The 72089-nt window shown below is 40.0% G+C and overlaps 1 protein-coding gene across 7 annotated transcripts; it reads right to left on the bottom strand.

Moving 5' to 3' along the window:
- Positions 1–18432: 18432 nt before the first annotated feature.
- On the bottom strand, positions 18433–44233 carry C1H19orf12 (chromosome 1 C19orf12 homolog). Of its 7 annotated transcripts, none has more exons than XM_072632108.1 (3): positions 43969–44233; positions 26148–26327; positions 18433–21509 (listed from the first exon to the last, which is right to left on the bottom strand). In XM_072632108.1, the coding sequence occupies exons 2-3, from the start codon at positions 26305–26307 to the stop codon at positions 21244–21246; spliced, it is 426 nt and encodes a 141-aa protein (XP_072488209.1). In that variant the 5' UTR covers positions 26308–26327; positions 43969–44233; the 3' UTR covers positions 18433–21243. The 7 variants fall into 7 exon arrangements, with proteins under 7 accessions (XP_072488209.1, XP_072488206.1, XP_072488210.1 ...); XM_072632105.1 differs by lacking the exon at positions 43969–44233 and adding an exon at positions 43230–43878; XM_072632109.1 differs by lacking the exon at positions 43969–44233 and adding an exon at positions 43060–43219.
- Between the last annotated feature and the right edge of the window lie 27856 nt (positions 44234–72089).

Genomic DNA, 72089 nt, shown 5'->3' with positions numbered 1-72089 from the left:
ATTTTCCATTCAACTCTGGTCTTTTCATCAAGAATGCTCGATAGCCTTCTATTTCATTGAATATCCATTTTTTCCCCTGAAGGGTTATACTCAATTTTGCAGAGTAAGTGATTCTTGGTTTTAATCCTAGCTCCTCTGACCTCCAGAATATCATATTCCAAGCCCTTTGATCCCTTAATATAGAAACTGCTAGATCTTGTGTTATCCTAATTATATTTCCACAATTCTCAAATTATTTCTTTTTGACTGCTTGCAATATTTTCTCCTTGACCTGGGAACTCTGAAATTTGGCTACAATATTCCTAGGAATTTTCCTTTTAGGATCTCTTTCCAGAGGCAATCAGTGGATTCTTTCAATTTCTATTTTACTCTCTGGTTCTAGAATATCAGGGATGTTTTTCTTGATAATTTCTTGAAAGTTGATGTCTATGAAGAACCCATATAAGACTGCATGCCATCTTGGAGAGAGAGGAGAGAGGGAGGAGGAGAAAATTTGGAATTTATAGAAGTGATTGTTGAAAACTGAAAACAAATAAATTAATAAATTGGGGGGGGGGATGATGTTTAGCTTCTTTTTTTGATTATGGCTTTCAGGTAGTTCAATAACTTTTTAATTTTCTCTCCCGGATCTATTTTCCAGGTCACTGGTTTTTCCAATGTGATATTTCACATTTTCTTCTATGGTTTCATTCTTTTGGTTCTGCTTTATAATATCTTGATTTCTCATAAAATCATTAGCTTCCATTTGCTCCATTCTAATTTTGAAGGAATTGCTTTCTTCAGTGAGCTTTTGGACCTCCTTTTCCATTTGGCCAATTCTGCTTTTTAAGACATTCTCTCTTCATTGGCTTTTTGGTCTTCTTTTATCATTTGGGCTAGTCTATTTTTTAAAGTGTTATTTTCTTCAGTATTTTCAGTATTCAGTCTCCTTTAGCAAGCTGTTGACTTAATTTTCATTATTTTCTTGCATCACTCTCATTCCTTTCCCCAATTTTTCCTCTACTTCTCTTATTTGATTTTCAAAATCCTTTTTGAGCTCTTCTATGGCCTGTGACCAATTCACATTTCTCTTGGAGGCTTTTGATGTAGAAGCTTTGACTTTTTTGTCTTCTACTGGTTGTGTGTTTTGATCTTCTTTGTCACCAAAGCTTCTATAGTCTGCATTCTTTTATGATGTTTACTCATCTTCTCAGCCAAATACTTGACTTTCTAACTCTGGCAAGGTAGGACTCTGTTTCCATTTGGGGTAGGGGTGGGTGTACTCTCCCAGGCTTCAGGGATTTTGTATTAGCTAGTCAATCCCCCACCGTCTGTGGGACCAGAGCTCCAGAAGCAGCTTCTGTCATTGTTGCTTGCTGCTGCTGCTGCTGCTGTTGTCACCACCACCATTCCCACCACCCTGTGGCCAGACCCAGCCAGACTGCATGCTCCTTTCACCCACACCCCATAGAGTTTTCCCACTGATTTTTTTGGCGTTTGTGGATTGAAAAACATGGAAACTGCCACAACTGTCAATGATTCAGTCCCCTGAGGCCTGCTCTGGGCCATCTGTGCTGGTGTGGCCCACCCTGGACTGTGCTCTGCTCCGTATCCTGGGTGATAGACTTTTCCTGTCAACTTTCCAGGCTGTCTTGGGCTAGGGATTTGTTTTACTCTGTCATTTTGTGAGTTCTATAGCTCTAGAATTGTTTAGAGTCATTTTTTACAGGTATTTGCAGGGATTTGGGAGAGAGCTCCAGGAAGTCCCTATTTTGACGCTGCCATCTTGGCTCCACCTACTGTACATGTCTTTAATAAGGGTTTTGTTTTCCTTTTTTTCCCCTCAGTGGATGGGGGAGGGGAATTGTAAAAAAGGCAAATTTTTGCTGATTGAAAAAATATTTCTAAAAAACAAAATAATAATTCACTTTTGCCAGGACTATAGTAATTATAATATTTTTTAAAACTGGTATTTTTTTTGTTACATTATGGAATGATCATTACTATAAAAAAAGCTCCTTAGTCTTTCAAAGTTGTTTTGTCTTTACCCTATTGTTGTCATGTAAAGTTATTCTCCTGGCATTGCTTACTTCACCCTGCTTCAGTTCATATGAGTCTTCTCAAATGCCTCTGAAACTATCCCCTTCATCATTTCTTACAATGGAATAGTATTCCATCACATTTATATTCTATAACTTGTTCAACCATTGCCCAGCTGATGGGTCTCTATGCTTCCAGCTCTTTACCACTGCAAAAAAAAAAAAAATGCTACAAATATTCTTGTACATTCTTAGAGTTTGCTTCCTTAGGACTAATGCCTCCTTTCACTTACCCTTCCTCTCATTCTTTTCCCCCTTCCTATTTTCCTGTTGAGTGAAATATATTTCTGTACCCTACATATATGTGTGTGTATTTTTCCCCTTTTGACCAGTTTAGATGAGAGTGAAATTCAAGTGTCAGCTGCTCTCCTCCTCCCAGGCATTTGTATAGATTTCTATTTGCATACCCCAATTACATGAGATAATTTTCCCAAACTCATCCTCTCCCTTTACCCCTCTCACCCCCGTATATCCTCTTCTCCTCCCTTTCCCTTCTTCTTTTAAAAGCATCAAGACATAACAGAATGACCCAAGGTCTTCTGTCTAATTTAATTCCCTCTTTGATTGCTGATGATGATAAGGCTCAGAGGGGATGCATGTCATCTTTTCATATTAGGATATCAATAGTTTATCCTTGTTTGGTCCTTTATGGTTGTTTGTTCTTTACCCTATTATATTTCTCTTGATTGTTGTGTTTGTATTTCAAAGTTTTTACAAAGCTCTGTTCCAGGGGTGGGGAACCTGCAGCCTTGAGGCCACATGTGGCCCTCTAGGTTCTCAGGTGCAGTCCTTTGGCTGAATCCAAATTTCACAGAACAAATCCTCTGGTCTTCTTCAAGAATGCTTGAAAGTCCTCTGTTAATAATAATAACTAACATTTATATAGCACTATGTGCCAGGGACTGCACTAAGTGCTTTCGAATTATTATCTCATTTCATCCTCACAACAACCCTGGGAGATAAGTGCTATTATTATTCCCATTTTACAGATAAGGTAACTGAGGCAAATAGAGATTGCATGACTTACCCAGGATCATACAGCTAGTGTATGAGGTTGGATTTGAACTTAGGTCTTCCTGAGTCCAGGTCCAGTGCTCTACCACCGTGCCACCTAGCTGCCTAGACTAAAGGTCCATTTTTCACCCCTTTAAATTTATACTCAGTTTTGCTGAGTAAGTTATTTTTATTCTTATATATCATATTCCAAGTTTTCTACTTCTTTATAGTGGTGGCTGATAAATTGTGTGTGATCCTAACTGTGGCTCCAAAAAGTAAGTTATTATCATCACAAATTTCACAAAATGTGAGAATTTCAAACTTATGGAGGGAATCTCAGAGAATACCTGAGACCAGCTCCTATCTGAGCCAATTACATAGCCTATTACATAGCCAGTAAGTGGTCAGCCTACCCTTGCTTGAAGAAATTCAGTGGAGAGGAATCCATTACTTCCTGAAGTAGCTCATCCTACCTTTGAATGGCTCTAATTGTTAGGTGGTTTTTCCTGACTTAGAGCCCAAATCTGTCTTTCTGCAATTTCCATGGATTGCTCCTGGTTCTGCCTCTCGGACCAGGCAGAACAGGTCTGATCCCTTCTTTCACTTGATGACCTTTTAAGTATTTAAAGACAGCTTCTTCCACCTCTTCTCCACCCAAATAGCTCCAATTTCTTCAACTGATTAATTAATCAATAGATGATAATTTATTTATTAAAAGTTCATTATACAAGCAGACTTCAGAAAAACCTGGAAAGACTTACATGAACTGATGCTGAGTAAAGTGAGCAGAACCAGAACATTGTATACAGTAACAGCAACATTGTGCAATGAGTGACCTTGATAGACTTAGTTCTTCTCAGCAATGCAAGGATCTAATAAAACTCCAAAAGACTCATGATGGAAAGTGTCATCCATATCCAGAAAAAGAACTTTGGAGTCTGAATGCAGATAGAAGCATAATATTTGTTGTCCTTTTTTTTGTTATTTTGTTTCTTCTTTCTCATGGCTCCTCTCATTAGTTCTAATTCTTCTTTACACCATGACTAATGTGAAAATATGTTTAAATATGAATGTATATGTAGAGCCTACATCAGATTGCACACCATCTTGAGGAGGGTGTAGGGGAGGGAGGGGAAGAAAATTTGGAACTCAAAATCTTATGGAAGACAATTTTGATCAATAAAAATTAATTTATTAATTAATTTTAAATCATAATGATAAAGTTCACTGTATACCAGGCACTGAGAATACAAAGACAAGAATGAAACAGTCCCTGTCCTCAAGAAGTTTATATTCTACATAAAGGGAGACAATATATACATTAAAAAGTTGATATTCAATTATAGCCCTATATAGGGTTCAAGGGTAGACCTGTGCTCTCATTGATATCAGAATAGAGAAAGCTCCTTCTACCAAAACAAGCTGATAACTGCCCTGCAACCTCTAATCTTAGAGAGTAGCCTGGAGCACCAAGACATTAAGTGACTTGACCAAGGTCACACAACCAAGATATGTCAAAGGCAGAACCTGAACACAGATCTTCCTTACTTGGAAACTGGTTCTCTTTCTATTCCACCATGTATGCCAAAATATGTAGAGTACATACATGTACAGAATAAATATATATCTATACATATATGTGTATAGATATATATAGATATAGACAGAGATCACTTGTTGTAGTATATAGTATAAGATGTTAATCTAATCCCAATTTCTGCCAAACTGCTTTGCAGTTCTCCCAGCAGTTCTTGTCAAATAGGAGGCTATTTCCCAGGTAATTTGCATTCTTTGGTTTATCAAAAACTGGGTAGTTGAGTTCAATTGTTTCTGATTTTCCACTTATGCTAAAATAAATACAGTACATACATATACAGAATACATATGTATGTATGTATGTATGTATAAAGAGAGAGAGAATACATAGAAATAAACATAGAGTATATGTATTTGGTGCGGTTTGGGGGCTTCTGGTTTTTTAACCTAAGGATTTAAGGTATGAATCAAGTCCTCAGACTACATGCTTTTGGGACTCTTAACCATCCTGGTCTCTCCTTCCTCTGATATTCTCCAGCTTATCAGAATATTTAAAATGAAAATACTTTGAAAGATGTTATTTCAATAGTAGGGGGAATTGTTTTCCTCTCTCTCCTGTTTGCTTGTTTGGGAACTCTTCAATATTTTCCATTCTTTAAAAAATAAAATAAAATAAAAGTGTTTCCATCTAGCCATCCTGTGAGGTCTACAGTAGCAGGATTAGTTTTCCCATCTCCCTCAGGGAGGCAGCAAGGTGCAGTGAATAGAAGAGGCCTGTGCTTCTGACCAAGGTCACAGAGCTGGTTAGGGGAGAATCAGAGCTCACAATCAAAAGACTCAGGTTTGTGGATTTACCTCCCGGAGCCTCATTATCTCAATTTTACAGATTAGTCCAAAGTCAAAAGCAATAAATACTGGGAGTATTTCCAATTGATTTCATCTGATGTTTATTAGTCACAGTATCAGCTCAGATTTCTATGGTGCTTTAAGACTGGCAGGGCACTTTCCTCCTCTCCTCTGTAAGGTGGGGAGGGCAGGCATTGCTTATTATTTCCATTTTAGCAGTTCACACTTGGAGAGCACTTTACAAAGTACTGACCTCACAAAAGTCCTTGAGGTAGGGAGTCAATTATTATCCCCTTTTTAAAAATGTGGACACTGTGGAGCAGAGAAGGAAAAGTGGCCTTCCTAAGGAAGGAAGCAATCATTGATTAATAAATGCTTGCTTCCTTCATAAAAGCAAGCATTTATTAATCACCTACTAGGTACCAGGCACAGTCCTAAGTGTTTTACAATCATCTCATCTGATCCTCACAACAACCCTGGGAGGTAGGTATTGTTATGATCCCCATTTTACAGTTGAAGAAACAGAGTCAGGCAGAGAACTTGCCCTGGATTACACAGATAGTAAGTGTCTGAGATGTTATTTGAACTCATATCTTCCTGACTCCAGGCCCAGTGCTCTATCCACTGTACCATCAACCCATCTTAAGGTCATACAGTTAGTAAGCAGCAAAATTAGGATTAGAACCTAGGTCTTCTGACTCCAGATCCAGCCTTTCTCCTGTATATCACAGGTACTAAAGTCAAAAAGACACTTTTGTTATTCAGTCATGTCCAACTCTTTGTGATCCCATTAGGGCTTTTCTTGCAAAGATGCTGGAATGATTTGCCATTTCCTCATATTACAGAGGAGTAACTGAGGCAAACAGGGTTAAGTGACTTTCCCAAGGTCACATAGCTAGTAATTGTCTGAGGCCAGATTTGAACTCAGGAAAATGAGACTTTCAGGCCTGGCACTCTATCTACTATACCACCTAGCTGCCCCCAAAAGGCCCTGCTTGTGTTTAAAATATATTCATTAATAATAGCTGGTATCTCCATATTACCTCAAACTTTGCAAAGCATATCTCATACATTAGTTTATTCAATCCTCACACAAATATGTAAAGTAGGTGCTATCCTCATTTTACCAATGAAGAAAGTGAATCTCAGAATAGGAACTGTTAGACTAGCTGGCCACTGAGCTGCCTTCTCACTGTGATTTTGACACCAGCTGTGTATCAGAGTCCAAATCTGAACATGTCTTCCTGAGGAATTATGCCACATTATTTCCATTTGATAAAATTTAGACTCTTAATTTCCTGCCAAGAATTTCCTTGGTGGCCTTCATTGAGCCAGTACCACACTAGTACCTTTCAGCACATCACCACTGCCTGATCCAATTCCCAAGTATCTCTTTAAAGATGTTGTTGCAACTCTTCTAGACCAAAGAAACAAACAAAAAAAAAAAAAAACCAAGAAGACTGGGAGGTTTTTAAGAGTGAGACCTTAAATAAACAGAATATGAGTGCCATCATGCAGATATTACTCTAGACCCTTCTCCAGATTATGATTGAAGAGCTTAGGAAGGAGAGTTTGGGAATCAGTTTGGATTTAGATTATTTTTCAGAAAAGTCATCGAGGGGGGTGGAGCCAAGATGGCAGAGTGAGAGCAACTACTCACCTAAGCTCTTAGAGAGCTCTAAGCTCTTTAGAGGTATCCTTCAGATACCTCTAAAAAGAGAATCTGACCGGATTTTGGAGGGGCAGAATCCAATAGGAGATGGACTGTGGCAGAGTCACAGCCCAAGACAGACTGGAAGGTGGATAGGAAGAAACTGTTCCGCGGGGCTGAAGGAGCATACAGTGCATAGCAAGCAGTGCTATGGCTGTACCAGTGCATCCCGCTGTGGCAGGGCTGAACAGGAAGCCCCAGATGGTTTGAGGCAGCAGCTGCACTGCAGAATCTCAGGCATATCAACCCAGGACAGAAGTCCAGAAGAACCGAGTGAGTGAGAGCTGTGGAGCCCCAGGTATCTGCAGCGGCTGTTCCTGAGACTATCAGCCTGCAGATTATATGTCTGTAAGTCACCTACTTGAACTTCCAGGAGCCAAAATGATGGAGTGATCGGTAAATGCTCTCCCCTTCCCCTTGTTGACCTTGAAAGAACCATAAAATATTTCCCTAGAAAAATCCTGGAACAGTGGAATCAGCTGAAGGGGCAAACAGTCTCTTAGCATATGAGGCTAGGAAAATCACTAAGAAGGATTCATCTTGCTGTGGTGGAAGTAGAACAGTGCAGGACCATAGCTGTCCTAGACAGCCCCACCTTGGTGAACTGGGAGAAAATCTGGAGCCCCAAGGGGGTGGAGCCTCGCAACCACCAACATCAGGACCCCAGGCATACCTCAGCACTCCAAGGGAAACGGGAAGACACTAGGGCAGTGAGGATCACCAAATGCTGAACTTGCCTTTGCTATAGCTCAGCAGAGGAGACCTGCTGTGGTCAGACCACCCCTCCCCCACACTTAACAAGCTAGCTCCAGGGTAAATCCAGGGAAACACAAAAAGACTTCACCTGGCCTCTTCTTTCTCACACCAGCCAGCTCAGCACCAGGTAAGCTGCAGCACTTTAGCTTCTAGCTGAAAGAACCAGAAGCCACAACACACAAAGCCTCAAGTTCAAGGCACAAGAACTGTGAGACAGAGCCCCTTGTGTCCTAGAAGCAGAGATCTACTTGAAAAAGCCAGGAAAAGGGTGATTATAACCATCATGAGTAAAAAGCAAAGCAGGAAAGAAAAGACCATAGAATCTTTCTATGGGGACAAGGACCAAAACATGAATACCAAGGAGGTCAGCATTGAGACTGTACTCCCATATGAAACTTCAGAAGGGACTATGAACTGTTCACAAGCACAAAGAGCACTTTTGGAAGAGCTGGAAAAAGGATTTTAAAAGCCAAATTAGAGAAACAGAAGAAAAACTGGCCAGTGATTTAAAAGTATGAAAAAAGAATTCACTGAAGAGAACAGTTCCTTAAAAAGAAAAACTGGACAAATGGAAAAGGAAGCACAAAACCTAATTGGGAAAATTGGACAAATGGAATAGGAAGTACAAAAACTAACTGGAGAAAATAACTCCTTTAAAGAAATAATTGGACAGATGGAAAAGGAGATGCAAAAGTTAACTGAAGAAAACAATTTGATAAAAATTAGAACTGGGCAAGTAGAAGCTAATGACTCTATGACACATCAAGAATCAGTCAAACAAAATCTAAATGATGAAAAGATAGAAGAAAATGTAAAATATCTAATTGGAAAAACAACTGACCTGAAAAATAGATCCAGGAGAGAAAAATCTAAGAATTTTTGGCCTATCAGAAAGCCATGATGAAAAAAAGAGCTTGGATAATATCTTCCAAATCAGCAAGGAAAACTGCCTAGAAGTCCTAGATCCAGAGGATGAAACAGTCATTGAAAGAATCCACCATTCACCTCCCAAAAGGGATCCCAAACTAAAAACATCAAGGAATATCGTTGCCAACTTCCAGAACTATCAACTGAAGGAGAAAATACTACAGGCAACCAGAAAGAAACCATTCAAATATTGAGGAGCTACAGGCAAGATCGCACAGGACCTTGCAGCTTCTACATTACAAGATTGAAGGAACTGGAATATGATATTCCATCAGGCAAAGGAGCTGGGACTACAACCAAGGATCAATTACCCAGCAAAGATGAGCATAATATTTCAGGCAAGGAGATGGACATTCAATGAAATAAGGGATTTCCATCCTTTCCTGAAGAAAAGGCCAGAACTCAATAGAAAATTTGATCTTCAAATGCAGGTCTCAAGAGAGGCTCAAGAAAGGTAAATGGAAAAAACAAAAACAAAAACCTGCTACTCAATGTGGGCAAATTGTTTATATCCCTATAAGGGAAGATGATACTTGTTAATCTGGAGAACTGTATATTTATTATGAAATATAAAAGGGATATACATAGACAGAAAAGCCATAGAACTCTTTAAGAGGTAGTAATTATTAGACCAGTGACAGAAGCAGAGCTGATCTTATGGGAGAACAGGGCAAATGGTGATATAATGCATACTCAGGAGTCTCCTCCATTCCCAACCCCAAAACAACACCTGACCTACCAACCTTCCCCTATGTCTGAAATTCCACCACTGGGAATTCCTTGCTTTGGCTTAAAGCATCGTCCCATGTTAAAATGTAAATGCATCTAGAAAAAAAGCAAAACATTACACCATATCAGTCATTGACATTTCAGTGTGAATGAATATCTCTCAAGCTGCTCTCAGCTGCCAAAAAGGGGGATCTGTAAATAGGGCATAAGGACATTAAATGTCTGCAAAGGATGGTCCATAAGATCCAAATGTGGAAAACTGGCTTCACAAATGTGCCTAGAAGTGGTCCTGCAGAGACAACCTCATATGGAAAATAAGAGTATAGACAAGATAACCTCCAAGTGTAAAGCTATGACCCTATCATCCTGTAATGAAGAAAGAGAATATACCCCATTTCTATTTTGGTTGGGAAGGTAGCACTCCAACTTTGGGGATGCTTCAACTACAAACAATCTCTGAGCTCATTTAGGGAAAAATCTACCACACAACAGAGAGGGATACTTTCCACAAGAACAGTAAAGCTACAAGATATGAAAACAGAACCTTCAAAAGTATAATTGATACTGATTATTTTTTCCTTGAATAAAGAAAACAATGAGATATCTCACTCAGAAAGTGTCACAGTAAGCTGATTATCACATGAGTCAAAACTCACATGAAGGAACATAATTCAGATGCAAACCTGATTTGGGAAAACAAAGCAGCCCACTTTCAGCAACATTGTTCTCCCTAAGATAGGGAAAGACTAATGATTTACTTTGTTAGAGCATAAAGCTTGCTTCAAGTGTCCTTGCATATTATACTCAAAGATATTTCTGTACATTGATCTTTCCTCCAAAGGTGAGGAAGTAAACTACTTACAGCTGCATCGATTTTCTAAGAAGTGCTCAGGTCAAATGAGCCCAGGGACTTATATGGAAGGATGTTAAAGGGGATGGACTGTGATAACTACTCTTAAAATGGGGCATTAATGTTAGAGACTTTTTAGTCCAAAGGCATATATTACCTCCTAAGCATCATCTAACTTATTCTCACATTGCTCTTAGGGGATAATTTGGGCCTTCTATGCAATACATCTCTTCGTTCTCTAGTCTTAGGGATAGTGCACAGATACCAAATAGCAAGGGACCAAGGGGATTGTCCAGCAGAACGTAAACTCCTTGAGGACAGGCATTTTTTGAGCACAAGATTTCTGTGTTTGTAGTCCCAGTTACTTTTATAATGCCTGGCACATAGCAGTTGCTTAACAAATGCATGCCAATTGATTAAAATGGAAAGAAGAAGAAAAGGACTATTTTTGTAGAAGTCACACAGAACAAGTGTTCACATGATGGTCAGAAGAAGCAATAGGACACTCTCAAGGTCTTTCTCAAGAACTTTGGAATTGATTGCATGACATGGGCAACACTGGCACAGGACTGCCCAAAATGGCATGCCCACATCAGAGAAGGTGCTGTCTTCTATGAGCAAAGCAGAATTGAGACAGCTCAAAGGAAACATAGGATGTGTATATTTGGAGAATCCACCTCAAATGTTCACATGGACTGTTTGTGCCCAGTCTCTGGTAGAGCATTCCGAGTTCATGCTGGTCTGATCAGCCATAGTCAGACACATTGAAACCTAACTGTAGCATAGCGATCTCATTTTGGTCCTCTTTGAGAATCAAGGACAACAACTACCAATATCTGGCACATAGCAGGTGCCAATTGATTACAATGAAAAGAATACTGGTTTGGAGTTAGAAGGTCTGGGTTCTAATCACAGCTCTGCCATTTGTAATGTTGTATTTGTTCTTCATTTTCGAAGAAGACCATGCCATCAGAGAAATGATGACATGACTTGCACTTGACTTTGTTTTGAGTAAGGGAGGGCTGTGTAGGTCACCAGCCTCACTTTCTCCTCCTGAGTCATCTGGGTCCAGTGACCAGATATTCATCTGGACGACTGGAGATAGCCCAGGATGCAATAGAGACCTTGGCCTTTTTTTGCTAAGGTCTATTCAGTGACTCACTTAGAGTGAGGTAATGCCCATTCAGGGAATAGGCCTCTTTAAGAAGTAGTCAGGGAATGGTCCCTTTGATGAGCAAAAGAAAAATAACTAAATCAAGCTGGGAGGGAAAGAGCAACAGTTACTATTGATAATCACTCTTAAGCCAGGAGGGTCCAGAAAACAGTCTTTAAGTGGAGCTTGGTCAGGGACTTATTGTTGTCCAATCTATGGGCTTCTGAGTGTACTAGGTTGTAATACTGAAAAAGGGTAACCTCTATGGGCTCAGTTCCTTCATCTAGATTAGCCTAGAAATAAATTCAGTGCTTCTTAAACTGTGGGGTCCCACAGTTTAAGAAGTGTTAAAGGGGTCACTAGTGGAAAAAGTTTAAGAAACCCTGAACTACATCACCTCTGAGGCTCTTGCCTATAACATTCTCTCTCCCAATTAGTTGGTGGTTGGGAAACCTAGAATTTCTGTCTCCCACTCAGCTCCATTGGCAACCATCCTTCAGACATTTATCTAGTGCCTTTAAGGCAAGTGGCTGATTAGATAGAGAGAGCTGCCGGGTATGGAATCAGGAAGACCTGAGTTCCAATCCAGCCTGAGATATTGACTAGCTGTGTAATACTGGGCAAGTCACTTTAATCGCAGCCTGCCTCAGATTCCTCGACTATAAAATGAGGATCATAATACCATTTATTTCACAGACTTGTTGAGAACCTCAAATGTAATATTATTTATAAAGCACTTAGCACAGTGCCAGGCACTTAGGGGATGCTTAATCAATGCTTGTTCTCTTTCCCTTCCCCTTTGTGGAGTTCACTATGCTTGGCACCACTTTTACAAATACAAAACCCTAAATAATCCTTGCTTCCATCAGCTTGCATTCAGATGGAGCCCCTTGCAAATCGCAAAAGCACAGGAAAGAATAATTAGAGCTGTTAAGATTTTGAAAAGCTAAACTCCCCAGGGAGATTTTGGTTGTCAAACATGAGGCCTTTACTCAGATTCATGGTTAGGCAGAACTCTTCATACACTCATACCTTGTTAAAGCTGGAAGGAACTTCAGAAGTCATGTAGTCAGGGGATCATCAAAACACAGATTCACAGATGTGAGACACCTTCGAGGGCAGTGGGTCCAACCTCCTCATTTTACAGAGGAGGAAACTGAGGCAAGGCTGCCACTTGGGTGACTTGCCCAGGGTCACGGAGACACCTTCTACAGGAAAATTTCCCAAAACCCTCTTAATTTTTGTGCCTTCCCTCTGTGAATTACTTCTGATTGATCCTACATATTGCCTGTTTGTACATATTTGTTGGTCTGCTGCCTCCTCCTATGCTCCTTGAGGGCGGAGCCATCTTCTGCCTCTTTCTGTTGCCCCAGCATGCCTGGAGCATAGCAGATTTATTGGTTGTTTCTACTCCCCTCAGTTATTACACAATGTGGACTCAAGGTTTACCACTTGCCTGCTTTCTCCATGCCTTACATATGCTTATATATGCATATGTTGTTTTCTCTGAAAGAATATAAGCTCCTGGGGAGCAGGAACTATTTTTTTTTTTATCTTTGTATGTCTAATCCCTAGCACAGTGCCTGGCAAATAGATATTTATATGTTTATTTATAAATAACCTCAATTCTTTAAATTCTTATAAATAAAGAATTGAGGGTTTAGTGGTATAGGGAAATGCCAATACATAGTGTCTGTATTAATGATGGTTCTCTGTCTTTTTTTGAACTAAGTCTCAAATACTTCACAAACTTAACAATTAAAGGGAGAAAGGAAGGAAGGAAGGAAGGAAGGAAGGAAGGAAGGAAGGAAGGAAGGAAGGAAGGAAGGAAGGAAGGAAGGAAGGAAGGAAGGAAGGAAGGAAGGAAGGAAGGAAGGAAGGAAGGAAGGAAGAAAGGAAGGAAGGAAAAATGGAAACATGCATTTATTAAGTGTGTACTATGTGCCAAGCAGGATGATAAGCATTTTACAAATATTATCCCATTTGCTGCTCACAACAAGCCTGGGAGGTAGATGCTATTATTATTCCAATTTACAGTTGAGGAAATTGAGGCAGATAGCATTTAAGCGACTTGCCTAGGGTCAGACTGCATTTGAATTCAGATCTTCCTGACTCTAGACCCAATGCTCTATCTGCTGAGACATCTAGTTGGCAAAACATTACATTATCACGAAGTACTATATAAACGCTATTTGTCATTATCATTAATACTAGATACATGTACATTATTATTACAAGGTCCACCAGTCTTTCTATCAGAGATGAAAGCAACCCAACAGTCTGACCGGTGTCTCATCTCTGTTTCTTTCTTGTCCATCCTGTCTGAAACACTGATGAACAATGAAATGCTTTTTCTCTTCCTCCTTTCTACCATCTAATTTTTGGGTGAGGAATCTGAATAGCTTTTAGGTCAAATATAGCCTATTCTTGTAAATCAGGGAGGCCAAATTTATATCCTACTCAAGGAAACCAAAAATGTAATAAATGTTAGCAGGCATCTTGAACTGCACGGCATCCAGGTCATGGCATCATATTTGCAAAATGAAGGGCACTGGACCAGGTGATTTCTAGCTGAGAGGTGAGAGGCAATGGATAAAAGTCTTGACCTTGAAGCAAGGAAAACTTGGTGTTACTTCAGCTTTAGTTTCCTTGTTGTGAGAATCCAGTGAGATAATAATTGTAAAGTACTTAGCACAGTGCTTGCTTGCCCCATAGGAGACACTTAATAAAACTCAGTAGAATCAAGGAAATCATAGTACCTGCCTTACAGGGTTAAGGATCAGATGACACAGAGCATATGAAGTGCTTTGCAAACCAGAAAATGCTAGGTGAATATCAGCTTTTGTTACCTGGAAGGCCCTCTCCAGCTCTAACGCTCAGTAGACTACATGCAGCACTAAGTCTGTGGACACTAAGAAAAGGGGCTGGGGGGGGAGGGGGAGGAGCAGAGGGGCAGGAATCCTACACTGTAAAACCAAGAAAAGATTCTAAAAACAACCATTGTCCAAGTCCCTGGTATTTATCTTAATAATTTGCATCTATTTCTCCCTAGATTGATAGGGCGACACTTGCTAGCCCAGAGGCTATGAGGAAGCTGGCCAGGATTCAGTCTAGCTTTCTCTTGTGCCATTATTATAATGGCCAGAGAAACTTCCTTCAGCTAATAAAGCAATTTATCTCCCCAGAAGAAACTGAAAACGCATCAAACATTCCCCATTCCCTAGGAGGTTTAGACGGATCCTGGCATTTCTTAATGGCCATATGTTGATTGTTCAGGATTGAGAGACATTCTGTTTTATATGCAAAAAGGTTGCAGGAAATATGGTCGATCTGTTTATTGCCTATTAAAACCTCAGTAAAGTCTTTCCCTCCTCACAACGGTGAACTCATAAAACAAGTTGCTTTGGAGTTAGTAGTAGGAATAGAGCAGTAAGCAAGGTCAAGGTTGTCTTTGTTGCGTGGGGATGATGTGATGAAGAGGGCACATGTATATAGGGAATGGTAGGGAAGGAAAACGAAAAAAAAAAAAATCCACAAAATTCAGTTTCATCCACTAGATGGCATCTCTCAATAACGAATCAGGAGAATTTAATCATTTCAAAAACCAAGCCATTTCCCTCCCCTGTCTTCCCTATTATAACACTCTCCCATCATGTTTACTTTAAAGCCAGACATCTCAAAAAACAGAAAAATAAAGAAGATAATTTTAGCTAAAAATACACCATCTGCCTGTGAAAAATCGAGCTCGATTCTGTCACATCTACAACCGAACCAGGTTAATAACCGGCCTTGGAGCAGATGGTTTCTTTTTATAAATATGCGGATCTCCCCACAGTGGCTTCTTCTTCAGCTGCTTCCTCAAACTGCTGGCAACACTCTACCTCGTTTCCTAGGTGATGAGTGTGTCTTACACTCAGTACAGGCATTATGCAGCTGGAGCGGATTTCTGAAGTTGCCATCTCTAGCCTGCCACTGATTCCAATCCCAACAAGGGAGACCAGGGTGGGAAGGCAGCTCTGAACCTCGCCACAGCAACAGATGGAGGCTAATGCATTATCTTACCAAGTGCCCTTTCTGCTCCAAATGCGTTATCTTACCAAGTGCCCTTCTTGCTCGTGATCAAATTTGCAGAGGACTTCTCCTAACCTCTTTTGATTCTCTCCTTGACTAGGCCAAGCAGAGAATAGAGGGTCAACCTCCAGGCCTGGAACTGGGAAAATAGAAGGATTTTATAAAGTAAATACTTAGAGCATCAGTTCTGGACCAGTCGGTGGACTGGACTAAGCGTCAGGTCAGTTTTGAGGCAGGGATGCAGTCTCATCAGGCCTATTTTCTCATAAAACTAGATTGGGCCAATCTTTTTGGTACTACAAGCTTTCAATCCCATGAAATAGGGGAGATTTCCATAGTAGGAGGAGCATGACCAAGGAGAAAGGCAAGTCAAGAACTGTGCTTTCCAAAGCTGAAGTCAGGATGGCAGAATTAGAGAAGTTAGGTAGAGGACAATTGTTGGGTCTCAGACCTAGCTTTAATACTACTCTTCCAAAACATGAAGTATCAGGGTGGCTGCTGATTGATATGACTAACTCCCTTTGCCTAGATAATGGCGCTCAGGATCAGGTCAACTTTATCAGAAACGGAATGAACCAAGGTTCATAAAGACCTCAAAGCAAGTATCTTTTTTCATTATAGGAAGCCAGAAAGCAGACTTCTTTATTAACAATAATGTCAGGAGTATTGAAATTTAGAATGAACTGGGACTGGCATGGTAAACATACAAAGAGAGACAGAGAGAGAGAAAGAGAGATTTTAGCAAATATATTAGGAAAAAGAGGAGGATCAAGTAAGAGGTAAGAACGTTCCTTTGGGTAGATCTGAGACAATCAGAGCTGCTCAACTTTTATTTCGATTTCATTTCCCCAAAGACATATCATCTTTGGAATACAAAGGGGTCAGAGATGGCCAATAAGGAAGTAAGGAGAAAGCTGAGGTGCTAAGTTCAACTCACCTGGCCCAAATAAATTACATCCTAAGTGACTAAAAGGAATGGAGGATTTGATCGCTAAATCTCAGTGATATCTGAGGTAGAACAGGACAAGGACTGGAGAAGGGCAAAAGTCCCAATATTCCAGAAAAGAGAATGGAGTCTTCAACTCCACCAGTGAACTTGATTTCACTTCTCAACAGATTTTAGAATGTAGGAATATAGGAACAGCTAGTAGGCAGCCAGAAAAGGAAGCAATAATCACAAAGAAGGGTCAATACAGCTTCCACAAGAAGAGGCCATGCTAGACTGAGCGTATTTCATCTTTTTGGACACACAGATGAGGGTAGGAGGGAGACGGGAACAAGTATCTATTAATTGCCTACTATGTACTAAGCACTTTACAAGTATTTTAAAAATTTTAAGTATATTTTTATTTTGCTAAATATTTCTCAATTACATGTGAAATTTTAATAATTATTTTTCAAAATTTTATATTCCAAATTCTTTGCCTCCTTTCCATTTCTCTCCCTGCTCAAAAAGTCAAGCAATTTGATGTTGATTATACACGTGAAGCTATGCAAAGACTATATTCCAAATTAGCTATACTGCAAAAAAAAACCAAAAGCCAAAAAAAATAGAAAAATAAAAAATGTAGCGTGCTTCCATCTGCATTCAGAGTTCATCAGTTCTCTCTCTGGAGGTGGATACCACTGTTCATCATGGGCACTTTGGAACCATCTTGATCTTTGTCTTAATCAGATCTGATCATCCTAACAATATTGCTGTTCCTGCGTACAACGTTCTCCTGGTTCTGCTCACTTTATTTTGCCTAAGTTTAGAGAAGCACTTTATTTTATTTGCTATTCACGACAGCCCAGGGAAGTAGGCACTATTATGATCCCCATATTATGGTTGAGGAAACTGAGGCTGTGACTTGCTGGGGAGTCACACAGCTAGTGTAACAGGCTGGATATGAACTCAAGTCTTCCTGACTCCAGGCCCAGCACTCTATCCACCATGTCACCTGGGGGAATGCGGTAGATTCCTATAATTTAGCAAAACATTCAATAAAATCTTTCACGTTACTCCTGTGGAAAAAAAGTGTATCAGTGACTTCATATTCAAATAGAATCCCGTGGACTGCATATTGACTTAGAAAACCACAAATTAACATTATCTATATTGTATGGTATTTTTAATATTATACTTATTATATATTATAAATATATAAATTCGTATATATAGAATTGTAAATACAGAACTATTATATAATATTTAATATTATTTATGAAACATTTCCCATTTGTATTTTCATCTGTTTGCCTGAGTTTGACATCTCTGTGTACATAGCAATACAATTAGGTGAATCCACAACTGGTTGAATGGCAAGATCCTAAAGACTAGTCATTATTGATTTTCTGTCAATGAGAGCCCAGTTTACTGCTGTACTGTATGTTGGCTTTGCAGCCAAAAGATCCAACTTCAGATCCTGACTCTAATCAAATCATTTAACCTATCTGGGCTTGAGATAACATGATGAGGTTGGACGTGATGACCCATTTGGGCCCTATAATCAATCCCAAGAAACTGGAAGAAGGCTGCAGTGGAGAACTACTTGACCCTGTGCTGTTTAACATTTTGTATAAGTGATTTCTATACAGGTATAAATGGGAAGCACCAAATCTTCAGAAGACCTAAAGCTAGAGAAGATGGCTAACAGACCATGATGACGATCTGAATATGAAAATACTTAATTAGGTTAAATCTAATAAGATGAAATAAAACATTAATGCAACATTTTATACTCTGTTTCAAAAAAATTCAGTTCCATAAATGCAAGATGGCAGAGGCATGGTGAGGTAATAGTTTTTAAAAGATCTGGAGGTTTTATTGAAATGCAAGATTAACATGAGACAACAGTATAAAGTAGCAGTCATGCATAACAGGATCTTAGGGTACATTTAAGAAGGTCTAACATCCAGTAATGACATGATAATCCCACTAAACTCTGCCTTGGTCTCAGATAACATCTGGAGTATTGTATTCAATTCTGGCTGCCATATTTTAGGAAGGACATTGATAAACTGGAGAGCAACCAGAGGAGAAAAATCAGGATGGTCAAGGTCAAGCCCTACACGGTCTAACTAAATGAACTCGGGCTGTTTAACCTGGAGAAGAAAAAACTGGGGAGTGGAGGGGAGCAGATATTACAAACATCTTCTGGTATCAGAAGAGCTGTCAGGTGGAAAAGAGATTAGATTTGTTCTACTTGGACACAGGGCAGAACAAGGAGGAATTGAGTGAAAATTACAGAGGGAAATTTAAATTTGATATAAAAATTAAAGCTATATCAAAATGGAATAGGCTCCCCTAGGAAGTAATGGGTTCCCCTCTCACTGGAGTTCTTCAGGCAAGCAATAGAAGACCCTTTGTTAAACATATTGCACAGGGAGATTCTTTTCAGACTGGACTAGTGCCCCTTGAGGCCCCTTCCAAGTTTGTTAATTCTGTGTGGTTTTCTCCCTTTTGTGCCCTGTAAGATCATATTTATTCTTCATTTCCATTTTGAAAAAATAAAGCCATTATAATAAATTCCTAATTTCTGCAGGTTTTTATATTTATTAAATTATATTTATGATTATAGAATTTGATGTATTTTTGTAACTACAATGAAATAAGTGTCTTCTGATTCAAATGCACACTAAAAGATCTTTACTGTTTTTTCAAAATCAAGCCAAGATGGTAAGTTTTCCCTTTACACAGAAAAGAAAGCAACTTTATACAAGTTTGTTACAAATCAGAAGAAAACAACCCAGCTTCAAACATTATACAATTCAAATTCTGACTTTAGGTAATATAAATCTTTAGTGATTGCACATGGGAGTTTGGAAGTGAACAGGAAAAACGAGGCAATGTCCAACATGATTATCAAAAACACATCCAAATGTCATCAGGGCTATGTCATGTCAGTGGCACATATGTGGGAAAAAACAGAATATAAACTATGAGAACGCAGCCTGTGACATGCTATTCTAACATGGAAGAGAAAGCTCATTTTGAAGAAAGGTTTCATGAGAAATACAGGCTTCATTCCAATGTAGCATCATCTTTAGTATTCTCCAGCTTTGATTTTTCTATACCATGGATGTAAATGAACCCGGGCTTTGGGTCAGCTTGAACTTTCCTTTATTAAAAAAGAAACAATCCACAAACTAACTGAAAAACTGAGGTTCTAAGTAGCTGTCACCCACAAATTGACCATCTTCTTATCACTACAGCAATTCTTAGCAGAGACAAACCTGGGCTAGTGTCTTTCTCAGCATGCTGCTACTTAAGTGCAGTCATCACCCTGATTTTCTATTCTTACCCAAAGAACCTGGGAATTTATGAAGGAATTTCAGTTCCCTCTCAGCAACTACTAGAAGTTGGGGGTGTGGGGGTGGCAGTACTGAGGGAACTACACTTACATATCCTAGCAGTAGCCCAGACGGGGAAGGCTAAACTTTCTGAAAAATCTGTGTCTAAGTTAAGTTCACATCAACTCAAGGGAGTTTTGTTGTGTATGTTTTCAATATAAAAGGATGATTTATAAGCTACAGCACAATCCTTAATTCCAGGTTCTGGTAGTATCTAGTTCATCTGGTAAACTGTTCTGGAAAGCATTATAGAATGGTCACCATTAAATAAATGAGAAAAAGAGTTTATTCAGAAAAGATTAATCTGCATTTTTCCTTTGCTGTAAGAAATACCCCTTACTAAATGTTTTAAGTGGAGCATTGCAGAAACTCAACACATCAATTAGCAAGTCAAAGGAACTATTTGTGAGAGGTAGCTCATGATCCAAGGAAAGAAGAACTAATAAGAGTTTGTTCTGAAAATAACCACTTAAAATTTAAAAAAAATAATTACCCTCATTTTATAGATGAGGAAAGTGAGGCACTGAAAGGTCAAAGGACTTAGACACAAACACTGAACAGCCTCTGTTATATTTCTTTCTTCAGTACTATGGGACTTCATTGAAATCAGCAGATTACTCTTCCCCCTTGCTGAGAATTTCACGGTGATTCAGATTCTTACGTCAGGGACGTGTACAATGACAGGGAGAAGTAAGAGGTGAAACACATTTTCACAACTGCTCTCTGTTAAAAACCGTGAAGGCAGAGGGGGCACCATCAACAGGAAACTAGTACCTAGGTGCTACAAAAAAAGTGATTGCAAGAAAGAGAACTGAAAAGTAGTCCAAAAAGCAATTAAGTATGATCATCTTTTTAAACAGCCTTGTGAGAGATGAAATGAATTTAGAAAAGTGCAATTAATATTTGCAATAAGCAAACCTTCCTGTCGATTTTTTTTGTTTTTGACAACTTCACAGTCAGAAGTATGTCAATGGGCATCACTATGAGCAGGATCCTGAACCACAGTTGTTTCACAGATAATATTGGGAACATACTACAATATTTCCTCAGTAACTTAATATAAATTAGGTAGTTTGACCCAATTTTGTGATAACTCAAGGATCAAGAGTTTCTGGAGAAACTCACCCAGAATGAGGGTGTTCCGGTACCTCAAACATAAGTAGCAGCAATTACTAGCTATTTTTCTACACTAAAGTCATCAAAATCATCCAAATGAAAATCCCAGCATCACATAGTAAAAACCATTCACTGGAGAGGGCTAGTCTCCATACTGTACTTCTGCTTGAAGCGTTTGTGTGACATAATTTACAACAACTGATGCCAGTTTCTGCTGAAGGGCTTCACTCCCCATTACCAGTGCAGTCAGCTGCACCGCATCCATCCAGTCCAAGTCTCTGATAACGGCAAAGGCTTCGTTAAAAAGCTTCTGTTGCTCAATAGGGGGCAGTTCCATTATGATCTGAGGAATTGGTTTAAATTGTCCACTAGTCATCCAAGCACCAAGTAGGCCACCAACTGTCCCCCCTAGAAAACAAATAAAGATTAATTAGTTATGATTCTCTCATAAATTATACTTAAATTCTTATCGATCAGGACAGTGATAGGAGAAAATTCTATCATCATAGGGAGTAGTTCTGCAGTCAAAGCAAACTGACCATTGTCCCTAGATTACTAGAGTTGTAGGGCAGGTTTATGTGGCCAAAGTCCACTCAACTTAATAAATACTCAAACACATTCTGCCTTTGCTAGTATTCTCAATTTACAGATGCAAAATGGTACATACATGATTTCTACTGGTGTCACAAAGAGCCACAATTATACTGAACCAAAATTGTCTGGGTGTGTGTGTGTGTGTGTGTGTGTGTGTGTGTGTGTGTGTGTGTGTGTGTGTGTGTGTGTGTGTGTGTCTGTGTGTGTGTGTGTGTCTGTGTGTGTGTGTGTGTGTGTGTGTGTGTCCTATTACTCCATGAATCCTTCCAGTCTTATTACACATTTATTCACCTTCACACACACTGGGATGAAACATAACTGGCTTTACCGTTACCGCCATGGTACTCTATTTCCTGTCTCTGTACCTTTGCCCTGGCTGCCCCAACGTCTGGAATGTGCCCCCTCCTCTGCTTCCTGGAATCCTCCACTTCCTTCCAGCTTGAGAGCTGAAATTCAGCCTTTCCTAATGCCCGCATTAACAGTGCCTTCCCCACAAGAGTGTCTGGCATCTATCAAGTACATACCCTAGATGTGTTCATGTTGTCTCCCCTTGCTAGATTTAGAGGGAAGGAGCAGCTTCACTTTTGCCTTCATTATCTCTACTGCCTAGAATATAACAGGCACTGGATAAATGCTTGGCAATTGAGTGATTGCTTGGATTGATTAATTGGTTATCAAATTCTCTATTTCCACTGAGGAACAGAAGATACAGAGAAATGAGAAGTGAGAGTCACTAACACATTGATGAAGTTGAACCATCTCTTCCTTATGAGTAATGATATATAGCTTCTGGCCTGCACAGTCTAGAGAGTTCCCCTTCATTCAACTAATAACTTACATTTAGGGTTTGCATACATTATATCACTGGATTCTCCCAACAACCTTGTGAAGTAAGGATTTACCTCATTGTACTTCATCTGTAAAATGGGGATAAGAGACTCATTCAAGATTACTCAGCTCCTAAGTGGCAGAGCCAGGATTTGAACGAAAGTCTTTTATTCTAAATACAGTCTTCATTCCAACCAACAAAAATAGTAAGAGATGTTTGTCAGTGCTCCCTCACCAGCGGGTAAGAAGGCTCTTTGGTCTTTTTTTTTAATGTACAATCATGTTAAACCTATTTCCATATTAGCTGTATTATTAAAGAATCAGAACAAAAAGGAAAAACCACAAGAAAGAAAAAAAAACAGCGCAAACAGCGTGCTTCGATCTGCACTCCAACTCCACAGTTATTACTCTGGATGTGGTTAGTATTTTCCATCATGAGTCTTCTGGAATTGTCTTGGATCACTGTGTTCCTAAGAAGAGTTAAGTCTATCACAGTTCATCATCACACAGTGTTACTATTACTTTGTACAATGTTCTCTTTGATCTGCTCACTTTACTCAGCATCAGTTCATGTAAGTCTTTCCAGGTTTTTCTGAACTCTGCCTACTCTTCATTTCTTATAGAACAATAATATTCTATTACATTCATATACCACAACTTATTCAGTCATTCCCCAATTGACAGGCATCTCCTCAATTTCTGATTCTTTGCCACCACTAAAAGAGCTGCTATATTTTTGTACATGTGGGTCCTTTTTCCTTTTTCATCTCTTTGGGTCCTTTTCCCTTAGGATCATTTTGGGATACAGACTCTTTGCTCTTGAAATAAAAGTCTTTCTAAGGCTATACACAACATCCCAAGGTATATGGAAACAAGACAGTAAATTAATGTGACCAACTGTTTCTTCTTCTTCCTCCAACAGTCTGGAGATAGGGGAAAGGGAAAAATATAACCCACTTTTTCTTTTTTAATTAGCTTAAAGCTAATTAATTTAAATGGCAAACATGTGCCATTTAAAAAATGAGAGATTTGAGACACAAATGACTTTTTGGATCACTGGTAGGTGACACCCAACTAGGACTGCCAGTACACCAAGTCTAAAGGATGGTACAATGTAAGGGTGGGACCTGCAGATCAGCCTTCTCACTACCTGCTTCCCAAGACCCCCATGAGCATGCCACCACTGACCCAGTTCTGCTATAGAAAGCCATATAAAAGCAAGGTTACAGAAACCATTCTCTCTGCCCTCTTCACTGTTAAGAGGGAAAACACCTGCCAAACACTGACGCAGTAACAAGCATACAATGCTCATCTCTTTCCCAGCAGGACAAAGCATTCCAAAAATGGCTAATTTACAAGTTTTACTGAACTTTTCCCCAGGATGATAGTGAAACACTTAAAGCCGACAAGAGTTGCACTCTTCTACACTAAACCTTTATGAGAACATCAATAATTGATTTAGAGCAGCACTTAATGCAAAAAGTCACAAGGAATATCGACCAACAAGTTACTACTACTCTGAAGAAGAAAAAAATTCCTTTTGTTTTCTAACTAGAATTATCTACCCACCCATGAAAAGACAGTAGTAGCTTATCCCTTGGATTTGGTTTTGAGACACCCCACTCTGAGTTTTCATGCAAATTCTATAAAATAAGAAGAGCATGCCCCCGCCATCTCCATGACATCTGAGCACTGCTTCATGCTAAACTACAGCTCCTTTCTTTCATTTTTGTCAATTCTAAAATATTTATAAAGGTTGGGAGACTAGAGGTTATGAGATGTTATTTGGCAAAGAATGAGGAAAGGTAATTTCTTTCTCAAGTCACTTTTGGGTGAGCAAGAAGCATATGTCAGAACTTATTGGTTCATACATAATTTGGAAGTGGAAAAATAAAGACGAAAACATGTGGACTAATTGTTCACACTACTTTTTCCACCAGTGAATAAAGAAATCACTGTCTTTCATCACAACTTGACTGCAATCCCACCTGGGCTTTGGACTTTCTGGATAACCTAATTCAAACTCCCTGTGCCTTAGTTTCTCCACCTGTACAAATAGAATACTACAATATAACTCAAATGTTAAGAAGATGAGACTTAATAAAGCACACTAAATCACCATGATAATACCAATTAAAATAGATTGGAGAACACTTCAACTGAGTGGTACCTCTAGGGAAGTCCTATCTGGCCCAGTCACTGAGTCGGCCTTGTAACACCACATGTGAGTGACAACTTGGCCGATTTTCTGATTTCATCAGAGCCTGTGGCTGAGGCTCCAACTGTGAGTCAGACGGTCCAATCTTCCAATGCTAGGGTGCACTGGAGTTTCTTCTACTCTCAAGCCTAAGGGATAAACTCAGTTCTGTGCCTCAAAGCAATGATGATCTTTTGACAAGGTAATTATCAGATCCAGCTGCACTGTACTCTTGGGGAATCAGCCAAAATATTTATTCATTGCCTAGAAATTGTGTGTCTGTTTGTGTGAAACAAAACACACCCAATCCCCCCACCTCAACCTTATCCATTTTTACCACAGTCCTAAAATGGAAATAGATAGTAAAACAAGATGACAGAGATACCATCCTGGGGATGGTTTTCTTTTTTTCTTTCCACTATTGTTTTTAATTATATGATGTCTCATCATCAAGACCTTGTAGGGTTCCTGGAGTCCAGTGTGAGTGGGAATGCTGTCCCATAAGAAGCATCTCTATCTATTAAAGTGGTTAGTGATGATACATGCAAGCTAGTATTCTTGGGTACAAATAAGGGTCAAGAATGAATGAATGAATAAAAAAACATTTATTAAGCTCTTACTATGTGCTAAGCACTGGGAAAACAAAGAAATAAACCATGACAGTTCTTGCTTTCAAGGAGACTGAAATGTAATGGAGAAGATAACATATAGAGGAAAGTTCAGCTTCAGAGAAAATCCAACTAAGTGGTACTTAAGAGTGCTGCATCAAGGTGAAGTCAGACCCCAAATCTCCTCAAGGCAGTGAAGAGTAGTGGTTTGACATGGGCATTTTCTCTCTGAACTTCTTGCTTTAGCTTCTTAATACTGGGAGGAATTGTCTCTTCATTATGTGAAGAATTAAAATGTTGATTTTAAATGTTACCTTCAGTGTTAATATATTCTTTCATGCAGAATACCTAAAATGGTTCATCCCTCCATCCCCATTTGTTGAAATTCTATAATCCTTCAAGACCCAGTTCAACCACCACCTCCCCAGACAAATCTTTGCTGGGTTCCCCTAGTGAAAAATCATCCTTCCTTTCTCTGACCCTTAACCACATTCTGTACATCATTTATGTACTTACTATGGTCTATTTTAGAATACTATTTTTGCGCATGTTGGGTATCTCTGCCTTCCCAACTAATTGTAAGGTTGCTATCTCCACCTGGTATTGTGTGTGTGGGTGGGTGTGTGTGTGTGTGTGTATGTGTGTGTGTGTGTGTGTGTGTGTGGTACTTGATAAATATTTGCTAAATTATATGCACAAAGCTATTTTTAAAGCACAGAACCTTGCCTGAATTATCATGTGACACGAAAGGTATACATGTGGACAATATCACTGAATCTTTCTCTAGTTTCAGTGGCTACATCAGAGAAAGAGACTTACCAACAGCTATTCCTGGGGGGCCGCCCACCAAACCCCCAACAAAAGCCACGGCCCCTGCCACCAGCGCCCCTTTCCCTGAATGCTTGATGGCAGCCTTCATTTTTCTCTCCTCTGAAATAGTGCAGAGCAGTTTCATAATATCTTCTACCCTGAGTGGCATTCTGACTGGCACAGGGTTCCCTGGAAACAGAGTATTTTAAAAGAATTAATTTAACAGTATTTCCATTCAAATGTTCACCACCTTCCTAGGCTACTGAACAAAATGAACCCTGTTCTCTAAAGAGAGAAGTCTCCTGGGTACAAGACAGAAAGGATCAATTTTTGTGAAAAACGTCTCCTCAGATAAAGAGGAGCAAAGTTTAGTTAATAAGCAAACAGAAACAGAGCCGATTAAGGGTCGTCCTTGCTTTCTGACTGACTGCTGATTTATGATCAGATTTCAAAAGAAACCACTGTAGCCATCCATTTTAGTGTTTCCTCATCCAAGTAAATCAAGTCTGTCCTCTTGCATCAGCCATTTTTCTACTGACTCCGGCAATCCCATGAATGGCAGAATTATTAAAATTCTGGTTTCTATTTTTCCCTTTCTGGTACAATTCATGTGTCTGTGAACACAAAGGTAGGATATTTATGTTGAATGGGTCATTGCCTTTATGATGGCCTTTTTTTTTAAAAAGTTACTGTTGCTGAAAGCAGTGCTTTTTTTAATACAAAAATCAACAGAGAAAATCTCTACTAAAATAGATTGCTATTATGAAGTATCTCTCAAGAAAAAAAAAAAAGCAAGAATTAAAGTATTTTGTTGTAATCCCCTGTACCTACCTGACTACTACCCAGTTACAAACACATGCTTAGGTAGACACATACTTTCTCTGATAAAGGACCAGCTCTATGATTGGTTCACTATAATCCACAAAAGAGTGTACTGTTCTCTGCCCCTTTACAAAGCAGAATTAGAGAGTCCTCAGGCATTTAACTATATTTGCAGAATCCTAGAAACAGAGAATTTTAGAGCTAGAAGGGGCCTCACTTAGTGAGGCTTGAAAACAATGGCCCTAATTGCGCAAACATTTTTCAACATGTTGCTACATTCAGAGCACTTTCTACACCAGAACACAGCCCTCTCATGCTTAGTTTTTACATTTTTGTTTTCCCACAGGCCTTCTCAGGTCCAGAATATGTCAACCTTGTGCAAGAAAAAGCAACTGGGGAAAGGGTATGAAGAATAACTGAAGGAAAACACTCTGTTGCCTAGGAAGCTTCTCAAAATGACAACGCAGGCAACTCTTTTTGAGGGACAAGGTCAGACAGGTTCTGGGGCTGGAGAGCGAATTAACTCTATTAAAACCCAAGGTGCCTCTCTTCCCTGACCCTTCTACAATAATACTTGCAAGCTTATTTCTATCAGAACGCCATTCCACACATTCCTCATCTGTTCAGACATTATCATTTAAGCAGTCCTTCTATTCAGTTGCTCTGGGGTGAGGGGATGGTAACAACTGCGTGGAAACCTACACACTTCACTTTCTGGTTTGGATCTAGGAGAAATTGTTAAAAAGATGGAAATCATGTTAACTAAAGGCCTGGGAACATTTAAAAAGGAAAAAAAACAAAACTGAAAAAGACTTTGCAATAGAATAAGGAACACTGTCCCATTATAATCAAAAGCTGGGTCTCTGAATGAAGGGAAGTTTGTTTAAAAGGAGGATGGAGTCTGCCAAACGTGATCGTCAGACAGGGCAAGGAAGAAAGGAAGGTGCCCCTCTGCTGCCCAGCAGAGTCCAGTTAGGTCACAGAGGTCACAGCAGGAGATAGGGAGACTGAGTGAAAAGCAAACCAGCCAGAGTGCCGAAGGCTTCTACTGAAAGAAAAGTTAAAGAACTTATTAAATGAGGAGATTTGTAAAGAAAGTGCTATGTGCACAGTAGGCATTTAACACATGTTTGCTAAAGAGATTTGGATTCCCTGTAATTTCAGCAATGCTACAGTTAAAAAAAAAATACATTAAAAACTCTATTTTGTGCCCTTTACTTCACCCCCCACTTCTCCATCTTGCCCACAAGGGTACTGTGAGAAATATTTGGTGAAGCACCTTCACAAGCTCAAACAACATGATGTCTAGCATTGGATGGGAGGATGGACAGCAGCTTTCCAACTCTAAGGTCTGTGATTCTACGAGTGAAATCAGCAAACAAGCATTTATTAAGCAGATAGTGAGTGCCTAGCACTGCTTGTTCCTTTTTAAATTTACTGCTAAAAACATTAAAATATTTGGTAAAGGAATTTATCACGACCCTATACCAGAAGTTAAATTTTGCAGAGCCCACACTATGACAGGGGATGGGTCAAAACATTACAGATACTTTGCACTGACTAAACAGAATGAAATTAAAAAATATTTCCTAACTTTTAGACATCAGGATAACCCAGGAAGCAAAATTCCTGACAACCCATAAGTCTTCTCTGGCCCAAGCAAAGACTTTTGATACATGAGATGTAAATTCTATAGCTATATTTTCAACGGAAAGAATGTTGGATTTGGAGTCAGGGAACTTGGTTTGAGTCTTTTCCTACCTGTGTGACTCAAGGAACCTCTTCCAATCTCAGCTCATAGGCAAAATGAGGGTGGGTGGCCTTGATGACTTGCTTCTACAGTACCTTCCAATTCTTTTTAGCTTCTTTACAGTGTTATGATTGTTTACGTACATCTTCAGCCCTACTGGGACATAAGTTCCATAACTCCATTCACTCAACAAACTTGCTAAGAATCTGCTGCATAGAGAACCCTGCTCTGGACATTACTGAGAGATACCAAGTTTATCTACCACACTATCCCTTCCCTTACTGAGGCAGCACAACACCACAGGATCACTGCATTAGAAGTACAAAATAAATGTTATAGGATATCTGAGGAGGAAGGCTGCTGTTACTCACCAGGGGGATTAGGGAAAACTTTCTACAGGAGGTGCCATTTATGCCCCATTTTGGAGAATGGATAAGAATTCAACAAATGAAGGGAGGGGGAGGGAAAAGGAATAGCCTGAGTAAAGGCAAAGAAGCAAGAAAACATGCACTAGGAGATCAAGAGACAAAAATTCAACCTTTTCAGCTGCTGTATAGAGGTTGGTAATATGGAAAAAAGGTGCAAAAGATAGGATGGTTGTGAATGTCAAACAGAGGAGTCTCAACTAGACTTGGGAGGCCATAGGAAGGCACTGAAGATTTACAAGAAATATGATGATCTGACAGATATGCTATTCCTTGCTACACTAATAGAGTATTTATCAGATTTATGGAGAAGGAAAGAATTTTTGACTAAAGACATAGAAAACATTATGAAGTGCAAAATGGATAATTTTTGATTACATTAAATTGAAAAGTTTTTGCACAACCAAACCCAATGCAACCAAGATTAGGAGGGAAGCAGAAAACTGGGAAAGAATTTTTGCAACTAGTGTCTGTGATAAAGGCCTCATTTCTAAAATATATAAAAAACTGAGTCAAATGTACAAGAATACAAGTCATTCCCCAACTGATAAATGGTCATAGGATATGAACGGGCAGTTTTCAGAGGAAGAAATTAAAGCTATCTATAGTCATATGAAAAAATGCTCTAAATCACTATTGATTAGAGAAATACAAATCAAAACAACTCTGAGATACCACATCACACCTATCAGATTGGTAACATGACAAAACAGGAAGATGATAAGTGTTGGAGAGGATGTGGGAGAGTTGGAACACTAGTTCACTGTTGGTGGAGTTGTGGCTCGTCCAACCATTCTGGAGAGCAATTTGGAACTACATCTAAAGGGCTACAAAAATGTGCATACCCTTTAACCCATCAATATTGCTTCTAGGACTGTATCCCCAAGAGATCATAAAAATGGGAAAGGGTCCCACACATACAAAAATATTTGTAGCAGCTCTCTTTGTGGTGGCCAAAAACTAGAAATCAAGAGGATGCCTATGAATTGGGGAATGGCTGAATAAACTGTGGTATATGAATGTAATGGAATACTATTGTGCTATACGAAAAGATGAACAGGAAGACTTCAGAGAGGCCTGGAAAGACTTATATGATCTGATGTGGAATGAAAGGAGCAGAACCAGGAGAACTTTGTACATAGCAACAACCACAGTGTGCAAAAAATTTTTCTGGCAGACTTAAACTTCATTGCAATGCATGGACTTAAAATATTCCCAATGGTCTCTTAAGGCAAAATGCCTTCCACATCCAGAGAAAGAACTATGGAATTCGATCACAGAATGAAGCAGATCATTTTCTTTTGCGTTATGTTTTGGTTTGTTTTATGATTTCTCCCACTCATTTCAATTCTCCTATGCAACATGACTAAGGTGAAAATGTATTTAATAGGAATGTATGTGTAGAACCTATATAGAATTGTAGCTGTCTCGGGGAGGAAGTGGGGAGGTAGGGGGGAAGGAGGAAGAGGAAGGGGAAAAAAATCTAAGATATATGGAAGTGATTGTAGAACACTGAAAACAAATAAAATTTAAAAAAAAAGAAATATGATGATCATGTTGCACCCCACCCCAATGCTTGGCAGGCACACATCTACTGTACTGAACTTGATTTGGGGGTGCTCCATTTTAGGAAGAATATTAAAATGTAAGAGGGCAAACACGATGGTAATGGGACTGAAAACCACACATATAAGGATCTACTGAAGGAAGGGGAAATATTAAACCTAGACAAGAGTTGACTTGGAACATGAGAATAAGGGGAGCATGAAAGCTGTGCGTTATCACACAGAAGAGATATGAAGCTTGTTCTGCTAGGCCTTAATTCTAAGAGCAAACAATGGAAGATGAAGACAGACAGATTTAGGTTCAATGTAAGAAAATCCTCCTATCCTCCTAAATCAGAGGTATACAGGGGAAGATAAGTAGTGATGAAGTGGAGAGGTGTCTGTGTCTGTGTGTGTGTTCAAGTTTAGTAGGAAAGAGGAGAGGGGCCAAGAAGCTCAATGCACTGGAAAGATCAAGAAGGCTTGTTTAACATTTAGGACACTTGAACATATCTGTAAGCTGGTGAAAAAGAGTCAGCAGAAAAACAAAGATTGACAATGCATAGAAAGAAGATCTCTGAGGAATCATGAGAAAGGGTCTCTGGAACAAGATCCTTGAAGAGGCAGGAAGGAATGACTGAAGGCCCTGGTAAATGTATTTACCTTACTAAGGAATAGTAGAGATACTTCCTCTTTTGTGACCACAGGGAAGGAGAAATGATGTTGCTGAAAAGTTCTGAGGAATAAAGAAGAATGAGGAGAGTTGTGTTGAATAGCCTCAGTCTTCTCAGTGAAGTACAAGACCTGCTTGTATGATATGAATTCAACACAAAGGGAGAAGAAAAAGGTGAAGGAAAGTAATGAAGAGAAAATTTAGAACAGATCCTGTGGGGGAAACAAGTAAGGGAGTCAATAAGGGTAGAACATAGGGCCTATCAAGCAAGCAGCAGGAGTCTAGCTGAGATGATATAACAACTGTGTAATGGGTGAAAGACCAATTTTGTGATTTTCTCTATTATTGTTTAGTAGTCCTATGGAAGAAAAATTTTAGAAGACGGCTAAGAGTTAGCAAAAGAAAAGGTATAGATTGGGAGGAGGTTACCAAGGGATAAGGATTTGCAGGACAGAAATGGTGAAACGTAGGAGGAACAAGGACAGTATTCCCCCATGGCATCTTGCACCAAGCCTCACACATGGTAGGTGATCTATAAATATTTATCCAGTAAATGTATAAATATGCACTTATTACAAAAAACTTCATCAAGTTTTCTAAATGATCCTGCGCAGACCTCAAACAGTGAAGATACTTTCTGTTTTTCATCTCCTAGGAAACAACGCTGCCTTCCTCTTCCCTGACCCCATTCCCAGCTCCCCATTCTCAAAACTCTTTACAGCATATTACACAAGTCTAAGCAAAAATGTTTTGCTATCCACTGACTGTTTTCCTAGAGACTATTTTTTTTACATTAATCTTTCTTTAAGCTTCTATTGCATAAGATAAATACACTAATTCCAACACTGAACATTTTCTCAATAGTCCATTTCACCCACTTCTATTACAATGTGTTTGACGACTTCATATTTTGTGTACTCAACAAACCCCATGTTCAAAAACAGGGGGTATCGCTATCCTGGGAATAAGCTCTACTCAATTCTTCTAAGGACTTAATATAATTAAGCAAATGACTTGGGACAGTAGGAAGAGCACTTTACTGATAGTCAGGAGATTTGGGTTATAGTTCCATCTTTGTCACTAACTAACTGTGTGGATTTCCCCTTTCTGAGCCCATTTCTTCTCCTGTAAAATAACTAAAGAATACTAGATGATCTTTAAGGTCCTTTCCAGATCCAAGTCTATGACTTTGGAAACAGTATAGTGTAAGCTCCAGGAATCCAAGACTTCATCCAAATTTTTTATCTTCCCCCCCCCACCCCAAGTAACCCAGTATTCTGCACATAGCAAGCACTTAAAAAATAAATATCTATTGAACTGAATGGAAATATAAGGTTTGTTTTTTTTTTCTGGGATGGTTTGTAAGGAAGTCTGTGAAATAACTACCTGGTTGAATAATGAATGGATAACTGACTATACCTGTTCCATACTGATCTGCCCACTGGATGTATTTAAAAGACATCACTGAAGAAATAGATATGTCAAAATGTGTGGGGGTCCACATGTTTCACTGTAGCTGCTTCCTGTGAGGCTTTCACTTTGATCACATGACCATTTTGACAACTTTGGTCCAAGAAGAAGGGTACAAAGACCAATTAAGAGCTGTTAACAGCCCTGATCATCCCTGCCCTTTCCTGCTGTTAGCCTGTTTTGAAAGGCATTCTGTCATTCAAGAAAGGATGGTGTTTTCTTTTGCCTCAAGGAAAGTGTCCCTGTGAAATGGGGGAATTATGGTTGCAAGCTAGCACCTGCTGGGGAAGGGAAGAAAAAGAGGATGAGGCTGGAATACAGACCTAGTACTTTTAAAACTAAATATATTGCTGCCCATTCGGCTAAAGACCAGAGGTCTACCTGGTACTCCCCTTGATTCCCATGTGGCAAGGTGGTAAGCTTATTTTGTAGGTAAGTACATTCAACTATGCTCTGCCCAATAGGGATTGCTGCCTTCATGTGCTGTCTATAAAGGCAGGTTAGCTAACTGAAACAAGTGCTCTATCCTTGGATAAGTTATACTGATCTGATTATTCACCTGAAGCTGACATTAGAATGAAAAGGCACCTCAATAAACTCCAGAGGGTATCCACAGTGGATGAGAAGCAGTACATTCAGAAAACTTTAATGTAAACTAAATGTAGATAAAATGAATTGTAGTTCTAATCTATTAAGAGAGCTGAGTTTGGTACACAAAAGAAGCCTTTGGTGTACCTTTTCATAGAGAATTCTTTTGTAAAGTATATCATTCACCCCCTCTCCCAACTTCTATTTCATGAATTCAGATTTTTACATACTGGATATTCTTAAAGAGTGAATGCGGTAGCTATTGAAGAAGAAATAGCATTCTCGGGGATTCTCTGATCATACTCTGGAAAACCTCAGATTTGGAGGCAATCTGAAGACATCTCACCTTCCACAACCTTACAAGTAGCAATCTTATTGCAGAAATGATTTTTTAGGAGCACAGTCTAATTCTATGTAAAGAAGGATACAAAATGATAATAAACATGTGTCTTATTTCATCCCTCATCTTCCCAGGAAGAAAGAGTTGACCACAATTTTAGTCCCAGATTACAAAGTCAAAAATGCTAAGTGACAATAACCTGTTCTCTTTTGAAACAATCTCACATAACTGCACCATGCAACTAAGTAAAATATGCTCAGTGTACTGGAAGTGGGGTCAGCTGGGGTCAGTGAAGGAGAGTAAAAGGAAGGAAGCCTGGAAGGTTGGAGCTATGTTTCAATGGCTTCACTCCAAAGAGCACCATTGACCATCGCTTTGGGAGTCCCCAAACATTTAAGTCCCTTCTCTTAGGAGCAGTACTGGCTCAAACACAGCTGCCTAAATCCAAGGGGAAAAATGTATTTTTCACAGAATGACTTCAGAAATATTAACAGCAACAACAGATCTTGGTCACAGAAGAAAGGTTTGTTCCAGCATAGTGAAGTGGAAAAAATGTTAAATTTTGGGTCAGAGGACCTGGGTTCAAATTCCAACTGTCCTTTACATCTGTGTGACTCCGGTACCACCTTTTAAACCTTTCTGGGACTCACTTTCCTCATCCTTAAAATGAGGATGCTATACTATTTGCTCTCTTTTTTTGTTTTGCTTTGTCTCTTCTTTCTTGTGGTTCCTCCCATGGGTTCTAATTCTTCTTTACAATGTAACTAGTGGGAAAATATTTTTAATATAAATGTATATGTAGAGCCTATATCAGATTGCACACTGTCTTGGGGAGGGGAGAGGAGAGGGAGTCCAAACTCATCATCCAGCATTGGTACTGTACTTCATCAGCATCACGGGAGGATGCTACTTTGGGAGGTCTGTGAGTCCTCCCCACACCCCATCATCCTGCCTTGGTACTCCACCTTCCCAGAAGGGCTCCCCCCTACCCCAAGCTCCTTTCCGTATTATATTCTAAGTTCCTCAAGGGCAGGGACTGCCTTTCTTTTTTGGCATTTGTTGTCCCTAGTGCTTAACAGTGCAGATGCTTAATAAATGTTTATTATTGACTACTGGCCGGTCTAAACGACCTATAAGGTCCCTTCCAATTTATGAACCAGCCAAATTAGACTATTCAACATTCCTAGTCCTTATTTTTTGATAAATTCAATTAAAAAACCACAAAAATTTATTAAGCATATACTATGTACAAGACATGGTAGTGAGTGCAGGGGATATTAAGATGAAATAAGATAGATAGCCCCTGCATTCAAGAAGCTTACAATCTAATAGCAGGAATAAAGTAGGTCCACAGACAACTGTATGATACTAGGCAAAAGGTGATTAATCAGAGAAAAGGTCCACACCAAGTTCTATGACCACACAAATCAACTCCAGCAGGAGGAATGAGGGAAAGCTTTGTGGAACTGGTGGTCCCAGAGCTTATCCCTAAAGGAAAGAAAGGAAATTAAAAGACAATGGCCACAAGGAAATCTACTTTACGTATAAAGGATTGCATGAGCAAAAAAGCTGGGAAAAAGGACAGAGGAGAACATGAACTAAGGATGCCAAGGGTCTAGTTTTGCTGAAACACAAAAGTATACAAAGGTAAATAGTGTGAAATAAACTTTTTCAGTCTTATTAAATATAATTCGCTTTCTTAAATTGTACGAGCCTGTTAGCTATTAAGAGGGCTGTCAATCCCACTTTTATTTTTTTTTCTACAATAACTGAAAAGGTGTGGAAATGGTAACAGGACATGAACTCTTTCAGTGGCCATACCTCAAAGGAGTGGAAATTCTGGGTTCCTACCTAATCTCCCACCTAATTCACAATTAGATTTGTCTGTGAGATAGGCCATGGGAACAGAAAGCCCACCTGCCACCCCACTGTAAGGCAAATACCAATCCAAAGCCTTAGTTATTTGTGAAAACCTGGACTGATCTCTTTGATTACAGTCTTCTTAAATTAAATGTTTAGGTCTCTGGGGATAGAAGAGAAAGAGAATAATACTGTATGTCTGATCACTCAGTCGGCAACTAGGCTTACTGTGCTGAACAAAAGAAAGTGACGGTGAAAAAAGAGATGAGATTTAAAAAGCTTCTAAGTTAATGAGAACTATTTACCTCGATGCACCCTGTAATAACTAATATAAAAAGGAACCTGTTGAGAACCTGAAATATGAGCTCAAATGTAATTTCATTTATTTACAAAGGGGCAAAGAAGGCTTTCATGTCCGACTAAAATGAACTCTGCCATGTATAGTCTCCTATTTATCTTCTAAGAGTTACTTCAGGTAGAAATCTGTTTACTGAAAAATTCAATTAAAACCAACTCATCAATATCCCTCCAAAGTCTATAAGCCTAGAGAGAACTCATGCATGAGAAAATAGCATGGGTTTTAGTTAGGGGTATAACCAAGGTCAGATTCAAGAGAGGCCCAGAATTTTCATGAGGAGCATTTATGTTACTTATATCCTCCTGATAATGTAAGTTTTCATCAGTAAGTATAGAAAACTCCAAGTAAACGTAAAAATAAGACATAGAATCAAAATATCAGAATTCCAGAGTTTAAGGGGATCTCAAAATCTGTACATTCAAAATCACATCTAAAAAAGAATTCTCACAACAACATATAGGATAGGTGGTCATCCAGCCTTGACTTGAACACCTCCAGTGAGAGTGAACTAGCTGGACCTCAAAGCAACATATTCTACTTTTGAATAGCTCTACTTATTGGAAATTTTTCCTTACCTCAAATCTAAATTTGCCTCTTTGCAATTTCGACTTATTGTTCCTAATTCTGCCCTCAGGAACCATACAGAAAATGCCTAATCTCTCTCCCATATGATGGACCTTCAAGTCCTTGAATGTTGCTATCTTATCCCCTTCTTCAAGCTAACCAGCCCCACTTCTTCAACCATTCCTCACTCAAAGTCCCTCACCATGTTGGATGCTCTTCTCTGGATACCATCCAGATTATCAATATTCTTCCCAGAATTGAACACAAAATTTGGAACATGATCTGACCAAGGCAGAGTACAAAGAGATAGCCCCTCCTTATTTCTAGAAGGTATAACTCTGTGCTCTCTTAATGCAGCCTCAGACCTAAGATCACATCAAGGTCACATTTAGGATACCACATTACAAGGCTGACACAGTCCACTAATCTCCACAGATCTTTTTCAGACAAACTGATATGTAACCATGTCTCCTCTATCTTACACTCCTGCATAGGTGAAGTTTATTTTTTTTTTAAGATAAGTGTAAGACTTTACACTTACGCCTTTTAAATTTCATCTTCTTAGATCATGTCCATTGCTCTAGCAAAGATAAAAGGTCTTCAGACCCTGACTGTCCTCTATTGTGCCAACTATTCCTCCCAATTTTGTGTCATCTATAAAATTGCTATGAATATTTATATGCCTTTTAGTTATAGACAAAAATGTTCAACAGCACAGACTCAAGTGGACACTCCACTAGAGACCTCTTTCCATGTGAACATGGAACATGACTACTCTCTGAAGCTACCCATTCAAACAGTTCCAAATTCACCCTATTTGAAACTATTCTCTAGCCCACATCTCTCCACCTTTTCCCACAAGAGCATGAGAGACTTTGTCAAACAATTGTCTAAGAATGAGGTAATCAGTATCTACAGCATTCCTATGTGGGAGCAGTCTAGTAGCCTGTCAAAAAAAGGAAATAAGGTTAGTCCAGCATGACTTGTTCTGAATGAAGCCATGCTGGCGCTCTGTGATTATCACTTCCTTTTCTTGATTAGTGAACTACTTTTTTAAAAAAAATATTTTACATGGTCCAGACTTGTGATTTCATCAGTAAGGATACTTACTTCTACCAAGGCAGAGAGGTAACCCTTTTACAATTTAGATTCTTACAGAATTGTTAGGACCCTAAGAGGTTAAATGACTGGCCCAGAGTCACATACCCAGTAGGTGTCAGAGGCAGAACTCAAACCTGGGTTATTCTAGGTCTCAGGCTAATTCTCTAACCGCTACAACAAGGGTCCTTAACCTGAGATCTGTAGATGGATTTCAGAAGTTTCATGAACTTGGGGAAAAAATTCTATCTTCCAAACTAAATGTGTTCTAGAATTTTGCTAGTTTGCATATTCCATCTTCTTTCCTTTTTTGAAAATGCAGATATCTATCTAGATAACTGTTAGAACCTTGTGACTTACCTGTTCTTTATGAATGTTCAAATATCACTAATAGGGACTTACTCGTATCAGCTAATATCTCACCTTCTACAGGAAGCCTTTCCCAAACCCCCTTAATTCTAATGCCTTCCCTCTGTTGATTATTTCCAATTCATTTTGAACATAGTTTGTTTGTACACAGTTGTTTACATGTTGCCCCCCCCACTGGAGGTGAGCTACTTGTGAAAAGAGGCTATCTTTAAGCTTTCTCTGTATCTCCAGCGATTAGCACAATGTCTGGAATATAGCAAGCATTTAATCAATGTTTGTTGACTGAAGGACATCTACTCATTCTTTCAGAATCCAAGGATGTAATTGATTTGGACCTAGTGACTTGAATTCATTAAGGGCAAAGAGTGCTCTTCTAATGTCTCCTTACTTATCTTAGGTATCAATCTTTACTCTCCATTTCCATTCTGACCAATGTCCAAATGTCCAAAGAGCATACTTCTTAGCAAAGAAGACAGCAGAAAATAAAGAACTGCAAGACACTGGCTTTTCTCACTGTTAGTCAGAATCAACCCTTCTACCCTAAGCAGTAGTGTCAGCCCTTCTTTTATCCACTTTCCCCAACATAGCTCACTAACCCAGCCCTTTACAGTGTCTCCTTAGCTTTTGTCCCGGACCTCAGCTCAGTCTCTGTTTCAAGTGCTCCTGACACCATTTTTACATTGCCACACATACTTTTCTATTCATCCTCTGTCACCTGCCTAGGCTTCTGTCTTCTGTTCTTGTCTTTTCAAAGTCTAAGTTGGTTGGTATGCTCTCTGCACAATCATATCAGTGTCCTGGTTTTCCTCGTGAAAGCAATTCTGTGTTCTCAAAATTTCATTGAAAGAGAACTCATAATCACTCTGCTGAATTTTCGTCTGTGAGATCCTACCTACCCTTCCTCTGAAACCTCTATCAAAACCAGGTGCATGTCAGAGTCTGCCCAGCTTTCTTCTTCTTTAGCATAAAATCTAGAAGAGAGCTGTCAGATCCTCCATTCATCATTCCACCCCAGCAACCAGATAGAGGACAGAATCTTTGCTTGTTGATTTTTCCACTTTTTGAAGGATGAAAGTATCTTTTAAGACATTTCAAGAAAGTATTTAGTTGTTTTGCTTGAGAGAACTTGAATCCATTTCTGAAGAACTGAAAGCTTTAGTTGATACTATAGTATGCATCTGTGCAGGGCTGTGCTGTTTCCCAAACTCATATATTTTTTTTTTTGTCCAGGTAACCTGTACTATGCTTCTGTTTCTTCTTTCACCTTCATCCACCATGCTTCCCCCACTTCCATTTATGGTTGCTGGATTTCCTCATACAAGTATACAACATACGAAAGACTGAATGGATTGTACAGAACAAAAGGGTTACTAAACTCCCTTCTAAATGACCTGGATTAACATTAGGACTACTTCTGACCTTGTCCTCTCCCTCTCTCCCTTGGTTATCACTTTTACTTCCAAAGCTTCAAATACCACCTTCAATGAATATGATTCACTCCAGACCCACATCTTAAAAGCAGCTGGAAATCTCTATAGGAATGCACTTCCAACACCTCAAACCCCAAATATTTGAAAATTTAGCTTCTTTTCTTTCCCCTAGATTGACTTCTCCTCTAACTTCACTCAGGACCCCACGTTCAAAATCATGATGGCAATGTTGGTTGTGACAAGGAAGAGAGAGGAAAAGAGTCTAGTTTCTGAGTCCTGTCCTTTTCATTCCCAAGACCATTACCATTACATGTTCTACTCCAGTGCTAAATCCCATAATCCAGTGGTCCATTACAATTGTCACCTTCTACACTTTCCTGCTTCCACCTGTTCCACTTCATGCTACTCCCAAACTTCTCCTCATGCATCTGATCACACCACTCCTCAAAGGCCTCCTACTGCCTATCAAGCAAAATTCTAACCTCCCTGCCTCACATTTAACACCTTCCATATTCTAGTAACACACCCTTCCTTTTTGGCTTGCTCTTGGCACTTCAGCCAAACTCGCTCAAACATTCCCTTTACTCACTCTGTTTCCTATACCCTAAATATCATCTTTTGCCTGTTGATTCCAACCCATCCTTTATGGCAGGCACCTCCTCCAAATAAGCCCCCTCAGTCCTCACAGATGTCACTCTGCTTTTACACTTACTACTGAGAGGCAGGGAAGAGTGTTGAGGGTGGTGGAAAAAATGCTGAACCCTTTCTACTTCTTAGCTATGTGACTGTGGGAAAGTCATTTTTTTCACCTAGGCACCTTCATCACTTCATCTGTAAAAGAGGATAGAGGGGTAGGGGCCTGGACTTGTGATTTCATTGTATTGGGAACTCCCAGAAGAGGAAACTCTTTCTACAGGTGTTAGTCTTAAACAATAGACTACAACAATAAGAGATTGAGAAACTTGTCCAGGGTCAGCAGTCAATGTGTGTCCAAGACAAAACTTGATATCCAATGGTCTCCATCTTGCTCCATCTATAAAATAGTTAAAAATAATATCTGAAGTAAAGTACCTATCTCACAGGGCTGTCTTAAAGATCAAATAAAACAATGTAGGTAAAATACCCTTAAAACTTAGAGCATCATATGTCACCTTTCATATATATAGCTTAAAAATAACATACTATCATGTATTATGGTTATTGATGTTCATGCATTAGTCTTTACTAGCACATATGCTTCATGAAGACAGAAACAGCATCTTCTCAAAGCTTGATTATCTCTTCAATCACCTAACACTGTTTTGCACAGAGAAGATATTTAATACATGTTTGTTCACCTGAATTTTTTCCCTTGGTATATATCAAGGATGAAGACTGCCTCTGTAGAGTGGGACCAGGAACAAACAGGTGCTAACCAAGCAGGTGTTAACTGTTCTAATGCAAAGCAACATTTGAGCCAGCTCATCATCTGCATATCCTAGTCTCTGTTAATATTCAAGTACTGACAAGGTGATTGGGAGGTCATCTAACCCAATTCACCTGCTTTAAAGTACAGATGACACAGTGGCGTAAACAAAATAGCACCCTGATCTGATGATGAGAACTAAAAGATGGATCCACACTCATAATAACAATTCCTATGTGAATACCGATTCATAGTTTTTACAAAGTACTTTCAGTACTAAGCTAAAGGAAAATGGCAATGCTACTAAAAACATAAATGTCACACATTCATTCGTCCAGCCAACCAAGCAACATGGAAAGGCAGTCTTCTGTGACACTAAACACTGAATTTGGAGGCAGTGCACTTGATTTCTGCTTCTGCCTTGGTTACTTATTACCTGTGTGATCTTGGATAAGTTACTCCCCTTTTTAGGACCTGTTTCCTCATCTAAAAAATAAGGGAATATGACTAGATGGTCTCTAGAGTTGCTTCCCAGCTGTAAATCCTAAATTAAGCTAAAATTTGCAGAATAGTTGTGGGAGGCACAGTTAGGTACCAAGTAGGGCAAACAGTGAATCCTGTAAAACAGTTGTATTTACTCAAATTCACAATATTGGAAGTATAATTGTATAATCATTGATTCCAGCCTAGAGGCAGCAAAGTGGCAGAGTAGATACAGACCTCAGTCTGGAATAAGACTTGAGTTCTGGTCTATGACACTTACTAGCTGTGTGACCCTGAACAAGTCACTAAAACATTGCCTGCCTCAGTTTCCTCAACTGTAAAATGGGGATAAGACTACTTTCCTCCCAGGGTTGTTGTGAGGCTCAAATGACATAATAACTGTAAAACACTCAGCACAGTGCCTGGTACATAGCAGGTGTTTAATAAATGCTTATTCCTGTCTGTCTATCCTCCTACCACAACAATGTCAACATGTAATGTGAATGAGCCTGTCACAGGAACCACACTAATCAGGAATTGAGACACGGGAAAATACAAAGGTAATTAAGACATGGAACACACAATCTGGCAATGGGGTACAGAGAATATCTGAGCAACCTTAGAGAACATCCAGTCTATCCCCTTCACTTTAGAGAGAAGGCTGAGGCCCAAGAAAGGCAAAGTGCTTTCTCTAATAATATTATTTATGTTGACCTGTCTAATGAGATTTCAGGTTTTCAAAGCAAATCAAATCTCTATATACTGCCCCAATCTCTCTGCTGACCTCCAATCTCACTTCTCCGACTGTCTTTTAGACATCTTAAACTCAATATATCCAAAACTGAACTTTATCTTCCCCATTAAATCCTCCCCCACCCCACCTTCCCTATTAATATACAGGGTAACACCATTCTCCCAGTCTCCCAGATTCACAACCTACGAGTAACCCTGGATTCCTAGACTGCTGCCAAAGCTTGTCAAGTTCATCTTTATAACCCCTTCTCTCCTCTGAACCTGCCACCACTCTGGTGCAGCCCAGCTGGACTCTTATTGCAATAGCCTGCTGGTGGATCCACCTGCTTCAAGTCTCTCCCCACATCCAATCCATAATGTCCATTCAGGCATTAAAGTGATTTTCCTAAAGCACAGATCTGATCATGTCAACCCTCCCTCCCCCGTCACCCCTATAAACTCCTCTGGCTTCCTACTGCTTCCAGAAGCAGATACAAAATGCTCTGTTCACAACCTAGAGGCTTCATACCTTACCAGCCTTCTTACACCTTACTCCATGACACATTCCTTGATCCAGTGGCACTAACTTCATGGCTGTTTCACAAATAAGACTCTCTATCTCTTGGCATTTTCGCTGGCTGTTTCCCACTCCTGGAAGGTTCACCTCCTCTGTTTCACCTACTGACCTCCTTGGTTTCCTTTAAGTCCCAACTAAAACGTTACCACCTACAGGAAGCCTTCCCCGACTCTTCATAATGCATAATAAGTGCCTTCTCTCTTAATTATTTCCTATTCACCCCATAGGTAGCTTACTTTGTCCAGTATCTGTGTGCACGTGGGTCCGGCCGTCAGACAGTAAGCTCCCTGAAGGCAGGGACTGTCCTTTTTTTCCTTTTTTGTATCTCCAGTGCTCAGTACCCGGCACACAGCAGGAACTTCGCATCTTCACACCATTTATTACTGTCCCCACTACGCAGCCGGGGAAACAGAGGCTTTGAAGAGTTACGCACCTTGCCCAACAGGGCAGTCTTGAAGTCTGAGAGTTCAAGGCTGGCTTCCTGGTGGCAAGGGCAGGCCCCTGGCTCCCTCGGTGCCGGCTAAGAGAGGGCTGCTGTACGGACCGGAGAGCCTGGCTCAGTGAGGATCACCAGGCCCGGTCCGACCCAAGCCGCCTACTTACCACTCCTGGGACCCCGGGGAAGTGGCCTAAGCCTTCTGGATGCACTCGACTCCTCGGCTGGGAGACAAAGGGGCTGGTCAGGATCGTCTGTCCCCCCAGCCCCGAGGGCCAGCTCCTCCGGGGGGCCACCCCCCCTGGCAGGACCCCGGGGCTGCTTCACCCGGCGTGCCCAAGTGGAACAAATGCCCCTCACTGTATCCGGCTGCCCGGGTTTCCTCGGTGACCACAAGCATTCGGTTTTATACATTTAAAACCGGCAGTTTTGGCGCCCAGGGCCCGGCACACCCATGCCCGTGGGCCTGGCCCGACTCGAACACGTCCCTCTGAGAAGGGGTCCCCAGGCTTCGCCAGGCCTCCCGAGGGGTCCTCGAAGGAGGTTCATGAAGAGGCCCTGGGCCGGGGGTCCCACGGTCCCACCGGACTGGGCGGGGGCCCAACAGGGGGGCTTCCCTGTTCCCCGCCCTGCCCTCTCAGGAGGGACGCCCGAGGATGGGCGTTTATGAGGTGGGGCCGTATCTTACGGGCATCCACTTCCGGAAAGCTCCAGCATAGCTGGGGACCGGGGGAGGGCGGGGCGGGGATGGGGGGCACAGCCCCCTCCCGCCCCATAAGCGGCCCCGGGCCAAGGCCTGGGCCCCGCGCCCCGCGGCGCACTCCGGGCCTCGGCCGGTGCTGACTCACGGCCCTCCCACGCCCCGCACTCGCCCCCGCCCCGCACCCACCCCCTTCCCGCTCCTACCTGCCTCTCCCGCAGCGGCCCGCAGCAGTCACGGCCCAGGCCTGCGGCTACAGAACCTGGGAGGTCGGGATGGGAGGGGGAGCCGAGCGGCGCGGCCTCCGTCCTCTCTCCAGGCCTGGAGCCGCCGCCGCCGCGTCCTCGCCTCCCCCCCGCGGCGCTGGAGCTGGGGCGGGCCCGGGCTGGGCCGGGCGGGGGCAGCCTCCGCTCCCGAGGGACCCACGGAGCCCTCGGTGTCCCTGTAGAGGCTGGAGAAGCGTCGGCCGGGGCGGGGAGGTCACCGGGGGTCACTGGGGTCATGGGGGCGGGAAAGGGGCGTGTCGGGAGGGGGGTGTCCCTTGGGGGAGGGGAGTCGTTTAAAGGGTGGGGAGCGTGTCCTGAGGGTCACTGGGAAGGGGATGTGGGGGGGGCACGTCATGAGGGTCATTGGGAAGGGGATGCCACCACTCTGGAGGTCATTGGGGGCGTATCTTGAGGACTATTTGGGGAAGGGGCGTGTCTCTAGGGGTCAGTTGGAGAGGTCACTATGTTTGGAGGGTCCTACAGTTGGGAAGGACTCCAAGAGAACCAGACTGGGGAGGTCATTACTTTGGAAAGGTCCTTTTGTTCTGACCTTCCTACCCAACGCATCCCTGAAGTGTAGACTTGGAGCCCTCTTGACTGGACTCCCATTCTCACTCCAAAGTTTGCCCTAAAGTTTTGTCATTAAGATTCTTTTGGATTAGAAATTTTAATGTTTTTCTAGTTCCTGGTGTATGACTACTAACCTCTTAGTTCCTGTTATTTTCCTCCAGCCTTCTACACCATTTCATCCCACCTCTTTCTCCATCTTTCTCTCTATCCCAACTATACCTTTATATAAAGGGACTTGAGCAGGTATGTTAATGCTTCCTCCCATACCCTAGTCTTTCAGTGCCTAATTATCTTAAACTCCCAGTCACACACACTCTGAGATAATCACACCCTTGATCCTGCCAGCAATTATAAGTGTTCCATTTCCAGTCATTACCCATCATTTCATCTCTCACTATATTTTCCTTCTCCCAAACCTATTCTTTTTTCTCACTTTAATCTCCAATCCCCCCACTTCTCAGTCCTCTCCCAGGCCTCCTCTGGTTTCACTTTCTTCCCTTTCCAGTCTCAACTTTATAATTAATCAGTTCAGTGTTATATACACTATCCGCTGCTTCCCCTTCTTGCCCCCTCATCTTACCCATGTTCAAGCTTTGCCAAACTTCAACCCTAGTTTACTCCCACCATCTACCTCCTCTGTAGAAGGTACCTGAAAGAGGTTGCAAGGCCCACTACAAATTTATGTTATCTAATCTCAGCTGGGCCCCCTACAGCAAGGCAATCCTTTTTGCATCTCAATAATTTATATCAAGGGGCAACTAGGTGGTACTGTGGATAGAGCACTGGGCTTGTCTTCATGAGTTTAAATTCAGCCTCAGATACCCACTAGCTGTGTGACCCTGGGCAAGTTATTTAACACTTTTTGCCTAGGTTCCTCATTTGTAAAATGAGCTGGAGAAGGACATGGCAAACCATTTTAGTATCTTCACTAAGAAAACCCCAAAAAGGGGTCATGAAGAGTCAGACATGACTGAAACAACTAAACAGCAATTTATGTCTCTCTCTCTCTCTCACTATTCACAGAGGCTTTTTCAAACCTACTCAAATATCCCTCACTTCTCCCTTATCCCACATTCTCAGCTGAGGACCTCATGTCATACTTTACTGAAAAAATAAAGGCCATTCAATGTGATTTCTCTAAATTTTAAAACCCCTTAACATCTCTGTTCTCGGTTACTCTAGTATCTCATGAATAACTAGTTCTTCTCACCAAGACCAAGCCCCTCTGCATATACTCTTGATTTTATCTTCTTGAAGATTGTCCCCATAATCATCCTCTTTCTCCCTATAATGTCTAATCTTTGTCTAATGGTTCCTTCCTTGAGTCCTACAAATCTATCCAGATCTCCCTTTAAAAAAAACTCTTCATTTAACCTCCCCATTCCCCCAAGCTATCCTAGAAAACACTATCTACACTCTATCTACTTCCTTTTATCTCATTCACTTCTCAATTCTGCAACTTGACTTCTGGCTCAATCATTTTCCTCCGATTTTTAATATTTCTCCTGTTGTGCCTATTTTAGGTTTATTTGTTGGTTTCCTAATTTCTTAAATGCATATTCAGTTCATTAATCCTCTCTTTTTCTATTTTGTTAATGTATATTTGTAAGGATACTTTTACTACATCCCAACAGTTTTGTTATGTTGAGTCATCAATAGCATTTTCTTTTAACAGAATTATTAATTGTTTCTATGACTTAGTCCTTGACCCACTCATTATTTAGGATTTTTTTTTGTTAAATCTTTATTTAGGTCTCTTTTCTTTTGTTTGTAGTCCCTGAACCAATGAATATTTTTATTTTGTTATGTTCTATAAAGGAGGTTTTTACTTATTTATTTTTTCTGCCTTTTTACATTTGTTTGCTTTATCTCTGTGCTCTAGTAAACAGCTAATTTTTTTTAAAGGTTTCATACGGTTGTGAGAAATATGTATATTCTTTCTGCAGTAACATTTAGATGTTTTAAGTCCTTTAACTATAGTTTGTTCAGTTCCATATTTATCTTTCATTAGATTTACCCAAAACTGACAGAGGGATATTGAAGTCTCCTGCATGATTATGTCAATCTCTGTGTCTTCTTATACTTCACTTAATGTTTCCTTTATAAATTTGGATGCTAAGGCATTTGGAGTGTATAGGTTTATTTATGATATTGGTTTGTTGTCTTTCAGCATAATGTAGTTTCCTTGTTTATCCCCTTTTATATTTTGAATGTTTGATTTTGCTTTGTCAGAAAGCATGATTGCACCTCCTACTTTTTTGGATTCATATGATAAATAGCAAAAAAAAAAAATGTTTTTCTCATTCCCTCAGTTTTATTTTGGGTATATCTTGGCTTTTTAAATGTGTTGCTTGTAAATATGAAATTTATAGGGTTTTGTTTTCTTATCTAATCTGTCACTGCTTCATTTTTTTTGGATTCTTTAATCCATTCACATTTAAAGTTATGAGGTTTATAGTTTCCTCTATTTGTCCGTAATAGTAAATTTTTTCCAATTTTTTTTCCTTCTTCCACTATAAACACAGTACTATATCTCTTCAGTTACTTTAGCTTAATGTTTTTTAAGGTATTTTTTTTCCCACTGACCTCTTCCCTAATCCATTCCTTCTATCCCTCCACTCCCATCTGTTACCCCTTTCCCTTTGGAGTTTGGCTTATTAATTCCTTTTTCTTTCCTGCTTTTATCTGTTTATTTAATTCTTACCCTCTTTTTCCTCTCAGTCAAGTGTATTCTGCCTTCTCTTCCCCTTCACTAGTCCTGTTCATTAGTTGTTTGTTTGTTTTTTTAATTTTATTTTTTGGTGCTCCTTTCCAGAGAGGATTTCTTTCACTCTCTTCATTACCCATCCTCTTTGTCTACTCTAGACCCCCATTCTCTAGTTTATGACCCCTATAATTATCTTTGTTATTGTTTAGTCATTTTCAGTCATGTCTGACTCTTCCTGACCCCACTTGGGGTTTTCTTGGCAAAGATACTGGAGTGGCTTGCCATTTCCTTCTCCAGCTCATTTTACAGATGAGAAAACTGAGGCAAACAGAATTAAGTGACTTGGCCAGGGTCACACAACTAGTAAGTGTCTGAGGTCAGATTTGAACTCAGTTTTCCTGATTCCAGGCCTGGCACTCTATCCACTCTACCACTTAGTTCCCCTCTATTCTCTGTATTCTCTATGGAATCAGAATTACTGAGGTATGTATCCTGGGTTCTCCCCCCAGACAATTTCTGCCACTACCTTATAGAACTTGTTTTGTGCTTAACCTTTTCCATTATGCCTCATTCCTAGAAAAATATCAGTTCCTACAGGTGACAGAGAACACATTGCCCCATGACAGGGAACGTACTCCCCACCATGTCCCTGATTATGTATCACACCATAGATCCATATATCCTCCCCCTTGTTACCCTTTTCCCCCATTTACCTCAAAATCTCCTCCCTGGGTCCATGCCATTCCACTCCCCCAGGTGCCACTTGCCCCCAGGAGTTCAGGCTCCCGCCATCCTGAGGTCTTTTCAAGTACCAGATTCCCCAGATGACACCTAGCATAAGATCTCTGTCTCCCTTCAAAAACATCTCTATTTACCCATCACAGTATTCATCAGTGGAACCTCTTCCCACCACCAAAACAAGGCTTCCCTCTTCCCCCTTTCTCAAATTTTCCATGCTTTTCACTCATTCTCCTGCAGGCTCTTCTCTTACTGAGAGACCTGAAGAGACACATTCTCCTCATTACTTACCCTCATTTTGACCTAGCCATATCACACATTCCACCCTGTACCTCTACTCCCCTCTTCCCTTTCATGCAGCTTCCCATTTTGTTAAAGTAGTTTCATACAAAACCAAAACATTGATTCACCTGTAGTCAGGGTATTGCCTGCCTCTCCACTGTTACCTCCATCTGATTTCTACCTTCACTTTTGTCTCCTTATGTATAGTGAGAAAAGAATCCTACTGGTCTCTCTGTTTGCACTCTGTTGCTATCACTGTTCTTGGCTACAGAATTCATCTACCCCTCTTGCTTTCTATTGTCTGGGGTAGTTGAGAAGCAAATAATCTCTTCAGGTCTGGTTTTATTTTTCAAATGTCTCTTTATTATTGAATGTCCTTTTATTTTTTCATTTACAGTTAGAGTCAGCTGTGCAAGTTGGTCAACCTGGGCTGTATCCAGAATTCCATTGCTCTTCATAATACATTATTCCATTTTCTTCTGTATTTTCTGGTGGTGCAGCCTACTCTTAACGTTATTCAAATTTTCTTTCCTTTGTATTGGAAGGTCTTTCTCCTAATGTCTTGCAGAATTTATCATTTTGAATTGAATTGTTAAATTAAATTATTATGTATTTTGCAGTTTACAGCCTTGGGTATTTTTCTGGAGACAATCTATAGATTCTTCCTACTGGTATTTCATTTTCTCTGTTCAGAAATTCTGAACAACTTTCTTATATTGCTTCATGCATTATGATGTTATGGATTTGTAATGTTCTTTTGGGAGACTTATACTTCTTAGGTCATCTCTGTGCATCCTATCTTCAAGATCAATATATTTTGATTGGATATAGAGCATATTTTCTTTTAATTTTATTGCCTTTTACTTCTTTTTTTCTAGATTGTCCTTCATTTCTATATATTTGCATCCCCAATCAATTGTTCTTTTTTTGTTTCTTTGATGAGACTTGTCATCACAGATTCAAGTTTTTCTGTTCTGCCAATTATTTTTGCTGTCCAGATCATGTTATGCTTTCATAATTCTCATTCCTCTTTTAAACCATTGAGGAGTAGAGTGTTGTGGTTCTATGTTCTCCTCAGATTCTATTACATCCTCTGCCTCATCAAGTGTTGGATAGCTTTCTTTTGTTTTACATTATGTAATCATAGATTCCTGAACTTGTTCACTAAATCTGGAGACCATATTTCTTTCTGCTATTAAAGTTTTCCTTGTTGATTTATCTGTTTATGTTCAAGGTTTTGAGTTTTCTTCTTTCTGAAACCTTTGGTGATTTTAGTCTCCCCCTGCCCTTATTTTTCCCTATTGCTTACTTTCTAACTCTCTCCTCCCTTCTGATGGTGGTTTCCCTGGGGGCTGCAACTCAAATTGTCTCAGCGTCTTCCCACACTGGGCAATTCATGGTTCACCAGCCTAGATCCATGCCCTCAGTGACTTTTGGGGGTTCAGAACTGGCCCTAACTGGATTCTGGGCTCTTTCCCTCAGGCTTAGTGAAGTGCCAGATAGCTCCCCATACACAATGTCTCATTGCCCCATCAGAGTGCTGCCATTGCAATCAAGAGTGATTTCTGTTGTTTAGAGTGTGGTTCTCCAAATTCTGGGAGGAGGGGAGTATGGGGTATAGGGTTGAGCTCTAGTTCAAACCTGAATGCATATCCTATCCATTTCCCTGTTTCTCTGTTGTCCAGAGTTGTTTTTTTTTCCTGTACAGAATGCTGCCATGGTCTGGCTGTTGCCCAGCAAACTTCATCAGCCTGAAATCCCAGTCTCCATGGCACTGGAAAGAGTAAAGGAAAAACAAAGTGTGGGGTTGGGTTTTGTTGCAAACCCTTGGGTCAGATCCTTGGGTTGGCTAGTGCAGCCTTGCTTCTGATAATGGAGTGTAAGAGGGGTGGGAGGCAGGCAACTGAATGAGCCCAAAGTAGCTACCAGGCCATGGATTTCATTTTGTTTTGTTTTTTACCTTCTTTTGGGTTCTAGGTAGGGAATCCATGGAAACAGCTAAAGTTGTTCTATCTTTGGTGTATGATTTGGTGCATGTTTTAGAGAGGTTTGAGAGTTCCTAAGGAAAAGAGAAAATGTCAAGTTCTCCATCTTCTTAGATGACCCTGAAGTCCCCCAACCTCATCATTCAACTGAAATGATACTCTCCAAAACTAATAATAATCTCTTAATTACAAAATTTGATGATCTTTTATCAGTTCTCATCCTCTGTAGTAATTGACATGGTTAGCCACTCTTTCTTCCTTGATATTCTCTTTTTTGCTTTCTCTTCCTGGATACATTTTCCTCCCTGATTTTCATCACACTCTTCTCTTCTGGTTGTCCTCCTACCTGTCTGACTATTCATCTGACTTCTTGTTGGTTTATCATCCATATCCTACTCCCTAACTGTGGGTGCACTCCAAGGCTCTATCCTGAGCCTTTTCCCTCTATACCAAGTGTTCCCAACCTAGGATCTGTAAACTTAGTTTTGTTTTATATGTATTTTGATAACTACTTTTCAATATTATTAGTTTCTTGTGTAATCCTATATATTTTATTTTATGTGTTTAAAAGTATTGTTCTAGTTAGAAGTCTGTAGGCTTCACCAGATCATCAAAGGGGTCTATGACACAAAATGGTTAAGAACCCCATCTCTACATTTTCCTGTGCGGTGACCTCTTTTTGTCCTCCCATGGGCTTGATTATCATGTGTATATAGACAACTCCTAGATCTATATCTTCCTCTCCTAGTTCCTGAACTCCAGTCCTGCATTACCAACAGCTTATTATACATTTTGAATGAAATGTCCTATGGGTGTCTCAAATTCCACACATCCAAAACAGAACTCATTATCTTTTCTCCCAAACCTACTTCTCTGCTGAATTCAGTATTTGTTTGGAGGGTAGCATCATCCTTTCAGTCTCCCAGTTTCATAACCTTAAAGTCACCCTTGACTTCTTACCCTTACTCAGTACCTTTACTCATTAAGCTCTTTATCTTCCTGTTACCTCTAGGAACAAATCCAGGTAATTTAAAGCCATTCATAACCTGACTCCAACCTACCCTTCTAGCTTATCATAAATTACTTCCCTCCTCTCACTCTGCAGCCCAGTCAAAATGTCCATTTGTTGTTGTTGTTCCTCACACATGATACTCCATCTCCTGCCTCCGTGCCTTTGCGTAGGTTGAAAATCACAGATGAAATGTACTCCCTTACTTCCACCTCTAAAATCCCTGTTTTCTTTCCAAATCCGACTGAAGTACTACCTTGTAAATCATCTTTCCTGAAACTTCACCCTGCCCCAAGTTATAGTGTTTTTCCCTCAAAATGATCTTTATTTTTTTATCTTCTGTGTATTTGTCTTTCATATATACACATGCTCTCTCCTCCAATAGAAATATATCATCCTTAAATACAAAGATGTTTTCATTTCTTTCTTTGAATAGCAAGACCTAGCAAAGTTCCTGGCACAGAGCTTGTCAATTGAGTGATCAATGGATTGATACTTAGCAGGAGACTTCTTCTAAACCAGTGGTGCCTAACTCAAAGACAATAGCTGCTAACCCATACATAAGGATTCCTGCCAGCAAAATATTGACTTGGAAAACCACAGATTATCATTATCTGTATTCTATTTTACTTTATTTTGTCAAATGTTTCCCAATTACATTTAAACCTCAGGCCCATGAAACCCCTTGAGACTTGTATTTGACACCTCTTTCCTGAACATGTAACAAAAAAGAAATTATCTGTTAAGTTCTTTCTTCTCTTCTGTTCCATACCTCAAAACCCCTTTTCATTATTTTTCATTCTTTCCTCCTTGCCAAGTACAATTCCTTTGCTTGTCTTGATCCTGTTTCCTCTAGTATCCTCTAGGAACTTGACTCCTCCATCATTCAGTCCTTGTCTTTCTTTCATCTTCTATCTGAGGCTCCTGCTCCTCCCAGAGTGATTTATCTATTTATTTTTTCTTTTCTATTAAAGGGGCCATCCCCTTGACTACCTTTTAAAGAGGCCTGTTCACTGGATAGACATTACCTCGCTTTAAGTGAGTACCTGAAATGGCCTTAGCCTAAAAGGCCAAAGTCTCCCATTGCATCCTGGGCTGTGTCCAGTCATTTTGATGAACATCTGGTCACTGGAACCAGATGGCTCTGGAGGAAAAGTTAGGCTGGTGACCTTGCACAGCCCTCCATCACTCAAAACAAAGTCAAGTGAAAGTCATCTTCATTTCTGTGATGTCATGGTCCTCTTCAAAAATGAAGGACAAACACAACTCAACAATCTATTTGTATTCACTAGCTCCTTATTACTACCTATTAACATACCCAGGTCTCCCCCAGCCATTAAAAAACCTTCACTTGACCCTGACATCCCCTAAAGCTGTTGTTCTATATCTCTCTTTCCGACCAGAATCTCTGCTGGTGGCTTCCATTTACTTACCTCTAATCGCTTCTCAGACCACTGCAATCTATCTTCCAGCCTTATCACTCTACAGAAACTGCTATCTCCAAGGTAACCAGTGACCCCTTCACTGCCAAATCTAATGGCCTTTTCTCATTCCTGGTCCTCCTTGACCTCCCTGGAGCTCTTGACACTGACAACTCCCCACTTCCTCCTAAATAAATTCTCTCCTTACTTTGCTTCTGTGATCCTAGTTGCTCTTTTTCTTTCTTCTTTTCTTTTCTTTTTCCTCCTCCTCTTCCTTCTATTTCTCCTATGTACCTGTTTCTTCTCATTCTGTTTTCTGGATCACTCTCTCTCCTTTCCATTAATTACACTTTCTCCTTCAGTGACCCTTGGGTACAATTATGGTGGTCCAAATTTAGGTGATTCCTAAATCTACATGTCGAACCATAATTTCTCTCCTGAATATCTATCAGTCCGGCATTGCCAAGTGCCTGCTATAGAACTCTACCTGGATATCACATCAGAATCTCAAACTCAGCATGTCTGAATCAGGACTCATTATATTTCCTCCTCAAACACATTATTTCCCCTAACTCTTCTATGTCTATTGAGACTACTGCTAACCTTCTAATCACCCAGAGTTTTTAACCTTGGAGTTATTCTTAACTTCTCTCTCCTTTACCCCCCATATTCAATAAGTTGGCAAATCTTATTGATTCTACCTCCATATCTCTCATTTTCATCCCATTATTTCCACTCATACAGCAGCTATCTAAGTTCAAAAGCCCTTGTCAGTTCTCACCTAGACTATTGCAGTGGCCTCCTAATTGGTCTCCCAGTTTCCACTTGCTCCCCTGTCTAGTCAATCTTCCATACAGTTGCCTACTTAAGACAGTCTTAGAACACAGATTGGACCATGTCACTCATCCCAAAACTCTTCACTGGATCCCAGTGCCTCTAAAATGAAATACCAATGCTTCTATTTGTTATTTAAAACCCTTCACAATCTGACTTCTACCTATCTTTCTAGTCTTACTTCATTTTACTCCACTTCACATTTTCTCCATTCCAGTCAAACCAGCCTACTAACTAGTCCCTAAAGTTGATATTTCATCTCCTAAATTTTTGCACTGGCATTCCCCCATCTCTGCACTCCCTTTACAACCTCCTCCTCCTCTGAAATCCCTGGCTTCCTTCAAAGCACAGCTCAGGTACTACCTTCTATGTGAGCCCAGTAATTAATGTTCCTGCACTCTGGAAATTACTTGATAGTATTTTGCACAGTACTTTATATTTACTTATGTGTATTGTATTCTCACCCCCTCTCACCCTGGTAGAACTAATGCAAGCACCTTGATCGCTGGGAGTTTTAATTCCATTCAATTAAGAAAAGAAAAACACTTATTATATACCAGGAACTGTGTTAGGCTCTGAAGATACAAAGTCAAAAACAAAGTGGTCCCCAACCCCCAGGAGCTTATAGTCTACTGGAGGTCTGGGGGGAGGCAAGCAGACAATATGGACCCGTATAAGTAAATGCAAAGGATATACAAATCAGGACAAAGTTATTTCTAGGGGGAAGAGCAATTAACAGCTAGGGAAATCAGGAAATGCCTGGTATAAGGAATGACATCGGATTGGTTTCTTGAAACACGCTAAGGATTCTAATGGTAGAGCATTCCAGACATGGGAGACCACATGTGCATGGCACAGGGGGCACATATGGGGAACAAACGGCTAGCTGGCCGATTTCATTTTATGGGTCTTTGGCACCTAACAGTGGGTACTTGTACATAGTAGGTACTTAGTGTTTATTGAAGTGAATATTTTAATTGCATTATATTTATCCATGTCCCTGTCTTATTACTCCTATTTCATTCATACTTATATCTCCCCAGGAAATAAAAGTGCATTATATATAGCAAGCACTTAATAAATCTTTGTTGAATAAATGAATGATGAAATGGAAAACCTGAAAAGGACTTCAGAACGTCCCTGTATTTCTCCATGATTTAACTGCCTCTGGCTGAGCTAGTCATTCCCTCAGAGCCCTGGAACTACAAATATAATTCCCAGTTTGTCTAGTTTTTAAATTAGAGGTGGGGTAAGGTGGAGGGAATGATTGGAGCTATGTCTGAAAGAGAAATTTCACCTAAGGACTGTCTCTGGGATCAAGAGTCATAAATATTTGGGATTATTTCTTAAGGTGAATCCCACAGTATCTAATGGTCCATTGCATTTTCCAGAACAAAACACTGGGAAGCTGAGAACAAAAAATCCTATTCCAAGTTTTCTTCACGTTTACATAGCAGCTTTTCCCCAAGCACCTGAGAATCAGTCTTCAAGATACCTCAGAGAGGAGAAGATTCAAAAAACTGGGGAAAAATCAGATAATTCAAATCATCAGAAAAGGGTCAACAAGAAGTCATCAGTAGCTATAGATTCATCCACTTTCTCATCTCTACAAAATCTGTTAGATTGGCCAGTGCATGCATTAAAGGTTCTCTTCATTAAAACATAAAAAAGGAGTAGCCATAATTTTAAAATGAACAGGTGGACAATTTTCTAGAGATGACCATATCTTCATATTTCATAAAATGTGGAGAATACAAGCCTGTTCTATGTCTATTGTCATTGATTAAATAAAAGTATTTGATTTGGTAGAACAAAATGGAGCATTACAGGTTGTTTTCAAACAAGGTATCTTCCATACATAAATGGTTCTGTGATCTAGCTCATCATTGTTCTTTCCAAAAATGCAGATTCCAAGCTATATATATCTGCTGATCTTGTGTGATTATCAGTCATACCCTCCCATAAATTTGCCACACAGAGCCTATCCAATGAGCTAGAGGCCTTCCCAGCTTTCTCCTAGTATCATGAGGATACTGGTGTAGTACACAAGCTGTCCACCAGTTATCCCTTGCCACTTGACCAGTCCATCTTTTTCAATCATAATTTGATGACAGCCTTTGCTCTGGTTCTTCTCTGAAATTTCTTGTTTATTATATATTGTGCCCTGCTCATATATACCATATACCTACCTCTCTGTTGCTCTGTATGATACTTATTTTGAATTCTTCATAGGTTGTAGTATTCTATAACTTAGAAACATGCAACACTGGTAGAAAAGATTTTCCCCACACACAATCCTTCTCTGATGCCTTATCATTGCATATAGATGTGCCCTAGCAAGTTCCACCATGCTAGAAGAGCTTTGAATATGGTCCTGGCAACAGAATAGTCTTAAAGTCTTTCTCAAGACCAACCTAGATCCTGGTCCCCTTCTCTCAATTCATGCAGCCACTTCCCAGTTTAGGCCTTCATCACCTGTCTCCTAGTTTCCTAATTGATCTCTCTGCCTCACTTGTCTCCTTATACCAATCCCATCCTCCATACAGCTTTCAAAGTGATTTTCCAGAAATGTAGGTCTGACCATATCATCACCCCTGTACCCTTCTTAATTCACCCCAATGGCTGTCTATTACCTCTAGAATCAGATAGAAGGTCTTTTGTTTGGCATTTAGAGATCTTCACAACTGGGCCCTCTCTCTTTTTTTTTCTTTTTACACACAAATCTTCACACCCCCTATAGTCTAACCATATTGGCCTATTTGCTATTTCTTCTACATGACGTTCTCTTTCATCTCTCTGCTGTTATGCTGGTTGTCCCCCTTGTCTGCAGTGGTCTTCCACCTCACTGCTTCTTAGAATCCCTGCCTTCCATCAAAACTCCAAGTACCACTTCCTATAAAAGATCCATCCAGCTGCTAGTGCCTCCTTTGATTGTACTCTGTGTCTTGTGAAGCAAGTATGCTTTGGACTGAATAACTGAGAGCCAGGTTGCTACATTACTTCCCCTCAGGATTCTAGGGGTTCCTTCTTTAATGTGCTGATGACTTGAGGATGAATTCTTTGGCCATAGCGATCCATGAGACAAAGTTTCTAATGTATATGTAGAAGTCATACAGGATCTTATGATAAATGTGACTAAGGAGATAACTTTTTCAGTCACCACTGAGTAGTAACATTATTTGAAGTATGACTGAGAGAGACATAGGCTGACCAAAAGTTTTCCCTAGTGTTATAAAAATGTCTTCTGTGAAGTCCAAATAGAAGAGAGATTCCATATATATAAAAATGGTTTTATTCTCCAAATACTTTGGTTCTCAGATGATACTGTCCTGATTGAATCAAGCCTTGGTATACTACAAGATTTCTTCAGTAAGATCTACAGTCATTCAAAAGATATGGGTATAACCAGATGTGATAGGACCACAATCTACCAAGATTCCTCCATATTCATCATGGGATGGACCTGTTCATTTCTAAAAGGTGACAAAGCTGTCCCTAGAACCTGAGTAGACTATACCCTCCCCTTAATGCAGCTTCATAATAGTATCTGCCTGTATTTGTGTGGCTTTCTGGTCACCTAAGCGCATAAAAAGGCCACCCATATAGAATCTATTTCTGTCAACTTTGGAAATACGTGACTTAACCATACCCTGCTCTGTTGACCTGATCCCTTTCTATAAGGAGGTAAGAGGAGCCCATATCTTCTATACTATATAATATACTTGATACTAAACCCTTCCTGATACTCTTTCTATACTTTAGCTAAGTAAATCTCATTTTGTTGGTTGTTCAATGACCTACATGTCTCTTGTTTCATCCCAACACTGAAAACTGAATAAGTTGCCTACCTCAGGTTCACTCTTAACACCATGAAATCTAGGGGGAAATAAAACCAACAACAAAAAGTGGATAATAATATTTATTGCCATAATTATGACATGTAAAAAAAGGGCATCCCATGAGTTAGTCCATCAGCATACACACTGTGGACCAGCAACTCAAATAAACAATAAATTGGGCTCAGAATTGATTAAGAGGAAGAGATCAGGTTGAATCACATTTGAGAAATTATATGCTGCTTCTAGTGACTCCAAGCTGCTCCCTAATACAAAAGCCTTTCTTGATAAATATTTAAATATTTTCCTGGTGATACTGTATAACTGTAAGCATGAAAGATCATGGGCTAAGAGAATTAAGTTTTCAGGTGACCTAAAAGGAAATAGAAAGACACATGTTGGGAGTTAGTTGTAGCAAATTTCCAGTGATAACTTATACACAAGAAGGGGTATAAAAGATACTATCCAGGAACATGTAAGATTTAAAAAAAAAAAAAAGGTAGGTCTTTAATCATCTGATGAAACCAGGCCAGCTCATGCATTAAAATGTTATTCATGAAAGACTTAGTAGAATCAGATTGAATGTCATTGTGCTAGTCCTTTAGCACATTTGGTTGATCTTTTATGGAAGCCCCATAGAAAGACAAAGACAAGAATTGCACAGAATGAAGAACCCCTCCAAATTGGATCATGGATCCAAAAAAAGTAAAGAAGGATGTAAAATTAAGAATATAAAGCATGAAACTATTCAACAAATATTGTTGAACTGATTAATTAAGGTAGAAAAGTAGCAAACAGAAAAACAGAAGAAAAGTGTGTTGTCAAGGCAATATTCACAGCACTGATGGCGACTATGAATATGTCGGCATATTTCTGAATCACAAAGTATAACAGGTTTTCCACTTAGAAGGCAGAAAAAAAACATTTATTCAGACACCAGAAAGCCAAATCCATCATAGTAACCAAGAAGTCAATACACATTATCACTGCAGAGGACACCTCCATTTCCAAACCTCCCCCCCGCCCCTCCCATGACCTTCCCGCAATCAAACACAACACTAAGCAGTGCCTGCCTGTGTACTCTCTCCTCCACCCTAACTGCTGTCACTAATTTTGTGCTAGTTCTGCTCTACCCTTCCTGATGTAACTATTCAGCAAACTCCTCCCACCACATGTGACTTAGGCTTCCTTGTGATTTAAATTGCAATTCTCACACAAGTATTTCTATAATTATCCTGTTTCAGTTGGAAAGGTCTTCAAATTAAGCAAAAATACATTTACAATACAAGAAGAGAAATATTAAGAACCAGAAAAGGAGGCAGGAGGAAAAGAAAAACAAGGAATCAAAAGAAGAAGGTAACAAACAAAAATGGATGCTCAGCTTTTGCTCACAAAGACCTCAGGATCTTTCAGTTCAGTCAGAAGCTCTTATGGGCCATTGCTAACCCAATGGCTCATGTACAACAGGCTAGCATTCCTAGCAATCCCTTCAGCCTTCCATCCTTAACCACTCCAGATGACTTTAAGCTATAGAGTGCTTACCTTCAGCAATCTCCCTAGCTTTATCCTTTCTCACATAATGACAGCTGAGAATGATTTGAACATTCAGGCAAGTTCTCACAATAAGAGGTGGTCCTGATAATAGTACCCCCTTTTCTGATATAATATTTGCCCATCTGCACTCATTAATCTTGATGGAAGGTAGTCAGCAGATACTTTATTTTGGAAAATTTGCTTCTGCAAGGTGAAATTAGCAAAGGGTGAATTTAATTGGGAGACACATGTTTCCCTGCCTGAGAAACATAATACCATCAGTTTGGGAACCTTCAGAATCGCATCAACAATGACAGTAAGATTAACCCAACTCTTGTTTTGAGACTCTAGCAGTTAGACATTCAGTAAGTGAATTTAGTTTTCTCTCTGTTGCATGCCCAGCTCCCTCTGGTGGCTTCTATAAAGAGCTAAGTATCCTGAATGTGCATTATATAGGATTAAAAACTAGCAATGATGAATAGAAGTTGTAAAAGGGTCAAATTTAGGTGTGATATTAAGGGAGAAGCTTCCTAACAACTAGGAACTGCCTTAGGAGGTAATGGGTTCCTCCTCAGAGGAGGTGTTCAAGAAAAGGCTGGGTCATCACTGGGGTGATGAAGTAGAGATTCTTTTTTTGGGATAGGTTTGACCAAATGACTTCTGAGGTCCCTTCCTACTGTGAAATCCTTGATTCTAGGGAAAAAAAATTTACCGAGATAAAAAAAAAAAAAGCATCAGATCCAGATGAAAATAGGATGCCACTTCTAAGAGTTTGCATTAACTTTTAATCTAAGGCCTCTTCAATATTTCAGGCATGCAGTCATTTGACTGTTTTGAGAACCTAAAGGCCAGAAATAAACCACATGTGACTAGATCACATGACCACATGCTCCAGTACCAGTGGTGGCCTCTCACAAAATGTGTCATCCGTGTCAGTGAAATAAGGCACACATATGTTTCTCAGTTGTGACTTTGATTCTATGAAGGTATTGGCATAGCACAAAACTAAGATGTCACTTAAGAGTTACGAAGCATATATGGTACATGCCTGGTGCTTCTTTCTGGAGAGCACTGCTGAGCTGCATGTAAACACAGCCATCTTTTCCTGCACCATGCTTGGGGCAGAAACTGCTAGAAAGCTGTCAAATTGTTCACTTTGGTCCCTTGGAGAGCTGAAAACTGGAAGATTTTAGCTAGGGAATAAGTGGCTTGGGGACTGGTAATGAGATCTAGCCCCTTCCATTACAACTCTGCTAAATAATTCATCTACCTCTTTCATGTTGACACCCTTCAAATATTTGTAGATGGCTATCATGTCCCTTTTGTCATCACTTAGTTGGGTAATACATATTTGCTATAGTGTTGTGAATGTATCCTATTATTATTGTTATTTCTTAGTGTCTCCATCCCTTAGCCCCTTAACTGAGTGTTGCCTTTTTGAATTCCCTCCAGCCTCCAGTCTTTCTAGTATTAAGATAGCCAGGAGAGAAAGCATGATGTGCAGGGAAGTTTCTGCCAATTGCATAGAAAGGAGTTAGTGTTGCCTCTCTCTCTTCTTCATGATGCTTGCACAGGGCACATGTTGTTCTTCAATTTATGTTACTTCCTCAAGGACTGATGGATAGGTTGTGGCACAGAGGGCTAGTGTGTTCCTAACCTATGAAGAGACTACAGTTTAGCCCAGCATCCTGGGCAGCACACTCTGCACGTCCCATGCCTGGAATGATTGCTAAAATCACACGTGTGTGTACTAGATAAATGAAGAATAATGAATGTGACACGTGATTAGATTTCTGCAAAACTGTTTGGAGGGGCCTGTTCTAAAGGAAAATTTATGAAAGTTTAAAACAAGAATTTACAAAGTAAGCTGAATGGACGAGTTTAATCTCACAGAGCAAAGCCATTCATTTAAAGACCATACAGGGTTACTCTTGGCTTCAAAAACTACTGTTAGATTTTAGTATTCCAAATAAAATGTTGAACTCTGAGGCTGGTAAGCCTATGGGGACATGTATTTTATAGATTGTCCTTCTGAGAGTTTAGAAGGTTAAGCTGCTATAAAAGATTTAAAAAAATACACCTTCTCTTCTATTTGAAATCTTACTGAAGACTCCTGCTGTACCCCGAAGACTTATTTTCATTCTGAGAAGAATGATTTTCAATGGTTCTGTTGAACATGCAATTCTCACGCAAGTATTTCTATAATTATCCTGTTTCAGTTATAAGACAGTTTCTGGAACAATAGGACTTTTATTGTATTGCAATATCTATTATAATAGATGTTTTATTACATAAAATTATGGTCAAGTCACTATTAAGATACTAGAGTTTTTATTTCGAATTACTCATAGGATGGAAATTCTTTCTCCCCAGTGGTTCTTATTTTAACGCTGCTGTGCTGTTTCTTTTGGAATAGCTTTAGACATCTAAGGATTCTGTTTAATGTCAGAATGTTTTCTCTCATTCAGGTATATACAATTACTGATATGTTAACATTGGTTTTTCCTTTGTTTCCCTTAGCGTATGGTCCACGTACGTGAAAACTGCCACCCAGGATTCTGCTATATGTATTTGTGAGTTATAGAAAGAGTTAGCACAATATTTTTTTCAACTCAGGAGGGAAAAACACCTAATTTCTTTCATTTTGGCACATAAGTACTGTACTGTGTAATTGCTAAGCCCCTTAGGTCCATAAGAGACATCATAACCCAAAGATATACAGACACTCCCTTGTTTGAAGCAAACTGACTGAACACATTTTTTTACTTATAGAATTAATAAAGTAGGGAACTAACTCTTTTTGCAGAACATGAAGTTTCATACTTAAAGAATTTTCAGACTTGAGTATATCATGTGTTAGACTGAGGCACCTACTATGAAGTGTGATATGATGGCCCAATACCTTTAGCCAGAATAGGCAGCTGCTTCAGTGATGTGATTTGAAAAGCAATGAAAAGCTTCTAAGTTCCCTTTGCCTCCGACCCTGTCCAGCAATTAACTTGCCTAGTGCCTGAAATTCTCACTATTAGATCCACCCTGTGGGTTAAGTTGCTATCTCCCAAAGACCACATGCTGAAATGCAAATATGTTAACAGGGAGGGTTACCATGTTAGGTTATCTTTGGGGTATTATCACATTAACAGGCTTATTCTTTATCAGTTTTCTAACAGAAAAAAACTGCTCATAGCTAAAATTACTACAGCACTTTGTACTTGTCTTTTATAGTTACCACTCTCTACTTTGTGTTACAGATTTATACTATGTTTCTTAACTCTCCCTTTACCCCTACTAGGCTGTAAACTGCTTAAAGCAGAGACGATGTCTCGATGTCTCATATGTCTTTGTCTTCCTTATAGTGCCTAGAATAGAACATGACACATAATTACCATCGATAAGTGTTAATTGAATGAGTGAAATAGAAGGGTCCCAAGGAAATGGGGCACAAGAAGATTTAGGAAGAGGGAATGAAAATTAAGAAGGAAAAAACCTGAAGTCAAAACAACCCCATGTGGGATCCCTGGATATCCAGAGGGGAATATGAAGGTATTGAATCACTGTGGAGGGAGAGGAATGCCTAAAGAGAAGGTGAGGAGGGGTCCAAAGACAGATTTTCATATTTCACCTAAGGTCAAGTCTTATCATTATACATTATTAATGTTCTGGTGGCAGAGGGAGTGGAAAAGGAGCAAAACTCCATGTTCAATGTAGATTCAGGAGATCCTCAGGAAGGATGCCCTGTGCTTTGGAAGTATTCGCAAGAGTCTACTGTGGCATGCTGAATGTGCATATCCTATGATAAAGTGAATTGCTAGGTGATGACTAGTCCCTGAAGGTACGTAAAGTTGGTGTCTTATAATGCCCAATACATCACAGGACTTTCCACAAAAGTTTCAATTCAGTCTATTTGAGAATTCCCTCCATGGGGATATATCTCTGATTTTACCATAGAAGTGAATGAAAAACAGAACTTAATTTACAAAAATCTGATTTATAGCAAACATTGCATATAAAGGGAAGGACATATGTATAGATAGATTTCTGTCTTCATTTACCTTGCGTACCATGACTAATGTGTTCCAAGAAAACACAATTTTAAGGAAAATAAAGTTATAGGGAGCAGTTAATACTATAGACACTGAATGGTATAGATTGCAGGTGGCCTCAATTGACTAATGGGAGGAAGAGTAATGCACATTATAATGGCAGGAGCACTGCACTGGGAGTCAGAAGATCTTTTTGAATCCTCACTGTGACTTTGATCAAGTCACTTCCCCCTCACTGGACCTCAGTTTCCTCACTTGTAAAATGAGGAAGTTAGACTCTGATCTCTAAGACCTCTCCCAATTCTAGATCCCATTATATAATAATATTGTAGCCAAGTTCAAAATTATCACAGGGTGTGGTTATGAATGTTTTAACAATAGTTGGGACCATGTTATGTGGGCCATGCTAGTATATCACTGTCTCTTCTGCTTATTCACTGCAGGACTCTAACTCATTTCCCTCCTCCCCCAGAGAGCTTTCTTTGATTTGCACACTATTCACCTTCATATTATTTAATGCACACTATGCTTAGAAAGATAAATTGTGGGGTCACCAGCCTGGGAAGAGGTGAAGGCAAGTATGAGGGCAAAACACCCCAGAGCAGCTCTTCTTCTTCAGTGATAAAGCAGCAGATGCCTCCCTTTGCCCGAAGCCTGCCGAGACACAACCTGCAGCAAGTCAAGGCCTTGCTCAATGTTGGTTCAATTTGGATTGTGGAAGGTTTGGTTTGGTTTGGTTTTCTTAAACTTTATTTTCTTTCCTTTGACTCTCTGTAGTGAACATTCCTGTCATGTTTTGTTAGAAAATCCACAAGGGGGAAAAGACAACACAAGTACAAACTCTAAGACTGGGGGTCTCCTGAAAGCAAAGAAAATGACAGACTCCACTGAAGAGATTTTCCCCTGGAAGATCAGAGGTTCCAGGCTCTAGTCAAGGCCTTCTCCTTGGCCAGCAGGTTTGGAGGAAGTGATCTGTGAGAGCCAAGTGATTTCTTTCAAGTAAGCTTCTCAAAATAACTACAGAAACCTGAAGGATTACAGTGCCCGAACAATGGGAGGAAAGGAGCTTCAGATAATAGGGGCAGACAATAGGGCAGCCGGGATGGCAGTATGGCAGAATATGAAAGGGGATTTAAATGCAATGAGTGAGATTTTGCACCTCTAAGGATTCACGTGTTCCAAATTTGGCAGCTCTCCTGTTTATATATCTTGTTGCTCCACCCCTAAAACAAAGAGTCTAAAGCCCATATGTGCGGGAGTGGGTTGCGCACAAGCGTTTTGCTAATCACACCGCATGCAAAATAAGAAAGACAAAGGAAACTAGTAATGCCGATGTGAACATTGGGGAAATAATTAAGCATGAATGAAATATCGTATGCGGATTTGAAATGAATGTAAAACGTGCTCCCAAACAATGGTGGTGTTTTAACTGGTCTGTTTTGCTAAGTTTCACCAAGTAATTTGCATTTCATTTCAATAAAATAAATGAATTATTGCCGAGTTTTTGTTTTATTTACATAAAATAAAGTGTTCATTTCTATTATTGTTGAGATAAGTCAGCCCCAGTCAAGATGCACAATGAGCAGAGGGACATTCTCCACCTCCCCCCAAGTCCCAGGTTCAGTTCTGTGGTACAGGATAGCCAAGTCCCCTGAAACTTAGCACCTGGCACTGCCAAAGCTCATCTCCATTTGCCCTGGTTTGAGAAAACAAACCAGAGCATCAACTTTCACTCTTTTTTCAATTACTTTACTTTCACTATACTTTCTTTTCTTTTTACATTTAGTACAAATGAATGTGACCCATCAACCAGGGAATTTCGTAGACCAGTGGGAAAACATTTCTCTAAATGATCCTGGTCATTCATCTGAAATTGTACTTCATGACAACATAGCTGGAGTCAAGGAGTTTTATTTACCAGACTTGTTAAGACTACTACTGCTCAAAGTGACTCAGTATCCGAACACTGATGGGAAATTGGATCTCCTGGTGGAATCATCCTGGACATCCTGTTAAACCAATTCAACCTCTTCCCAACCAGTGCTGCTTCCCCTGCCTAAAAATGGTTTCTGAATAAGCCAAAGGCTGTCCATCTACCTTTGTTCCAGTCTAAACCTCTGAGCTAAAAGCAAAGGCTAGAGGAAGACAGGATGGTGCAGAAAGGAAGTGCTAGGAGGGCAGGGGCTGTTTTCCATTTTGTTTTTGTATCCCCAGGGCATAGCAATGACTTGCAGGTAGTAGCCACTTAGTAAATGCTGGAATGGAATAGAGAAGAGAGATTTCTTGGATTAGAAGTCTTGGAGCTATGACTTCTAGTCCTGGCTATGCCATTAATTTACAGTTGTATTGAAATGATTTACTTCCCCTTTCTGGGTCTCATTTTTATGCTCAGAAAATCAAGTGAGAGACACAACATCAGGGATCCTTTTTAATTCCAAAGTCCCATGAGTCTTTAGGAAAAAACGAAGAACCCCAAAGAGGTATAAACACATATGTCGGTCTGTTGGTTCAAGATAGGGAGAAAAAGCCTTGAGAAACAATTTAAGCTATTGTTTCAAGATGTTTTAATGCATGGCAGGCTGTTGCTTTGCAGAACTGTTTGTAATCAATTCTGTCACTTTCAGAATTTGCTTAAGTTGATAGCCCTGCTTCTGAGAGCTGTTACCAACCACCACCACCACCATAAAATAATCTCTAACCCTCTCCTGGACCGAGTGAACCTAGGGATGAGTCCAGAAAGAGATTTGCAATGTCTCAGGCAGAGAGACAAGGAGAAACAAATTACTCTTTCATCCCCTTGGAGAGTCGGGAGCTGGAGTCACATGTTTTTATTTTCCTCCTGTCACTTAAAATTCTATTTTTCCCTAATATTTCCTTTAAAAGGAACTTCACCCCCAAATGATGGAGCAGTTGTTCATGCCCGTGAATGATAAAGAGCATATTAGAATGTGCTCTTGTCAAAGGAGGTTAAAGCCCTGAGGCTGGCTAAATTTCAAGCTGCCAACCCCTACCCATATGAAGGCAAAGGAGGGGGCTCGTACTTTCAGCAACATTCAGGAGTTCATCTAGTTAAGTGCATGTTGCATCTAAAATAATGATTCAGACCCCTATAATGTGAACACCCGTTCCAATGACCTGTTTGTGAACCAGGTAGATCATTTAGCTCCTTATGACACAGAGCCTTATTTGCCCCTAGGCTCAAAAACCCGATAACTATTTCTCTTTCTTGGGCGCAGGTCTAACACCTTCCTCCATTGTTCCAGCATGAAAAGGTGGCTGTGCTTTCTATTTAAACCACATGTAGACACCAGGTCTAGCACAGGGCCTTTCACAGAGCAGGCACTCAATAAATGTGGGAGGAATGAACGAATCAGGAAACACATGCATTGGTTTAAACATAGGTGTGCGGTAGAGACTTTTCCCCCCTCTCTGGGTTCAAGAACCCAGTATTTCTCCGCTTAGACATGAAGAAATGAAAACAGTCTCACAAAAGAAAAGTTGGAGGGATCCTCCTTTCTTATTCCTAGTTTTTCAAAGGGAGACTGACTTTTGTATCTTCTCTTTGAGCTTCTTATCTGCATGTCAGGCCATCACTAGGGTGTGCTATAGATCGTGAAATCCAGGAAACTGTACCAGCCCAGCTGGGAGATCTAGAAGGTACTACGGATCTTAGCCCGATTAGAATCCAGGAGACAGCAATAGGTTTTTGTCAAAAATCCCCATTTAAAAACTACTTCTGTCCACCTTGCTGATGACACGATTCTTTGTGTCTCCAGGTTTAAGCTTCACTAATTAATCTATTCCATATTGAAGTGGAATTTCAAGACTAACCCAGAAAGAGCTCCAGGTTCAAGGCCAGTGCAATAAGCACTAGGGACTGCATTGTTTTATGAGATGTAAATGTCTGGCTGACATTCATTCCCCCCTGGCCCAAACACAGACAAAAATCCCACCGATTTCACAGAATCACTGTCCTATGGGCCTGCGATTCTTCATCCTCTTCATTTGGTATTTGTGAGCAGTCAGCCCTGATTCTTACGATGCATTTGGGAAATGAAGTAATTTGGGGCATAAGGTTAGTGTATTTCAGTAATGGATCATGATACAGTCACTCACACAAATGGAATTCTTTTTATTTTTAATGCACATTTGGAATCTTAGGCAAAGGGGGTTTGATTTTGTTATTAAAATGAAATTGGTCATTAAAAAGAACCAGGGTTCATTCTATACATGGTGAAGGGGGTGCTGGGGGAGTGGAGCAGCAAGACTGCCAAGAAACAACACAAAACCCCAGCCCTGGCCCCACACTGGCCCTGACATGCCAACTGAAATTCCACCATTAAAGTAATCCCTTTGGATTAAGACATCACCTTTTAACTGGGGCTTTCTGGAGATGCAAAGATGTTACCTGGGTGGGGTAATGCAATCACCTACCAGCACTTATGACCATATTAGCCTATATTGATGTATCAGATTAACTACCTACCTCCCACCCCTAAGGGAAACTGCGAGGTGATAGAAAAAACGCTGGATTTGGAGTCAGAGGAACTGGGTTGGAATCTCAGCTCTGCCATTTACCAGATATATGACTTTACTTCTCTGGCTCTCGCCTTATCTGTAAAGTGAAGGAGTTGGACTAGATGGTTTCTCAAGTACCAGCCAGTTCTAAACTGCGTGATGAACAGACACAAGAGATGATTTTGATGAGGAAAGGGAGGCAGAAAGGAAGGGTGGGGAATAGTTCTGGACTTGGGAGCAGCTGGAAGAGGGCAATTCAATTCAACGAGTACTTACTAAGCACATTGCACGGATCCAAGACCAATAACCAGGTCTAAGGACACAAAAATAAAGACAAAACCCAAACAGTCCCTTCCCTCAAGAAGCTTCCATTCTTACTGATACAAGAGAGCCTAGCAGAAGATGCTGAAAATCTAGGGAAGAGCTTAGGTGGGCACTCAAAACAGGTGAACTTTGCTTCCTACGTAATTAGAGACCATTAAGATGTCACAATAATAAATAGAAAATATACTGAGTCGAATATTTTAACCTAATAGAAGGAAGCACTTTGCAAGGATCAGAGCTGTCTCCAAATGGAAAGAGAGTGAATAGGGAAGTCTTCACAAAGAGGTTGGATAGCCCTTTCATTTAAACATTCATAAAGTACTGACTAGGTGTAAAATCTATACTAGGTAATCTTTGGATACCAAGATGAATATGATGCAGATCTTCCACTCAAACAGTTCACATCTAATGGGAGAAAGACAAATATACAAATAAATATGATACAAAAGACAGGTGAGTTAAGTACTGAGAAGGGGCTCAGGCAATCTAAGAAAAATCAGAAAGAAAAGGTCACTTTCACTGCGGGGAGAAGGCTGGTAGGGAAGACTTCAGATAGCACCTGGAGATAAGGAGAGACCTCAGTGGAAAAAACAGAGTAAGTGTGGGGAAACTCCGTTCTATATGTGGGAGATAGTTTACATAAAAGTATTGAGAAAAGAGAGGGCAGGATAAGATGCTGTGGATGAGACTAACTAGGCTGAATATGGATTAAATAACTTGGCAGTCCCTTTCAGCTCTAAGATTCTATGCTTCTATGGACAAAGTGAAAACAATGATCACAAAAGAATCTTAATTCCAGAGTTTGGAACTCTAAGTAGCTGAAGCTCAATTTAATTTGAAAATATTTGCCAATCTATTATGAGGAACAATATTTGCAGCTTAAAATGCTTACCCTCTACCAGCTGAAAAGTATAAAGATATGCTCTCCACCCAGAAAAAGATGTACTCTCTGGTACTAAAACAAATTGACACAGGTAGCTTAAAAGCCTTAAATTGATGTCATACATGTAACATTTTCCTCCCTCAATTCAGTTTTGATAACTATACTGGAACAATAAAGGATGAAAGGGTATCTAGAAGTTATTACTATGAATATTTGTACAGGGCAGATGTCAGGGAAGTAATGGATTTTGTGCTATATATCCATAAGATTTTCATCCCCCATCGCCCACCTTTAAAAATAAGGCTTCAAGGGCAATGACTCCCTTGGGCATTTACATTTGAGAATGGAACAAAGCCTTAAGTCAAAAGAATGACACTATAATGGTGAAATTTTAGAAATCAATAAGAAAGTAAGGGAGCTATACAGAGGTGTGCTGGGGAGGTGTGGGGGGGTGACCAACAAGGCCTTCCCAGCACCTTAACACTACTCCTTAGAAGTATCTATGTACTCTGGCAACTCAAGGCTAATTAGACTCTTCAGGAACCCAGTCTGGCTCTTATAGCACTTTCTAGACTCAGCAGCTCTTAAACTGTGGGTCACGACACCATACAGGATTGTAATCCACAGTTTAAGAAGCACTGAAAGGGTCATGAGTAAAAAAAGTTTAAGAAGCCCTGTTCTAGAGCATACAAAAGAAAATACAAGACCACATCTTCCATTAGGAGTTGGCAAAGAGACCATGGAAGTCTGTTTTCTGGGATGGAGTGAGAAGATCTAATAAAAAGAAAACTGTTCTTGGTACCATTTTGGCCTTTAAATGGGATAAGTATATTCAAGCTCTCCATGGTTTACTGCCTTATACATATTGTAATTGTTTCATAAAATGCCAGTTGGCATTATAGGCAAAATGGAGTTGGATTTGTGAATGATTGTGATATAGTAGATGTAGAACATGAAGGAAGTTTAGAGATCATTGAATCCAACTTCCTTATTTTATAGGAAAGGTAACTGAAGTCCATGGAGGTCAAGCAACTTACCCAAAGTCACTTAGGTCAGATAAGTAGCAGAACCACAATCTGAACCTAGGTTCTCTGATTTCAAGTCCAGTGTTCTTTCCTCTCTACCACATTGCCTCAAGAGATAGGTGTGAATCCCACCTCTACTCTTCACTGTTTTTAGGACTTTAGACAAGTCTTCTCTGACTTCTCTGAGACTCAGGCCCCCCTCCTCCACTAAATAAAATGGTTAGATTAGATGACTTCCAACGTCCTTTCTGGTTCTAAATCTATGGTCATTTTTGCTCATTGGGACTGCAAGCTTATTGAGAGCCTATTCTGTAGTCTAGATGGGAAAGGGGACTAGATTGAAAATGTGAAGTTATGAGTAATACTTCTAACATTGTTACCCATTCAGTGTAATGCTAGATTAGTTATCTTCTAAGCCTCAATTTCCTCATCTGAAGGATGGGGAGAATAATAGTCACCTTATCTACTTCACAGGATTATTAGAAGGATTCAATGAAATAATAGATGTGAATATACCTTGAATATTAATAGTTATAAGGAGGAAGAAAAAACTAATAAGAATGAGGAAGAGGAAGAAAGAGAAGAAAAAGAAAGGGGGAGGAGTAAAAAGAAGAGGAGGAGGAAGAAGTTGTTGCTGTTGTTTACAATGCCATTGAAAAAGAAAGTATAAAGGTTAAAAATGGTACACCACTGGATCCTCCATCAGAGACTAACAGGATGCTGGGTACATAATAGAGTCTCCGTAAATTCCACTTGAATCACGCAGAGGGAATCTCTTGGTCTTTCATCATCTCTACGTAATCACTGGCAAAGCTTGTTTCTAGGGCATGCTGATGGTACACTCGCCAAGGATCTATTACTCTACCCTTGGCAGGAGTCAATGGACCAGTACTTGGGAGGCTGGCAAAGTTCATTTTGCCTGCATGACCTGGAGTTCTCATGCATTGCAGAGTACTCTGAAGAAAAGGATCTCTACAATGACAATGGAGCAACTCTTGCCCTAAGTGGCAGGGCACTACCTCAGCAATGATTCCTTCCTTAGGAACCAAATCAAGGTTCTTCCTAAGAACCTCAATAGTCAATTCATACAGTTAACTGGACCACATGACTAGCTCATTTCTAAGAATGCTTGGGTGTTTGCCCTTCAACACTTTCATGGATTCATACACCATCAGGGAGTTTGGGAACCATTTAAACCAACCCCTTCATTTTATGGAAGTGGAAATTGAGATCCAGAAATGAGGAGGAATGATTTGCCCAAGAGCATACTGTGAATTGGTGGGAAAGGGGACACACACCCAGGTCTCTTGTCTCCCAGTCCGGTGGTCTTCCCACTACAACTACATTCTCCCTTCATAAGATCTGAAGTTTGACCTGAAATGTAAAAATAGCATTTCCTTCCTAAATGCCTTCGGGCCTTCCAGGGCAGTTTATCCCTCAAAATCAGCATCAGGCAGTGACATGCTCAGATAAATCCTCCCTTGACAATACAGGCTGGGTGGTTTGACTGATGCTGCTCATTGGCCTCCCAGTTTAGGGCTTCACCTTTTCACAGAAAAGCTTGTCCTCAGGCCCTTTCCTCTGATAGCTAATGGAAGAGTGTCTAGGGCCCAATGACAGGCCTCTTACGCTAACTCCCCATTAGATAGTATTCAGAATATGCAACGGTAATTACCCAAAAAGCCCGAGCTACAAGGGTGTGGGTCTCAATTCTCTTTCAGGAGTGCCTTTTTCTGAGAGTGTAATAGCCCAATCTGTTTCAAATGGCAAAAAAAGGAACTTGGCTGCCTCAGGTTTCTAGGGCTAATGCTTTCAGGTTTTTGATTCTTGTTTTTACATTTTTATTTTTCTAGATACTGATTTCTCCTGGTCTCATTTACTGGGAAGCTAAAGATACCCTTTAATGCCTAAAAATAAACCTGAACTGCTAAAAATTCAGCATTTCTCTCCCTAGCTTCCACCAGCTGGGCCTGTCTGCTTTCTCTTTAACACCATCAGGAGCTACAAACAAGATTTACAAAAATGAACAAGTTTACATGAGGCTGATTAACAGATTCTCTTTTATCTTCAATTTGCCAAAACATTTTTTGGGGCTGTTATTATTGAGACACTTTTTTTTTTTTGGCTGAGTTTTTCACATCACTTTAATTTTTGTGACTTGTGCTCCATTATTTTAGTGTTTGGAAAAAGTTATGTCCAAATGCAGACTTCAGAGCATTTTCTTTCCCTTAATCTCTCATCTTTCTATTTGGTAAAATTACTTTGAAACCCCTCTGATTTCTGTGGATACAGTTAAGACCCCCTGAACACCAGTTAAGAATAAACCTGTTAAACCAATAAATTATATTCACTT

The sequence above is a fragment of the Notamacropus eugenii genome, chromosome 1 (assembly GCF_028372415.1).
Source record: "Notamacropus eugenii isolate mMacEug1 chromosome 1, mMacEug1.pri_v2, whole genome shotgun sequence".
Lineage (NCBI taxonomy): Eukaryota > Metazoa > Chordata > Mammalia > Diprotodontia > Macropodidae > Notamacropus > Notamacropus eugenii.
Note: the sequence above shows the minus strand (reverse complement) of the source record. Positions and strands in the feature narration are given on the sequence as shown.

What these genes read in the sequence shown, in the direction of transcription:
- C1H19orf12 (XM_072632105.1), bottom strand. Translation starts at nt 43,476, where the DNA reads ATGTATAAAACCGAATGCTTGTGGTCACCGAGGAAACCCGGGCAGCCG. An exon ending in TCCCCGGGGTCCCAGGAGTG is followed by an intron (nt 26,328 to 43,229) that starts GTAAGTAGGCGG and finishes CTCTGTTTCCAG; the next exon opens with GGAACCCTGTGCCAGTCAGA. An exon ending in CCCCCCAGGAATAGCTGTTG is followed by an intron (nt 21,510 to 26,147) that starts GTAAGTCTCTTT and finishes TTTGTTTTCTAG; the next exon opens with GGGGGACAGTTGGTGGCCTA.